Source organism: Centruroides sculpturatus, unplaced genomic scaffold (assembly GCF_000671375.1).
Source record: "Centruroides sculpturatus isolate CEXI.00-Female unplaced genomic scaffold, Cexi_2.0 scaffold21, whole genome shotgun sequence".
In the NCBI taxonomy this organism is placed as follows: Eukaryota; Metazoa; Arthropoda; class Arachnida; order Scorpiones; family Buthidae; genus Centruroides; species Centruroides sculpturatus.
Window position 1 is genome coordinate 1,473,684 of NW_019384490.1, and position 72,089 is coordinate 1,545,772.

The following is a 72,089-nucleotide window of genomic DNA, read 5'->3' on the forward strand; positions in this document are numbered from 1 at the left end:
AGTGGTGAGTTGACAACTCGCGACCAACTACCAATGTTCATTGGTTTTATCCATTCGGCACTCGTAAGTTTTATTCTCTCCCGAAGCTTAAAATAATCTAGCAACGAGTTGCTTAACTTTCCTGGCAATATTTGGTGGCGCCATATATTATGATATTTTATTTCAATTTTCTTTATTTTTTTTAATTATTATAAAATAACAAAAAACTTGATTTTGAAGATAAGGATGGGTTTTATAAAAAAATAACTTGTGAATGCTAATAACGAGTAAAATCGTTATTAAGTCCTATCATTTTCGAGAAATGACACATGAATCCCCTTCTTTGACATTTAACCACAAAAATTTAATAGCATCAATCCCCCTAATACACAATCCTTCCTGCAAAATTTCAGAAATTTTCGGCAAAAAGCACAGGAGTTATTAAGCTTCAAAGAGGATGAACAAAATCGTGCTCCCCATACATATACACACAAACATCTATACACACAGAAAAAATCCTCGAATTTTTTAAAACATTTCTCGACGTTTCAAGGTATCCCGAGAGCAAAAATTAAAAAAATTTTGGGAGTTTATTTTTTAATCGATCGACATACTTTCCCGGCTGTTACTGGAACTGGAAATTCCCGTTTACAGCCAGGAAAGTAATACTCTATATGAATAAAATAAATATAAGCATATTTTAAATTACTTCTCCAAGGAAATTCACATTTATATCACTTTTATATCATTTTTTTTTTACATTAAAAAGTAAATTTTAGGGCTTTCTATGCCCGGGTTTGAGCAAAATGATCTAACTTGCACTCATATATAGTTCTTTCTATATTAGTCTATATTGATTCGAAACAATTTGTATGGTTAATATGAATAATTTTATAATAAATTTAAAAAATATTTTATTTTATAAAAATTGCATTAAAGTTATTTTCTCATTTGCGTTGGATTTTTTTGAAGAGATTAATGACGATATTAGATCACTTTAATTTATTTATAATTCTATTTATTTTGAGTTAAACTTCACTTCATTTAAAATAAATTAAGGGAAAAGAAGGTTCTGTTTTCTAGTCATTTTTATGATTAGATAACAAACATTTTTACAATTTAAGAATTAGTTTAAATGAATATCACAAGAGAGGAAGGATCATCGACGTTAAAGCTGTTTCTTTATTGGGTTGCAATTTTGAAAAATTGTAGACTTGTAAATTCCAACTGTTGTCTGTCTGTCATTTCTTAATCTCGAGAACGGAGTTAGATAGATGAATGACGAGACCAGATATGGAAAGATTAGGGGCAAGAGACCCCGATGAATTGTATACAATCTTCTGGTCTAAATCACAAATCACGTGATTTCAATTCAAAAATGTTCACCAGAAAAGTTACATAGATGATCGACATGACTCTCTTGTTATCAGGAAAAGTGTTGTGTACAGGGCCGAGACACTACTAATTTGAGGTTGAGAGCATATATTTTAAATTAATTAAATTTAAAAAATATGATTAAAAATTGCAGCCCGGTATTGTGATGATATCACAATAAATAATTGCACGTTTGTTTTGGTTAATTATAATTTCCAATTTTCTAATCAAATTATAATTTAATTTAAACAGTAGTATGCTCCAATTAGTTTATTAAAGTTTGCAATATTTTAACGAATATTACTTTACAAATATTTGTTTCGAATAACACGCAGATGTAAGTTACGTTCTCAGAATAACACGTGTGGGTTCTAAAAATGAGTACCATTTTAAATAAATTCAGAAACAATTTATTTTAAAACTAGTAGATATGCTCCAGCGAAAAGTAATAAGACAAAACATTAAAAATGAAAATTATATTAAAAGTTTGGTTATTTTATACCACCGCTATTATGTGTATCACGAAATATCAAAAGGATGAGTAAAATATCCAGGTTTCACAGTATACTTTCCTCAGAATCATAGAGAGTAAGTATAAAAATGTGGTGCGGATCGGTCAAAGAGTTTAGATGTGTGTAGAAAACAGACATACAGACATTCTATTATATATGTATATTGTTTTAAGTAGAATGTCTAAGACAGCCAAAATAACCGAATATTAGCTTCGAATTATTTTCTAAAATAATAATGATTAATACAATTATTACCTAAGAATATTATGTACTGTACAGTTCTCGATACTTATAGAAATTTACATTACTTTATCTTAGGCACAAAATTTACTTTATGTCTCATACAGAAGAGATCCGAATTGAGAAATTCAATTTCTCAATTCAATTTCTCAATTCGAATCTTTATTAATATCTTAAATAATAAATTTTTAAATTTCATGTTTAAAGATAAAGCTATATTTTTAAATAAATTTTTATATTTTGAGTTATTGTTGAATTTAATAAAGAATAATTTTAAATAATTTTAAAATAGTAAACATTCTAATGTAATTAGTTGTGATATAATTTTCTTCCCGCGTACAAGAGATTCGTTTGATACGCTTTTTTAACCTTATCGTTCACGATATTATTCTTATGTGTATAATTACTCCATAGCAGTGGAATAATTACACATTACTGCATTACATCTTGCTAATTATACAGTGAAGTAATTATACAATGCATACAATTATTGGTGGAGTTAAAAAATCTATACGTCGGTTGAATATTACTCTTCCACAACAGAAGATTAGAAGAAGAAAGGATACACCTGAATCCATCATGGCCGTAAACAGAATATTCTGTTAAGGAAAGATTCAGATTTAATACAATCCGAGTAATTAAAATTTTTCATAGTTTTCATAGGGATTTTGTTCCCGTCACTCATTAATGCTGGCAGATAGAATTTCGAAGTTGTACAACAGTTTCTTATATAAATTTAAATATAAACATTTAAAGTGATAAGTTATATTAAAATAAAAATATATTTCTTTCCAACCTAATGTAAATGGTGGCCGAGTAGTCAAAGTATCAACTTACCGCTTTGGGGACAAGGATGGGTCGAAAAACACCAGGAAATTCTGGAGTTGGACCGTCCCGAATATGTCGGACACCTCACCACCCGGCCACCCCGTTGTGGAAACTCACGATATTGTCCACAAAGCGAAAAGAATTAAAAGAAAAAAAAAAAAAAAAACGTAAATAGATAAATATGATATCGAATTATCATTTTAAAATATGACCGCTCTAGAATTCAGTACAATTGACTCAGAATTAACAATCTCTATTAACTGGAACTGGAAATTCCCTAATTCCGAATTCTTCGTATAACGAACTTCTCTCTATATCGCACAATTGGCAATACCAGGCAAATGTAGTTTATTACGCCATACAACGAACTAATTTCAAAATCTTCTGGTAAAATTCCGTTTATTTTGAATTCCAGCCGTTTATGTTGAGGCAGGCTATATCGAAAATATCCCCTTGAAAAGAGATCGAGGACACTAGCTCCAACTACGAGCATTATCACCCCACAATTTATGGATGGTTTCAAATAAACACAGAACAAGNTGACTGATCCGGATGGATTCTTCTCAATTTCATTTTGAGAATTTCGTTTACCTACGAAATTTTTCATTTTTTGTAACATTGACGCATCCATTGTCTTTTTAAATTGTGTTTCTTCCACTTGTGTAAATCCATTAATTTTCTGAGTGACATCATGATGATTACATAAAGACACACCTTTCGATGACATAGGAACCGAAGCTTGGTCATTTGTGGATACTGATTTCTCTGTATTTGCTATCATAAGCTGATGCATGTCAAATGGTTGAAAATTTTCACAAGAATATTCATTCATATCTTGCAATTCTTTGTATTCAAACACTTTGTAAGTTTCCTTAAAATATGTCTCGTCGACGAAGAAATAAGGATCACATGAATCATAGTTATCGAAGGCGTTAGAAGATGGAGAAAACTTCGGAGAAACTTTGTTAGAATGTGAATTATCAGAAGCATTTGAAATAAATTCATATTGAACTGCGGAAGAATATGAATTTATTACGACTATATAAAATGTTGAATTTAAATATCATATATCTTGTTGGTTATTTTTATGTAATATTATATAATTTACACTTTCTTTCAGTTTATCTCAAAGGCTTTCTTAGGGCCCACAAGATCCTAAGAGAGCCTTTTTAATTAAATTAATTGTGAATTCGGCCAGACTTGCAATGAGAATAACCGGGTGGTGAGAGACGGGACCTGACACACAAAACGGGTGTCGAGTCCCGTCATGATCACCCATGAACAGTGCCGACGAGACGGGGTAGTTAGGAATTTTCCCTGGTCCGGAGAAAACTTATGAGCTTGTGTGGTTCCTACTCTTATAGATTAGTATTATTATTATTATTAACAAAAGTTAAAATATTTAAGACTGCCTTTTATTAATAAAGAAACACATAAGTTCTCTACGCTCCTGCCCATGAAAAGTTTTTGGGATTCAATCCAGGATCTGCTAAGAAAGTAGATAGACACCTGCTATCCACCGTCAATTCAAAGTTTATTTCTAAGAATACAATCTTAATTTAGGTCATTGAACATATAGGAAATTACAGTTTGTTTTACGAGTGCTTCTAGGATTTAATTATATCGTGAAACCGAAGTCTACTGTAATTTTTATAACTATTATTAATGAGTTTTCTTATAAAGATTTCACATTTTTATTATGTCTATAACAAAGACTTCTTGAAAACTAAAAATTAAAAGATAAAATTTTTCTATAATTATTGCCAATTATATTTTATTTTATATTTTCACGCAATTTTATCTGAGGATTCGAGGTTTTAGTAGATATACGAGTTTACATGCCGTGTAGATCTGCTAAAAGTCTGTAGACAGATCATTTCAAAATCTGCTTTATGATAAATATGCAATATTTCCTGCCTCTCACTGAATAAAATAAAACATATGAATTTTTTAATATTATATTGACGAAGAAATTTTTAGATTAGATTGAGCCTAGCCACGGAGCTATAAGGACTTCTCATTAAGGAATGCCTCACTGTAGGAAATCCATAAGGATCTTTTATATAGCCACAACAAATAATTATGTTTCTATACATGATATTAATGATTATCTTACCATATAACGACTCCAGATAAAATTTTGTCCGGCCTAATTCCGGACGTATGGCAAGTCTACAATTACGTAACATAACACTGCCATATATTCAAAAATACTTTTCTTCCCGCGTACAAGAGATTCGTTTGATACGCTTTTTTAACCTTATCGTTCACGATATTATTCTTATGTGTATAATTACTCCATAGCAGTGGAATAATTACACATTACTGCATTACATCTTGCTAATTATACAGTGAAGTAATTATACAATGCATACAATTATTGGTGGAGTTAAAAAATCTATACGTCGGTTGAATATTACTCTTCCACAACAGAAGATTAGAAGAAGAAAGGATACACCTGAATCCATCATGGCCGTAAACAGAATATTCTGTTAAGGAAAGATTCAGATTTAATACAATCCGAGTAATTAAAATTTTTCATAGTTTTCATAGGGATTTTGTTCCCGTCACTCATTAATGCTNAATGCGGTCAGTAAGAGGCAATGAATTTATTTATTCCTTTTAAAGGAAAATAATTTATTACATTGAGTTAATTTGTTAGGATGAGGCAAGAAACTGCCATCGATAATATTTATAAAATATTTTAATATAAATAAAATTTTTTCTTCCAAAATTAAAAATAAAAGTTTACTTTACTGTTTAGAATTGGTCTTTTAGGGATGTTGCTCTTATTGGAGGTTTGACTGTATTACATAAATACTTAAGTAATTATTAAGTATTCGTGTAAATTATGTACAGTTATAGTTATATAAATATATAGGAGATAGGAGCCATCCTAATTTATCCCCAAAATTTAGGTTCTTATGTAAAAAATATGATACGAAAGTGAATATAGTTTAAACCTTGTTTTGATAAACAATGAAAAATTTGGTTTTTATTGGTGGTTTTAACGATTTTATTTATACATTTTTAGAGCTTTGGGAGATAGAGCCTTAAGAGTGATCTTAGAGAAATAAAATGGGATCAGACTGCACCGGATCTCATAAAGTGAGAATTTGCAGTAGAGTTTAACAGGCTGCATCCATACTGCTGCGTGTGATTGGTGGAAAGTTTGGAGCAGCCTGTTGAACTCTTCGACAACATCACTTTGACTGTATTCATACCATCAAAATAACATGAATTTGTTCGTCTTTACTCAGCATTCTACTTCACGTCTTTACAGCACTTTAGTCAGTGCTTTACTTGTAAAAGAATAAACAAAGGTCAATATAATTCCCATGGTTCCAGACTTATGGAACACCGTGTATAAAAGTTTGAATAGTTATTTAGTAAATAATGTTCAATGTTTGATACAATGCAAAATTATTACTTCATTGTATAATATTTAATTTTATTGTATTATTTTGATCGCGATCAGTCGCATTTCATGAATGAACTTTATTATTATCTTATGGATATTTTACATTAAATTTTTATGTTGAATGTGTTAAAAGTTTATTTTAAAAGATGCATTAATATATATTCTAGTGGATTATAAGATACAATTAAATTAAATTCCATATAATAAAATTGATAAACTTTATATAACAATTTTATAATTTATGTGTATGTGCGTATACTAGTTTGTGTAAAAAAATAACAAGTATTTAATGACCATTCACAGAGCAAATACACTTTTTATTCTATATTTCTTTTGTTTGAATATATCCGTCTATGGTCTTATTTAATGATAGATGTTTTACAAAAGTTTTTTAAAATATTACGTATCTTAAATTATTTGAATTAATTAGCTTTATCGAAAAGAAGCTAAACGAAGCCGAGAAATCTCTTCAAGGCTGAAAGAGTTTGTAACTTTAAAGAATTTATTTGAAAAAATGCTAATAGTGATGAAGAGTTGATAAAATTCGTACAAAAAATCAGTTATGAGTGTCATTAATATTAATGAAACAGCAAAAATGTCACTAAATTTCTTTAATAATTCTTTACTTAAAATCACGATAGAAATAGGTTTTTAACAATTATTATAAATTTTAATCAGCGATTAATGATATATCGTTAATATACAATTTCATTTATTACTTTCGAAAGAGTTTTACGAAAAATTTGCTTTAATTTTGTAGTTTCTATAGAGATTCCATTTTCCTATTTACTTTGCTTGACGCAATGAGGAATTGAATGTAGACTCTTGCATTTTTCTTGCTGTTTTTACAGCTGTAATTTAGGTTCCTGTATTTCATTGGTAATATAATGAACTAATTATTCTACACCCTTTTCTTATTATCCAAATATAATAAAAAAAATAACAGAAAATAAATCACAGCATAACAACAAACACACGTGCATTTGTTTACAAAATGCACGTGTACAACTTGATATTGCTCTTGATCGATGTAGAGACCGATCAATATATTCATATTCTCATAAAAAAAGTCATATAAAATGAGGTTATATTTATCAATATAGTTTTATTTTCGTTTAGTGAATTTATTAATATATAATCTAAAATATAAATTCAGAACCATAAAAATAAGATCTAATTATAGCACACAGTAAGCAATATTTGGTGCTAACTTAGTTTACGAAAATAAATTACATGAATTATTTTTCTGAATTAATTTTATAGGTTTTGAATCTGCTTGATCCAGCCTGTAAACTTAAATCCTATGAAATAATAAGGGAAAAATCCGATATATTTTATAAAATATCAGAGAATAGTTAAAGCCCTATTTTGCATATTTTGAAACAATTCTTTATAAAAACATTTTATATCTTAAAAATATAAAAAAATTTTTTGTATTTCATTTTCTTATTATATTCTTTCTTCTTAATGTATTGTTTTATAATAACATATTTTCTTTTATTCTTAATTTTTCTTATTTTCTTTTCTTCCTCAATATAAAAATGCTTCTTTTATAGACTTCATTTAATAAAGTGTGAAGCAGGAAAATTCTAAAGATGCAAGAAATCTTAACTGCTGATTTATTCAGCATTCAAAACTAATACTTAACGGTTTTAATGATATCTACTGTTATACTTCTGTATCATTGTAATTGTGAGTATAGCAACAGTAAGAAATGCTTCGTTTATATATAATTTAACTGAATACTATATATAATATATTTAATTGTAAATCATAATATAATGCTCTATAAGATTGCTTTCCATCTATGACTTTTGTATTTTTATGACTGGAAATTTTAAACAGATAACAATAGTATATACTTGTTAATTTGTTTACAAATATACGTAACTAGCAGATGAACCCGGCGTTGCTCGGGCAAAATATAACAACAAACATTAAGATTATTAGATTCTTTCATACTTCTAACCTTTCTATTATACTATATTATAGTATTTTATTTATATAACTACGAATGTTATTTTACGTAAGGGTTTAAGTGCCTAATGTCACGCATTTTAAGAATTATACAGTAGATCCCCCTATAAAACCGTTTCCTATAGTTATGATTCCTATAAAAATTGTGGCATTATCCGTAAACAACGGTAAAAATAACTCCTATAATACGTAAAACGTCATCGGGCAGCCGAACTACTTACCCGCTGTCCGTAGCGCCACGCTACGGAGAGATTTCTATCGTCTGGACAGTATTATATAAATTATATATAAATTAGGTACTGTACATATAATTATATATTAATTATATATAAATTAGGTACTGTATATATAATTATATATTAACTTAATTTATTGTAACTTTATTATAATTAAATATATATTTTTCGCCGTCTAGCGTCACGCTACGGCGAGTTAGGCGACCTATCGTCTGTCCAGTACTGTAATTTTATACATTTCTTGTGAAAGAAACATTTCTTATTTAACGGCCATAAAAATTATTTATATTAATGATGTCTCCAAAGGTCAACGAAGTTTTCGCAGAAAAATAATATCAGAAATCGCGGCCGCAATTTGATGCGCTGTTCCGCGACGAAACCAAGCTTTAGCAACGAGCGTAGTCAAAGGGTACACACTCGGTAAGTAATCCTACAATTTTTTGTTTATAACGTAGTTTATACGGATTATTTTAAAAAAAATATACGTATTTTGGAAATGTTGAGTCGAATTAGTCTAGAATCGATTAATTTTATGAAAGAAAACCTTTCAAACAGCCGTAGTCCGTAAACTATGATTCCTACAAAATTGATTCATAAAGAACGGAACGTATCTACCGTCTTATAGGGGGATCTACTGTATTTAGTTTACTATTTTGTTAAATTTTTTGCCAATAGATGACGCTACATGTAAATGATCAAATCTAATGTAGAAAGAAAGTAATTGATTTACAAAACTTCAATAGATATTTTTTGGGTGGGATTACGGCATTGTCTAAGTGAGGCTTATATAAACATAAGTGCCGAGTTTCGTAGCAATTCGTCAAACGTTGTAGATGTGTGTAGGGAACAAACAGACAAACATTCTTATATATATATAAGAATGTTTGTATATATATATATATATAATAGGGAACAAACAGACTTATATATGTATATATATAGATGACTCTTGTAAAAATCCAGCAACTAGTTCTTTAACTTTTCCGGCAACATTTAAAACTGAGTATGCGGCCCATCTGTTAGGATATTTTATTATTTAAAATTTTTCACATTTTTAATTGTTATAAAACGGCAAAAATTTAATTTGAGGTAAGGATGGGTTTTATAAAAAATTGTGAATGCTATTAACGAGTAAAATCGCAATTAAGTCCGATCTTACCCGAGATACGACCCCTTATCTCCCCCACTTCGTTGACCTTTAAACACCAACATTTAATTGTATCAATCCTTCTAATACAAACCTCCTCGCAAACTTTCAGAAAGTTTCGACAAAAAGTATAGGAGTTATTAAGCTTCAAAGAGGGTGAACAAAATCGTGCACTCCAAACACACACAAACTAAAATCCATCCAAACAGAAAAAACCCCCAAAATGTTTTTGCGTTTTTCGATATTTCAATTTTGGGGAGGGTCATTTTTTGACCTATCGCCATACTTTCTGTTATATATAACGGCCGGAAAAGTAAAAATGATATTGATGTATAAAGTAAACTGCGTTTAAGAATTTTTTTCTAATTATATTGCTTTTTACTAATCAATATTGAGTAGAATTATAACAATTTGCTAAACTTGCATTTGAAAATAATGTTAGCAATTACTTTTATTATAACTATGTTATTATACTTTTTAATTTATTTATTATACTTTCTGTTATTCTAAATATTCTGTCTAATAATTCAAGGTTTGTATAAGTTTATGCACTGCGAGCAGTCTTTACTTTTAATATATGAAGAAAACGATCCTTGACCTTAATATAGGGGAAAATTGCTATGGGGAGAGGAAATCTCTTGTGGAATTACCCAAGAGAAAACGAAGCAGATTCTTTGAATGTAGGTCTTACTCGGCTCTTTCTTGCTATGCACCAAGTAAAGTATTGAACACATAAGACAACGCGAATTAAATTAATTTTATAAATTATAAAATAGATTTTAGTAATTTGAATATTTAGATTCTAACAATTATTTTAAAAATTGCAATGATTTTTTTAAATTTGAATTTAAAAAATTAAACAAGCCCACAAAATAGTAATTAAATAATAATGATAAACTGTAGAATTTTTTAAATAATTATTTTATTTTGTATCTGTAACTTATTATTAACTATTTAAATAAAATATTTTAATAATTTGTTTTAATTTGATTCCTAATTTTCGTTTTTATTCAAATAACTTAGATCCATTTCTTTTCCTCGATTTATATTTTAATATGATTTCTCTTAAACAATATGGACAAAGTATGACTGATCCGGATGGATTCTTCTCAATTTCATTTTGAGAATTTCGTTTACCTACGAAATTTTTCATTTTTTGTAACATTGACGCATCCATTGTCTTTTTAAATTGTGTTTCTTCCACTTGTGTAAATCCATTAATTTTCTGAGTGACATCATGATGATTACATAAAGACACACCTTTCGATGACATAGGAACCGAAGCTTGGTCATTTGTGGATACTGATTTCTCTGTATTTGCTATCATAAGCTGATGCATGTCAAATGGTTGAAAATTTTCACAAGAATATTCATTCATATCTTGCAATTCTTTGTATTCAAACACTTTGTAAGTTTCCTTAAAATATGTCTCGTCGACGAAGAAATAAGGATCACATGAATCATAGTTATCGAAGGCGTTAGAAGATGGAGAAAACTTCGGAGAAACTTTGTTAGAATGTGAATTATCAGAAGCATTTGAAATAAATTCATATTGAACTGCGGAAGAATATGAATTAGATGAATCCTGTTGTTTTTTATTACGTTTTTGTATATTTTTCTTAGACTTCAGAGCATTTTTATTGTAAATTTTTTTAAATGCGCTCTGTAAACCACGAGAATCTTTTAAAGCGTGTTTGGTCCAATTATTATTCGAAAAATCTTCATCTAACTTATTGATAGGCACACCTCCAATTGATCTATCATCATACGTGATTGAATTATCAGTTTTTAATATTTTTGAATCGCCTCTAGTGGGAAGACACGTTGAGGAATCTACTTTTGGTTTAATACTTTTGTCAAAAGTGGTATCGGCTTTACTTTTAGTCTTATTTTCTTTCTGGATTTCTTCGGAGATGTCGATATGAAGATGTATATCAAAACCGATAGGAACTGATATATTTTTATTCTCCAATATTTCTGATTTTGGTACTATTGTATTTGTTATTGCTGGAACATGATAATGTTTAAGAAAAACACTGTGATATTTTTGCTTATGTCTTAAATACGCTTCTTGTAGTTCGGAATCCCATACAGTGTTCCACTTTGTTGTATACCACTTACTTTTTTCAATTTCTGGAATATAAATTCTCGTATTGAAAGGTTTCAATATATCTTCTATCAAGGCTTTGCAACCATTTGATATCTTTGATTTGGAGGGAAATTTGACTTTTTTCTCAACTTGTTTTTGTAATTTTATGAAATTTTCATCATCGAATGGAAGCTGTCCATAAACCATTACATAAAGAACAACTCCCATGCTCCAAATGTCTGATAGACGTGGGTCGTATGGCGTACCATTTAAAATTTCCGGCGAAGCATAAGCATAACTACCACAGAAAGAATGGCACAGTAATGGTGTTATGTCTTTCATATTATTCTTGTCTTCTTCATTAAGTATTGGCATATAGCTTCTTGAAAATCCAAAATCTGATATTTTCAAGATATCAAATCCATCGATTAGCAAATTTTCTGTTTTCAAATCTCTATGAACTATTCCCTTTAGTATTAAAAAATAAATTAATTAATTAAGGAATTGCCAGCCTATTGTTATACACTTAATATCAACATAATAATAATAATGTAGAACACCTTGTTATGAAGATATTTAACTCCATGAACTAAATGATGGAACCAGCGATTAGCTTTTGCTTCGTCTAAGGATTTTTCTTCAGTAATGATATCTAGTAAACTACCTTTACTGGCCATTTCCATCAACACGCAAAAACTATTTAAAAACATTAAAAATGACAAGTTAAATAATAAAATTTAAAAAACTACTTCAAACTTTTTAATTATTCAAGTTAGAATACAGTGGTACCTAGGTATACGTCTGCTTTAGAATACGTCCAATTCAGAATACGTCCTGTTTGGACGAAACAAATTTTGCTCGGTATACGACTTTTGTTCGGTATACGACTTAATTCAATTATACGCGTCATCTATGAACAAGTAGCACTATCGATATACTAGACCAGACTAGTCGTTCGCGGTGCAACGGTTTATAACTTTGTTAAATTTCTTCTGATTTTAATTTGTAAGTAAAATTTTATTATTTTAATTAATCATGAATTGCAGGAAGGCAAATGAAAAGCAACAGAAAACTAAAAAAATGACTAGAATCACAATGAAACTGATAAAAGAGATTGTTGAGAAATATGAAGATGGCACGCGTGTTCGAGATTTTAACTGTTGCATACCGTATTCCGAGAACGACAATATCGACAATCGTGAAAAATAAAGACATTATTAAATCTGCTAACGCTAACGTTGCGAAAAGAGTTAAATCAATTTCTAAAGAGAGATCGAAGACATTTAGATCATGTTGAGAAATTGCTTTTGCTTTGGATAACTGAAAAACAATGTGCTGGAGACAGCGTATCGGAAGCAATTATTTACGAGAAAGCTAAAAAGATACACGCTGATCTCATGAAAAGTCAAGCAGGAACTAGCCAGGAAAGCGAGGTGTTTAAAGCCAGCCATTTTTTTTTACATGAGAACGGATTAATCAGTTTTACATTACTTCTTATGGGAAAGGTTGGTTTGGTATACGTCCAATTCGGTATAAGTCCGAACATCAGGATTAACGTCGTATACCGAGGTTCCACTGTAATTGAAATTCTTGTCAGTATTTTATTAATGAATTTATTTGAAAGTGAAAAATGATCCAAATAAAGAATTATCATCAATGTTTAGTAAGTTAAGTATAGAGACTACTTCCGTTTCGATGTATTGTTTTAGATGTTGCAAGTGAATATTGATTAAAAGCTATTCCATGTACTTCATAATTTTATCCATGCTTCGTGACTTTCTTCGAATTATCAATATCACTCATAATTTTTTAATAATTATATTTAAGAATATATCCAAATTTTCTGTTCAATTCAATACGTGAAGAGCTAGAAAATTACTCTTATAAATTGAACTTTATTTTGTTTTCGGGTGCTTAATTTTAATTAAATTTATGCTGTAAAGGTCCGAAAATTTCATGTCAATATTTCTCACAATTCGAAAACGATTGATATTGAATTACAATGATTTCTCGTTTTACAGGTCAATAAAGGGTGGGAATTCACATTTAATTCAATATTCTTTACCTGTGGAATTATATTTAAAACTATAAAACGCATCAACACAAACCTGAAGCTTTTATTGTTGATAGAAACAACGTTTGCACTATATATAATAAAAATGCAATTTGTTGTCATAAGTTGCATTAGACTAATTTCTTGGTAAAATAATAATTAGAAATATGGTATGTGAATAATTCAGAAAATTAAAATATATAAAGTATAGGTTTGCTCAGAAGTAATAGACAATGTGAAAAACCTCAAAATAAAGGTCGACCCTGCATAGTCCTTTTCAAATTAATTTATCCAATCCCGAGCCATAAAAGGGAACGAATTGTGATGACACTTTTACTCTAATTTAGTATTTTTTCTTCATTCGTAAATTTTTGATTATTGTCGTCTTTATATTTTACTTAATTAATTTAAAAATTTTAAGCAGGAAATAATTTTTAGCAGAATATAAGTATAGTATAGGCTATATGCAGAACATAATATATACATAAAACGAAACAAATTGTTCATCCATTTGCATCTATACTTTTAAAATTATCTTCTTTTCGTAGAGTTTTTACAATTCTTTAGTTTTAATCTTTCGTTATTTATTAATAACATGAACGAAAACTCAACGAACAATCCTTAACAATAAATTTGTTATTTTGGTCACTCGATATTGTTCAAATTATTATCTGTTGCTTCGTTCGGTTGATATAAACTTGCTTGATATAAACTACTTTGATGTTAAATATTCTTGTATATATCATCAATTTATTTTATTAAATTACTTTACAATATTTTTAAAACGTTCTTTACGAAAATGAATCGAAATTTATATATATAGGGGAGATCGGGGCAACTTCGGCAGGCGGGGCAAGTTTGTCAAGCGCTTTTTTTAAAAAACAAAATAAAAGGAGACTTTGGTTATAGGTTAGGCAGTTGAGTTTTATTGGTGGCTTGTTGAGTGTAGTGTTTTTATTGTTCTCCAACAAGCGTAGTTGAATTATCAAGCAAATTTTCATTTTCGTTCAATTCCATATAATATTTTTTTTCCATTTATATTGAATTGGCAGGTTTTGTTATAATTCCATGATAACGAAAGTTACTTTTCCTGTTAGAAGGATGTAACTTCAACTTATTCACGTGGCCAGATCGTGGCTTGGCATTCTGTTCTCAGGGTTGTACTTAATGTTTCGAAATCATGACTAGCGGGGTAAGATCGGCAACATAAAGCCACATTAGAAGCAAAGGATAAAAATCAAACAGATGATAAATGAAAACATGTTTGCATTTGTTATTCATGTATATATGTCTTTGAACTTGCATTTCGTTGTAATAATATTAAATGGGTGTTGGATTTGTATTTCTTTGTTTTAATAGTGAATTCCAACTTATACATTGTTAATAACATAATTTTATATACGTGCCTATCTTGCCCCATTACTGTTGCCCCTATACCAGGGGCAACTTTAATAAAAATAATTAAAATAATTACAACTTTACAAAAAGAGAGAAGTTGCCGATCTTGCCCCTATACCCGGGGCAACTTCGTCAATTTCTCTCTTCTTGTAAAGTTGTAATTATTTTAATTATTTTTATTTCCAAACTGATTTTAACCAGTTCTATAGTAAGGTAACATTCCAATAGACAATATGCAAAGCTTTTTTTTCAGTTTAGTGCAGTATTTATTACACAAAATTTAAGTAAAGCTTAACATGCCGATCTTGCCCCGATCTCCCCTATATATAATGTCTCAGACTGGACGATTTTTCAAAGTTTTCTTTAATATTCCAATAAATTCTTATTTTGCCCATTAATTATCATAATATTCAATACAATAGGATTAAAAAAACAAAGAAATTAAATATTTTACGTAAAATTATGAAAAACTGAACACTAAGAAAAACAAGCTGGCAAGAGACTCTTCCCAGCATTCGAACAGGAATTTAAAGGACCAGAAAGAAAGTCTAATAATTATACTACGATATAAAATTTAAATAATGACAAAAGCTTAAGAGAAGTGATTTGTTGAATTATGAGAAATTTCTCTGTTAAAAAAGTATTTAAGTTTAAAAATAAAACAATAAGACACGTTAGCACAAAGTTAAAATTGTGTATGGTGCTATCTATTATGAAATTTTATTTTTAAAATATATTCATATTATTAATTATTATAAAAAGACATATAAAAGACTTAATTTTGAGGGTAGAGATGAGTTTTTACAAATATTGTAAATGACAATAACAAGTAAAATCTTCATTAAGTCTAGCCTCATTCCAGTTATGATACCCGACTACCTTCTATCTTCCCATCCCTTGACTTTTTAACCTCCAAAATTTAAAGACATCAATGCCCATATAAAGAAATAATCCTGCTCAACTTTTAAAATTTTTATATATAAAATTCCGGTATAGACAGAAAGTCATGTGATTTCAATTTTCTCGAGAACGGATTTAGTTAGATGAATGGCATGACTCGATTGTATCAGGGAAAGTATGGTGTACAGGGGCAAGATACCGCTATAATCAAAATATGAAAAGTTTATGGGTCGAATACTCTGATTACCTATATACGAACTTCCAGTCTGGACCGGAAATCACGCAAGTTTTTAAAATTAAAAGATAATTAAATATTACAGCCCAGCATTGTGATGATATCACGATAAATAATTACTCGTTCTACAGTAAAATCAATAAATTTTTCACTAATGAATTTTAATTTATTTATGCAGTATGACTAGAATTGGTTCTGCTGTTTTAATTGTTCAGTGTTTTACTTTTCCGGCTGTTACAGCATATAACATAGGAAAAGTATGATGCGCGATCAAATTTTGACGTTTTTTTTTCATTTCTTGACATTTGGACTCTCAAGAAGCCCAAAAAATATAAAACAAAGATACACATAAAATTCCGCATGCGTCGGCGTCTATTTTGCATTATACAAGTATTTCAGGACTGGATTATCAAGAATTTTGGAATTTAGCAGAATTATTTCTACATATGGACATTGATACTATTAAATTTTGATGGTTAAGAGTCAAGGTGGTTGAGAAGATAGAGAAGAGTCATGTGACATATCTCGAATGGGATCAGATTTAGTGAAAATTTTACTTGTTATTGGACTTTGTAATGTTTTTAAAAACTCATCTCTACCCTGAAAAATTAAGCCTTTTGCCTTTATATAATAATTAATATAAAATTTCATAACATTCCCAATACACAATTTTAACTTTGTGTTAATGTATCTTAGTGTTTTTTTTTTTTAACTTAAATATTACTTTGAATAGAAAAATTTCTCATAAGTCAATACAAAATTGTTCTTCTTAAGCTTTTGTTATTATTTAAATTTTATATCGTAGCGTAATTGAAAATGATCAGATTTTCTGGACCCCTCAACCGAGTTCGAGTGCTGGAAAAGTTAAGCAAGAGCCTTTTCCATCTTTTCTTTTTAAAGAACTGCAACCATAATTTTAATTCTGGAAGATCAAATACATTCATTTATTTATATTTTTAAAAAAAATTAATATTTCAGTTTTTTAAAAACTAACATTGAAAAAATTCTTTTAAAAGAATTTGAATTTTGTATTAAGAAATAAATTTTAAAAATTATCGTTTCGATATTCTTTTCATGAAAAGTTTATGAAGCACAACCCTAACGATTTTATAATATTTAAAAAGTTTAGAAACCTTCAATGCAGTAGTTGCAATACGCAACTGTGGATCTTGATCTCTGAAGAATCGCGCGAGTATAAACATCAAATAAATATATTATTCCAGATATTTTGTGAAAAACTAATGTTTTTATCCCAAAAAGTGTGAATACATAAGTGTAAATAATTCGTTAGTTTTGTCAGGCTCTATGTTAATAGCTTATCTGTAGCGGTACTTGCAGGAATGAAATACTTAGTTTTGTACTCAATTTGATAAAATCCAAATATCCAAACTACATAAAATATTTTTAAAATAAGAGCTGCAATTCCTAAATTTTGTGCACCACTGCTATAATATACTGTATAGGTTACGTAAGATTAACGAGCTACTGATTTTGCATCAATATATTAAAAATGTTATATCGTTGTAGTAACTATTTAAGTGGCTACTACTCTACTTCAGTAGTTAAAATACTGTAATGGTGGCAGCCACATGGAACTTGCAAGATCCAAAGAGTATTTCATCTAAACTAGAATCTCTTTTCTCTAATTTGTTCCTTTCACAGTAGAAGAAGGATGGAACGAACAATATCTCTATAGTTTTTTTGCCCAATTACTTAACAAGGTATGTTTTCTATTAGTATATAAATGACAGAATATATTATTATTTACATGTCTGATTAAGTCAAAGTTTAATTCTCTATAGTCTAATTAACTTTTAATAATATAAAACTACAAAATTTATTTTATATACACATATATTTAAAAGAATTTTGGGTGAAGAAGTATGGTTATATAACCATGATAATTACTATTCGTTCAGTGCATTATTGTGCATTTTTGATTAAAATATTATTTAATTATGAGTAATTTTAACTAAAAAATTATAGTTTCTATTTATTTTTAACATTTACATAACTTTTCATTCTTTCAGGTGTCGATTATATTTCTTTTGTTAAATTATTTAAATAAAATGTTTATCGCTAAGTCTATTTATACACACTTCATCAAAATTAAAATAGAATTAAATCTTAATTGTACATTTTATAATTTTTTTCATGTGAAATGCTTTGAAATAACCTTAATCGCTAAATTCATTTATCACAATTGCACTCATTCCCTTAATTACGATATTACTATTGACTTATAACTGAAAGATATGTCAATAATATAGTCTCATTTGGTCCAGGCCTCAAAGACATTTAAAAATTAATTATTTCATTGCATATTTTGTGTATTTCGAAATTTGTATCAGTGATCTATCAGTTGTACAAGTGAAATTTAAACATTTTCTAGAAATGACTAAAACAAAATATTCTAGAACGTTCGTTATAAGTATAAGTAGAGCAACCAGAAGGCATTTCATCATATATTTCATTGGAATCAACAATCAGCAATGTCTGGCTACATGAAAGAGCCCATTCGCGTGCTATTGCTCCATCACTTCAAAAGTGGCCACAAACGAAGGCTCACGATTTCGTCTGCAAAGCGTTTGTTAAATCGTTCACGGGTGAACAAGGTCAACCGGCTGTTGCAAATGTCAAAGGATCACTAGTGCAGAAGGAAATGATCTTCATTTGTTTGGCGTCATAACGACTGAGCTACTTCCAGCCAACATAACTGCCACGAAAGAACTCTACTGTGAACAACTGGATCGTTTGAGCACTAAGATCAAAGAACTTCGTCCAAAAATTGACGAAGTACAATATCGCCACGCATAGAGCAAAAGTAACTTTAGGGAAACTGGTCAGTCTAGAGGTTCTATCTCATCCATTTTACAGCTCATACTTGGCGCCAGAACTGATTAGAATTCATTTTGCATGTTGCTGAACCATATTGCCAATATACAGTTCAATGCCAATACCCAACGCTCGCGACTTTTTCAAAGGAAAGCCTCAGTCGTTCTATGCTCGTGGAATTGAAAGTTTGCAACAAAGATGCGAGATGAGATTGTTTTTTGGTGGTGATTTTCTACAAGGCTGAACTAATCGTTGTCGAGTTAATTGTCAATAAAGCTTTCTTCAAAATGTCTAAATTTTATCTTTACAACCTGATTTATCCTAAAGGTTGTCTTCATATCTATTTTTTTATTTATTAAATATAAATTACATTTTAAATAAATTCTGTTTAAATAATAAATACTTAAAATTATATAAATATTCGTATGGTCCCGAAAGAATAAAGTTACCTTGATTTAGTTTCTATGGTTTGCAGGAATTTGATGATGTTGTGATGATTAACTTGTTCCATCGAACGAACTTCTCTCCGAATGAATTTATCCACATATTCTTCAGTTATCGCGTGTTTACGAAATACTTTTATAACAAAATCACATTGAGTATTACAAGACAATGCCGCCCAAATATCAGTAAAATCACCACTTTTTAATTTTTTCATTTCATATTTTTCAAATGGAAGAACTCGAAGAGGAATATCATCTAAAAGATTAGATTCAAAATTCATCGATCCAAAATTTCTTTAAAATATTCCCCTTGATTTTCTTTTATTATTAAATTAAAACTTTATTTAATGTTTAAAAATATTCATTTGTTTCTATCGGATTTTATAGCAGTTTTAATGATTGTTACACTTATTATTTCATAATACAGTTTTTTTTATTTATTATTATAAAATAAAAATAAAGTAATATCTTATTATATTTATTAGACTTTCTATATGCAAACTGAATAATAATATTGTTAAGTTTTTATAATTTGATAAAATATTCGTTAGCTTTTATAATTGCAATTTATAAAATTATATGACATTTTTATCATCTTCGTAGATTTGATGGATGTTGAATTGACAAAGCAATCAATTTTAAACTTTTATTATATTTTTTTATCGAAAGAAACTGAAGAATCTTTCTGTTTTCTGTTCCCCTTTTTAGCTTTTGTCATATTTTTGAATAAATATATTTAAAAATAAAATATTCAAAATAGTTGACTTTTAATGTCTATTTAACCTTTTCACTTTGAACGATTTATAAAAATATTTTTACTATATTTTTATATATATTTTACATGCACAGGTTTGTTAATGTAAAAGATTTAAAGAAATAAAAACGTGTAAATGCTATTTATCTTTATGGTACAATAAATAATTGTTTTTATTAAAAATGTTTTAAATAGTTTGTTATTTGAAAAACTTAAATGAAATTATAAATTAATGTACAGTACATATTAATTAAAACTGCTTATGTATATTAATTAATTAATTAATATATATTAATACGAAATTAATAATGAATAAATGCATGTTTAATATGAACTCGTGTGATTTTAATCAATAGACATTTAAATTTGCTTATATATTTACAATAATTTGAAAGATTTTTATTTAAAAAAAAACAGAAAGAAAAATTAAAGTTAAGTCCGTAATCGGGATTTATTCTTTTATTATCAGATCATTACAAAAAAGAACAATAAACAGAAATAGCAGAACGCACAGACAATATCACAATGTATCATTGTCAAGACTTTATTTACATCTTCACATGTGCACAGTTTTCATTTGCATTTGTATAACGATCAACGGAAATTTTATTATTGTTTAAATTCATTTCTAGATAGAAATTTAATAGAGCAATTCTCACTTACGAGAACCTATTTTATTTTTATCTTTTATAATCGTTTAAAAAGATATTAGGAGAAATGAAAAAAGAAGAAGATGAAGAGGAAGAAGAAAATATTTATATTGTGAAGATTCAACGTATAAATTTTTAAAGGTTGAGTTTTTCAGACACACTACCAGACATCACACGTCAGTAAAACTCTAGTAAAAGATACGCCCAGGTGTTGTTTTGGCAAGAGTTACAGCATTTCTCATCAATAAGTCCAGAGGACCTCTTTCTTGCCTCATAAAACACGGACAGTTCATCTTTATTTCGTTGCGTCGAGAAAGAGTTTTACACAGGACTGGTATAGTTAACTGACCGCCTACTATTCGCTTTGAACCTTCAAATTACTTTGGATTCGCCTCGACTTTACTGCTTTCTTTCGGAAATAAAAGTAAAAGGGGGGAGGTATAAACTATATCTTTGTTTTACGTGTGCAGAATTCTGTTGAAATATTGCTCGTGTCCACAACTTTGGCAAGTTAAGTGATGTAATAATTAGGTCACAGAAGAAATAAGTCTTTGATGTAGAGATGATGTTATAAACAGATGCGTGTAGAAGATACCTGCCATTACATTAATCAACTCTTTGATTTATATGATTTTATATATATTTGACAAATTTTATCTTTCTTGTAATGAAAGAAGCTACCGATTTTTATAGATGAATAGGATCTTCCCATTTTGAAAATGTATCGGCTTATTTTAAACGTATCGATTATCAATTTTTCTAGATTTATAATTAAGTAGTAATAAAATTAAATTACACGTTTGAAATTTAAATTAATTATTTTTATTAATCTTTTCAATGTTTCGTTGCTTGTGAAATAATAAATTTATTCATAAAGCGTATTATAATCATTTTGAATTAAAAAAAGAGAAAAATATCGAAAATTTTCTGCATATTTTAAACGAAAAATTCACGATCCTTTAAATAGAAGCGAGTAGAAAAATTCTCCGATTCACTTTAAATGGAATTGATTATAATGCTACATTAAATGCATTATATATCGAAAGAGGCACGATTTGAATATTTTGATTGAAAACAGTTTTGTTATAAATAAAAAAAAAAAATGCATATATTATTCTATATTATATAACAAATTGTAAAAACATGAACACATCGGTTTAAGTAAAATCCCTTTGAAATTTATCAAATTAAACAGATTGAACATGATATAAACACGGAAGAATTTTTCTTCTCCGGGAGTAAAATAAATTTAAAATTATTTTATAATTAAATTTTATTAATAAACGTGTAAATTCGACACACGAAAACACAATTTTTAGCATAAATTTCCATTGAATAAAAGAAAAGTAATGCATTTTTATATTCAAATCCCATTTTTTTTATTGAAATTGGTTATAAAGGAAATGAAAAAAAAGGAGAAAGAATAACACGAAATTTATAAATTTCTTTATTTCTAATTTCTTCGAACAATTTAAGTATGTTGTTATCGATCCTAACCTTATGATGAAAGAACCGATATCAGCGGTCGATAAGTAGTCAAGTTCAATTTTTTTTCTTAAATATTTGACACCACCTACTTAAAAAGTTTTTCTTTATTCATTTAATGATATTGAATTGTAAAATATTCATTAATTTCAATTTTAATGCAAAGATTCCAACTTAAGACGTTAGAATTATTGTTTATAAAGTAAAAAATTTCGCAGATTTACATAGAAAAAAAAAACATTAAAAATATTTAGTAGCAGGCTTCTTTTATTTGAAATAATAATAATTGAATTTAATTAATTAAACAATATTTCCATTTAAAAATAATTTCGTACGTGAATAAGAGAAAAGTGTAGATGCATCTTGGATTGAAAAATAAATTGTTATTAGGCAGATCAAAACGAAAAGAGAAGGGATTAGGAAAGAGTCAAAGCAGTTCATTTTCAAAGTATCGATCCTATTCAACAATACTTAATGGGTTCTTCCTATAATATCAGCCAAATTAAATGGTTCAGATGAAGGGCCTTATGTGGTTAGTATATCAGATCTGGTGGTTTCTGCCATCGTGTTGTGTCAGGCTAATATCGATTGGACATAAAATTTCAAGAAGCTTAATTTTTCAAGAAAAATGTTCGAGTAAAAGTTGGAAACGCTTAATAAATGACTTTAAGTTTGCGATGAATATTTAATTGCGATCTGGATGAACAATCTTCTTGAAATGGCTTTCCGTGATAACTGGATTTTTTTCCCCTTTCAAAAAAGAAATTATCACTAGAGAATAGAATTAACCGTTATTAAATGATTTAAAAAATTATTTTCTTAAATAATAATTACCGAAATTTACAATATTTAAATAATAATTTCGTGTATTATTAAAACGTGTGCGAGTATAAAATTCACGAAACGTCGTCATGCAATAAATGTAGATTTTAATTAAAAATTCTCAGTCTGCTCTAATTGCTGTATAAATATAAATAAACTGGTCGTTGAAATATGTATTTTTGGTCTCGTTCTATGTTATACATCGACAATAGTAAGGTAACAACAACGAATAGAATAATAGACTTTACATTCATCTAATTTAATTCCAGTTAAATGTATAAATTATATGTACATCAACATGTCTATTTCGTTCTGCTATTTCGAATATCCGTAATTAGCACAACATTTGGAAAAAGTGACTCTACGAACAATTAAGATGTATATAGTCGAACAAGTGATGAAGTTTTGCAAAGCTAAGTGAATTACAGCATATAACTATTGTTCTATTAAGTGTGTGCTTGATATCTACAGTATCACCTCGTTCCATTTCCAAATAAAGCAATAATAAAGGATAAAAGATAGATACAGAGAGAGCAAATGATCAAACTCCGATGAATTCTTTTGTAATTTATTTACTTTTTTTTTAATTTTGAAAGAATTATTTCGATAACTTCTCCTGATATTTTTTCCTCGAAAGAATATAAACTAACGATTATCTTATTTAAATGGATAACTAACACACTAGAGGCGTTTAGCATTTAGTCCTTATACAATTATCCATTGTTAATTTTCATCTATATTTTGAAATTGGTGAAATATATATAGAAAACGGGCATGCTTAATAAAAACTGACTCTATTTTCATACGATGGCTTGAGTTTAGGCATATTTTGATACATGATTTTGTGTCCGCTGTTTTGTCTTTCTCTATATGTTCTTGTGGTACTGTTTTCAGTATCCAAATCCCTCCCAGGTCCCCAATTATCTTGTGTTCCATTCCACTAGATTCGAAGGCTTAATGCCTCAGGAAATTTAGAGCAGCGGTCACAAGAGTAGTTACTACGACAACCACCGCAGATTTTATCATCGTACCCTCATTACAGCCGTCTTCTCGACAACAAAAGGATTCAGACTGGGCTTCCACTGAAATAAAAGTAATAAAACCATCAAATTGCTGTTAACCTTTTACAAGTATCTGATAAAACTCTAGAAGAAAAACAAAATATACATGCAATTTATTTTTTACTTAAAATAAGCAATAACATTAAACTATTTTTATATATTTTAATGTACATATATATATTATCATTATTTGTATGTAATGTATGTACGTCCACGAATATCATTAATTTTTAGAAGTGGATTATTCTATAGGTTATTATTATACTCTATATAAACTCGCATTTGACTTACAAGTTATGTTATCATCATCTGTTTAATAGAGGCACGAAGACTTATAGACCTATTTTGGTTTACTACATAATAAAAAGAAATTTACTACTTGAAAAAGTAATATCTTACATATATATTATCAAGATGTAATGATCTTACATTAAGTAAAAATTTTTTCTTCTCAAAATATTCATGAATACTGAATTTTAAAAAAATATTACAAGAAAATTAACCATTTTATTCCAACACATTGAGTAAGACGGTTAATTTAAGCGGCAACTGTGAATTTTCTCATAGAAAGTATCTTATATATAAGTTAATAACTAAACTTCAAAGTTATTTTTTGACTCAGTTTAATCACATTTGCTATTTAAATTAGTTTAATATAATTTATTGAAATACTTTGAAACTACTTAGTTTTTCTCAACATCGTCTATAGATTCACTCTTATCACGCATTTCTCTTCTACAGCTTCACATTATTTACTGTATATCTCTATTACTACTTTATTCCCATCTCTAATACCTTTTAATTATTAAAAATTCTAAAATAAATCTTATCTTAAAAGGCATTTTTTTCTAAGATATATGTGTTTTTAATTAAATATTAAATATAATTACCGTATAAAAAGTTAATTTATTAAATTTCACATCAACGAATTAATTTAGAGTTTAAACAAATTAGTAAGTTATATAAAAAATGTATAAGTTTAATTAATTTTAATAAAATAAGTTAAAATATAACTAAATTATATTATTATTAAATATTATAATAAGATAAGGAGAAATCATAATATAAAATGTTGAAAAAAAGGGAGGGGAGGAAAAAATAATAATAAAAATAGGAAAAGATCGGAGTGATGCGGGCTCCTTTCGGAAGAAATGATGTTAGAGACTAATGTAAACGCTCGAAATCGACCTGACAGACCAAATTAGGAAAAAGCGATCGAGTCAGACTATAGTACATCGAGTATCGAATCAAGTCTATTTTAGAATGACTTCTTGTGTTAGATTGGACTTTCAAAAATCTTTTTTAGTCGTATCCGTTCGATAAAACTCTTGAAACTTGTCCCATTTAGTTATGCATTAATAAGCTTTTAGATTCGATTCTCTTTTTCTGCGTTACCTTAAATAAATTCTTAAAAATAGAAACTATATTATTTTTTTATATAGAAGAAAGCACTTTACTACAACGATTTAATTATTAAGTAAGATTTTTTTTTTATATGTATATAAGTCTATATAACGGGTAAAAAGTATGTTAATGTTCGATTTGACTCGTTCCTGACTTACATAAAGGTATTTAAAACTAATGAGTTTATAGTCTCATAAATATTTAATACTTATTAATCTTTAATCGGCTCTAGTATTTTACTTTTATGTCGAAAAACTCCTCAAATTACTATTAAAAATATTATTTTGTGAGCGTGACGAGATTCATTCGCTATTGGAAAAAGCTTAAAATCTTTTCATCGAAAGAACAATAAAATATTGAAAATCATTATAAAATATTAAATTACAATTATTTAAGAAAGTGGAAATAGAAGTTTAAAGCGTTATAAAAATAATTACTAATTTATTATATTAATAAAAATAAAAATTTCGAATTTAAGGTACTTCCAGAGTATAAAACTACTGTATACTTTGAAAAAATATGATGGTAATTAGAAGTAAATCTAGTTTAAAAGAATTTATTAAAAATTAAAAACGTTAATAATGTATTTAAAATAAAAGACAACAAACAGAAAATACTATACACTATTCATTACACGACGACTTTAGAAGAATGATCCGAATCTAGGAAGTACAGTAAATCGAATTTAATTATGCATTCTGACTTTTAAAATCAGATTTTTAGGAAAAAAAATTGATGTAAAAATAATTTAAAACAGTTTATTAAAGTAAAGACGATAATAAAGTATTTAAATAATGTGAAATATTTATTACGTATAAATTTTTGAACAGTGACAATGAATATCCTAACAAAAAGTTCGAAAACATGTCTTAAATTCAAAGTAATTCCATTTTACGTTATCACATTACTCAGTTATAAAATTTATGAAATTCTATTAATTATAACAAGGTTTTTTTTATTTTCGTCTTGTATACATTCAGAGAGCCTTTTATCAAGCCTCTAGTGAGTTCAGACAAGTCCCGAAAAAAGAATGGTGAGGGATGAGTTCGATATATCCCCGAAAAATTCCAGAAAATACAAATTAAAAATAAACATGTATTAAATCATATAAAAATAATACAAATTATTAACATCTAAATATTTATTAAATATTTTACTAACTTATTTCGGCGTATATTTTGTAAGTAGTAGTTACATCTCAAATAGTAGTCCTTCAAACATTTTTATAATTACGTGATATAGTTCTTTATTTTGACAAGATTCGTCTTTAGGTCTGTATGTTTTAAACACGAATTTTTAAATATTCGAATTAAGTAGGCGTTAAAATTCCTTTAAATAAATAAGATTAATTAAGAAAAAGAATAAAAATTAATTTAAATGAATCTAGGCTACTAGCTTTTGCATGAAATTTAAAGATCATTTGCATTTCATTTTGATTTCTATGATTAAAAGTTTTTGTTAAAATGTTATTAACTAAAGGAAAAGAAAAGTTTGATTGAGCGATAATTTTAAATTGCCTTATTATCTTAAATATTTGAAGTTGTCTCTATGGGACGTAACATATTAAAGTTATCTCGGAATCAACCGAATCAATTGGGAAAAATTTTAGTCAAATGATAATATCTGTAATTCTATATCAAAGGCATTATTCGACAAACTTAATCTTTGACTTACGAGATGTTAACATGAAAATACATGTTAATGCTATCAGATGCACTCAACACATGGCCTATATTACTTATAAGGGTATTCTTTAATTCACAACACTTCAATTTGCTAGATAAATATTATACGAAATTCTGAAAAGTAGGCTATACTCTTGATATAGATCCATATTTACAAATTTTTAATACCCAGTGAACATCTAGACCCTTATATAAATACTTTTATTACTAAATCAAGATTCTTTTTGTCTATCTTATATAATTGTTATAACTATAGAATATTAAAAAACATATTTTAAAAATTATTTTTACTGATTCAATAAGTGTTTCTTTCAAGTAGATTTGTTCTCTACTAAAGATCGATATGCCAATATTAAAATTGATTTATTAAATTAATGGAATTAACAAAATCTTTTTCAGGAAAAATGATAAGTTATAAAATTAAAATATTTATATATTGATTTAATTCAAATATAATAAAAATCAATTTAACTAATTCATTTAAAACCATTCTTTCCAAATGACAACGTACAAAGCTTAGAGATTTAATTAATTTAAAGTTTTCATTGTATTATCTTCTTTAATATTATTATTAAATCCTATTATATTCTTGATACAGTATTATATTATGTAACTGTTATGTGTACTTTTATATAACTCATTGACAAAAAAAGTTACGCATGAGGAAGGTGGTGAAATCGAATAAAACTTTATTAGTGCAACTGTAATAACTAATAATTACAAAATCATAGCAAAGGGACAACGATCTAGAATCCAGATCCTGCAGCAGTTTCCCACAGATATTACAACTGCCTTTCCATATACAGTATCTCTCATTAATAGATGGCCGAAGCTTCAGTCTCATCTTATCCCACAAATGCTCGATGGGCGACAAATCTGAATATCGGGCAGGTCAAACAAGTGTGGCAAGGTAAGGGAGACATTCGTAGAAAACCCTAACTGTGTACCGCCGAGCGTTATCTTGCTGGAAAATGGCAACCTTGCCGTAGAAGCAACATATAAGGATATAGGATTTTTTGAGTGTACCGCTGCGCTATGAATGTTCCTCGTATCACTTCTAGAGGTGATCGAATGTCACAAGAGATGGCTCTCCAGACCACGTCAGCAGTAGAACAATGTGTCATTCAACAGTAAAGACAGGATCGAAGCTCTCATCAGTGAACCTCTACACTTTTACACTGTGGTCAGCTGTTTCCAAACAAAACTGGGATTCGTCGTAAAGGAAAGTGCTTTTAGTCTGTACAGTCCATACTTCTCTGTCACGGCACTACTGCAAACGAAGCCAACAATATACGGGTGCTAACGGCAGGATGCGTAACAGTTGCCGTGAATGCAAATTTGCCACTGTTAGTCGCCTGCCAATAGTACGGGAAGAGATAGGATTCTATAGTGAGCCATCTATCTCTAGAAGATGAATAAAGACCCCGATGCAACTGTTCGTGCTTATCTCGCGATATTCGATGGTGGCTGAGGTGTCCAAAGCCTGGCAGCCGAGTATCTGTGCCCTAATATCCATTGCACTATACACAACCTCATAGTCAGAATAGAATGGCCCAGATGGCGAGCAATTCGGCGAAGCGATCATCGTGTCCTTTCTGAAATTTTATCAGGTACGCATGATATTTTTGACTGCATCATATACGCATCCCTGGCATTCGAAAACCTCCAAATAATAGGCACACAGAAAATTGTAAACAGCGAGACTCTTCCAGCCTTTTAATAGGTTAGCGATTTCAAGGCACTCTGATAGTATTACTTGGTATTCAATCAGGCCACAACTGTAATCAATGACATACCTATTTGAGACATAGTGGAATCTCGAGTTTTGTACTAATCAAACAATTCCAGCCGGGTGCGTAATTTTTATTTCAATAATGTATTTACTATTTAAAAAATATATTTAGTTATATTTTGGAGCTCTTTTTTAAAATAAGAAATTTCTAATTTAGATGCTAATTTATTGATAATTACATATTGAAAATGTTTTAATACAAAGTAATTTAAAATTTGTTTTAATATTCATTTAGGAACAAGCATTGGGAATTTTATATTTATGTTGATTTTCGTTTATTGTTGTTAATGTTTTCTATTAACAGAAATAATGATAATGTAATGATATCTTCATTATTATTCAATATTTTTAATTTATTATTAAAGAAAGAAAAGCACGAAAAAGAAAAAAAAAATCTTAAATTACTGTTTATAAAAAATATCAGATACAAGAAAAACATCATCGCTGTTTTGTTAAAGTTTCAATAGAAAAAATTGTTTTCGAGATAGAAATTTGATTAATATGATATCAGTTCAAAGCAAAAGATATAAATAAATATTAAATAATTTAAAATTAATAAAAGTTTGCATTCATTTTTATGCACACATAAAACGTAATATATTTTAAACACAACATATGTTACATAAGTCACATAGACCATGACGCAAATTAATGGATAAATACAGTATTGAAAATTATATTTAATAGTTTTGTATCGATACTGGTAATATACTGTTTTTAATTGTATAAAATAATATACTTTTAACCACAGTTACTATTGAATCCTAATATTATTAAGGTCATCGAATATGAGATATAATAGTATCTAACGTTCGATGACCCATTCTTAGGTAGCCTACTGTTCTGTGGACCCAGAAAAACCCCAAAATTTTTTATGGTGGTTCGTCTGGGAATGATTAACCAATTCTTCACGAATTGGCAATCCCCGTTGTTGGCCTGGCCAAACTCACAATGGATATAAGAAAAAGGCACTCGTAATGGCACGAGGCAGAAAGAATAAAGTAAAAATGATCTCATGTTTTAATGAAAAGTGGAGTAAAATTCGATATCTCGTAATGAAATATTATTGTACGTAAAAATTTCACATGCTTTATAATATAGGTAATTCATACATTTGAGTGTTCTTACAAATTGCATAGTGATTGTTTGTATACGCTGTGCGTATAATTAATATCGATTCATGATCACTTCTTTCCTGATAGTGTGGTTCAATAATAAGAAAAGAAAGCTTTATATTATTTGAGAAGATGTTGTTATAATGGCTTATATCGTAATTATCTCGCAAGTGATAAATAAAAGTAGATAAAAAGTTAATCTAGTAAGTTTGTTAAATCTCTAAGGATTACTTTTAAAAGTAATTCATAATTATAAAAGGAAAGGATTTCGATTGATGGCATAAAGCAATGCAACACTTGGGCGATCTGCCAAGAGGGGTATTCCAGGAAGGTTTTCTGTAGCCGTTATTTAGGTGTTAGACCCGTGAAGGAAACACGGAAAACTCCACGTGACCAATCCTTTGGTAGACCATGTATTGTACCAGTGTTTAGTGGTTTTATTTACTTACGATTGTAAAAGTAAATATATTTAATATTACATTTCAAATAGAATTTACAAGTTTATAGCTTCCATTAAAATGATTATAATTATCAGTATATTAGAATTATAGACACATCTACTTTAAAATTAGAAATACATATAACATAGTATATTTGACTTCAAAAATGGTTTCCTATAATTGGATTTGCACATAATATAGTATTGTACAAAAAATTCTGTACTCGTTGCAATACTTAACTTGTCCATCCCTTTTTTTTTAAGATATAGAAACTAATGGTCATCACATTCTTTTTTGTTCTATGCATCCAAGTAACGTTTTTAATAACTCAACAAATTTCAAAAAATATTTTTATATATGATTTGTACAGCTAAATACCCTTAATAGTTTGGTAAGAATTAAAATTAATTTATTAAAATCTTTTTATTAACAAAATATAAAATTCCTCGAATATATAAAATTTATTTTCTATTTTGCATTTTATTAATAGAATTATTCACTATGTACTCTGATTTATTTGTGAAATTATCGTTGAATTTATGAATGGTCATATATTACTTCGCAAAGAGCGTACTACTTTTAACAATTTTTATTCTAATAATGAAATAATGAAAAGAATAAAATAAATAGATTTTAAATTATCGTCCATATCGTCTAATAGAATAAGTTATCTTATTTCAAAATTGTGAAAATTTCATTTTTATTCTAATTTCAAGTGACAATTTCAAAATTGCTTTGCACTTTCTGATCTCGAAAAACTAATTCTTGCTACTTACTATCCGTGATATCCATCTGTAATACATTCTCACACATTCTTTATCTACATTTAATTAAAAGTTTTCAAGTATTCTTATTTCCCTTTCATTATTAACTAATGATTCGATGGCTAAAAATTATTTCTCTTATCCCTCAATTATCTGAAAACTTTGTTATAGAAAACATCTATAGATGTGTAGGCTATTTGTGAAAATTTCATACGTTTCCAGAAAATTTTTAACTAATTGCTCGTCTTTTTTCAACTATACAAACTTTTCCGGTGTTTTATCTTTATTTTTTTCTTTCCATGAACTAATCTACTCCTGTCTTTTTCATTTTTTTCCAAGAAATAATTTAAATTCAATTTTTCAATTAACTAAGTTTATTGTTTTGAGAGTGTGCAGTCCTTTTGTCTTAGTATAGTTTTTTAAAACTATTTCTGCCCTACGGGCACAAAAAGAGCTTTTTCCAATCAATCATGGAATCAGCCATGCCCATAGGGGTTGGCTGAGTAGTGAGAAATGGGTCACGAGATAAGCGGGAAGACCATCCAAGAAAAATTCTTGGGGAGTTGCTCGCCATAAAGCCCACCATTGGCCGTGTGTGTATAAAAATCACTGAACACTAGTCGCGGGTTCTCGTCAGATCGACGAACTGGTCACGTGAGTTTGACGGATTTTCTTTACGTATCTGACACCTAAATAAGAACCATTTTCCTATGGAAAGTCCTCCCGTGAGGAGGCGATCTGTCAAGGGAGAAAGTCTCTTTTGCAGATCGGCCATGTGTTGCATTGCCTTATTCCATCTATCTAATCCATTTTGTTCTGATCCATTCGGACATAGAGGGCAAGCAAATTTAGTTTTTATATTAAAAAACATAATTTAAAATAATATAAATTAACATTTCCTTTCATAAGTAGTGAACAATTTATGATTATTTTTACATAAGTTATTTTTTATATCTTTTGAAGAATTATGGCTGCTCACATTTTTTGATTGCCTCGTCATTTCATACCTGATGATAAATCATCACAATTTTCTAGATATTTTACTCTCGATCGTTTAATTTCATACGTAATTTCAATAAAAACTGTTAAATATTAAAATAAAAATACGCATCCAAACAGTGATTGATCTTAGAAAACCTCAATATTAATATGTTAGTTTTATTTCTTTTTATAATTATAAATTTGATATAACTCTAATTCTATTAATCCTACATTAAACATCTACTGAAATGAAAAAAGTGCCAAAAATAATCCAACAATTAAAGAACTAAGGAAAAACCCAGAAAATATACAATCTTTTCTACCAATGGTCTAGTGGATAAAAAAACAAAAATCTTATTTCGATAAAATAAATTATTTATTTTAAATCAAAATTTTTAAGAAAATCTCTAAAACTTCAAAATTTCTATAGTATTTAATTACATTAAATATTAATATAACGATTTTTAAATTTGTAGTTGGAAAATTACATATTCATAATAAAATATATTATTAATACGTTATGAAAATTATATTTTTATTATATATTAATATTGTTGTATTTATAATACTGCAGAAGGAGAATTAATTATTTTATAAACACTAAAAGTAATGATAAAGGAATGTTGATAAAAAAATACAACGTTAGCAACAGACTCACGTTCACGTCGTGTGTACAAATATACATTTTTTTTGACACTTTTGCATTTATTAATTCGTGTTCTCAATACAATTATTTAAAATATTTATCACTCTATGTCTCAGAATGTGAACTTACTAGCTAATTTACATTAAATCTGAATTAAATATAATGTATCTTCTGTTAAATAAATACTGCATTAGCTTGCAAAATACAAAAATTTTATACTTCACCACAATGATATTGTAATTCATTATTTAAGTACAATACGTGGAATGAAAATAACATCAAATTTCTTTTGCATTTTAAAAAAATTTTCTATTTTTAATATTTTAAACATGTAAAGAAACTTGTAGAATTTAAAATAATTATTTCTTGAAGATACTGTTTGGTGAACCGAGTTACGGATATGTTTTATATTTCAAAAATTGATTGTAAACATACTCTAGAAATTGGACTTAAGAAATAGCAGTATGATATAAATAAACAACTTTTCTACAGCTTGCAATACATCAAGACGTAAAAGAATTATGGAATGAAGCTAGAAACATTAAAAGTAAGGGATTTACATCCGTTTAATCATATAAAAATCAGCAATTTTTGAATAAGAACAGAGAAACGGGTGTCTAAACACGAGATGCACGTTCCTATCAAATACCTGGAAGATCTTCGATACAAATTGATTGTTTATCTTACAAGATTTATCAACCTGCTCGTATAAATACAATGTGTATTGTTATATTTTTCATTGTTTTGTACATAATTTATTATTAAAATATGTTATAATAAAAATATTAAGTTCGCCTGTTCGCAACGGGCGAACTTAATTTGTTATAAGTTATAAGGTTTAATTTAATTTAACTTAAAATATTTAAGGGTTATTAATTTGTTATAAGGTTTTGTTTAAATTCAGATTAATTGAATTAAGAATTTGTAATCTGATGACGCAACCTAAACCTAACCTAATCTCATTATCAGATTACAAATTGTCGAAGATGATCTTGAGTTACTTAACTGTTAGTGGATAAAACCACTGAACACTAGTCGATATGTCGCGCCTCACCAACGAATTGATCACGTCGAATTTTCGAGTTTTCTTCATGTGTCAAACACAATGGCGCGTTATAGCTTCATGGGGCTTGTGCGAATTTAGGGGCCCCATTTCTTCAGACATTTTTTTCGGGGGAATATTTTATAAAAATTGGCTCGGTGGGGGCTCCTATTGGTGGCAATTGTTCTTCTTGCCCATAGGATAGCACGCCACACTAGTCTAATAACTAAATAGGGACTTGTTTCCCCCATAGAAACCCTTAGAAACCCTTGTGTTACATTCCCTTATTCCATCTTGTTAATTTAATAAACAAATTTGAATTTATTTAAATTGAGAAAATAAATAAATATGAAAGTATTAAAAATACGAGTAGTAAATTCAGCAATAATATTTTAATGATTGGATGTAAGCAACGTAATACTCATGAACTAAAATACGATTGAAATTACCCGAGTGAAATTTGCGTTTGTGAAAAATGAATTGTTCTCGTATTAAATAAGGATTAGTTTCGAAACTACTTAAAACAGATTTAAGAAAGGATAGTAAAGTAATCCGAGATCTTAAATATAAGATAAACGAGTACAGTAATGTAATGGATGATCAATCTAAGATAGACAATCAGTCTAAAAATAGAAGCGAAAATTGACAACCGATCTAGAAAGATGGAAAAGAAAATGGCGGAAATTCAAGTTAATTTCGAAAGAGACATAACACAGTGTTTAAATTGAGTTGAACTTTGAAAGACTCAATTAATCTGTCTTTTACCACCAGTTTTAATGGCGGCTGCTTCGACACTTCTGTTGGTTCTAACAGATTTATCTACTAAATAGAATAAATCTTCCGTCAGTAAAGTTGCTTCTTGTTTCTGCTTCAAAGCCAAAGAGATTTATGTTAGATGTTAAATTTATAAAACTTTTATTCACTAAATTTATTAAAATAAATTTTTATCGACTAAATTATACGAGGTAATTTGGTTCTAGAGTTAACAATTTCAATGATAATTGAAATGGTCTTATGAATTAGGATTTATTTTATTTTTGCAATTTAATTAAAAAGTTTTTATGCCAAATGATTGAAGAATATAACATGTTTTTAACTTTATCTTTCATATTCACAAACTATTAATGACTGGAATGATATTTTTTATGAAATATAACTGAAAGAATATTATAACTTGATTTAAATCAAGTTCACTTTTTGTGAATCAAACACAGCGAAACCTCTAAACAAAGGATACTGACGAGTACATAAAAGTGGCCGTTATCGAAGGTTTGACTAGGCTATATTTTATCATATTGACAAATTTTAACAATTTCTTAATAAATTCAAAATTTTAATATTTTTCCTGAAAACTTTTTTGTCATAAAGCCTTGAATAAAAATTCAATTATTATATTGAAACTAATTGTCAATTATATTGATTAATTTGACAATTAATCATGCATTTGTTACTTTTGTTTGTAATATTCATTTTTATTAATTAAATACAATTATTTACTAATTGGGTTGTTGAAATTATTAATATATAAGAATCCAAAGGACAACCTACCACAAGCTCAGCCAAAAAAAGAATCCAATAACTAGAAAGGAATTCATTCTGATCTCCAGTAAGGTACCAATCTAGGTATCCATCAAAAAACACGCTAAATGTTTTAGTCATTTAAGAGAATTTGACATGTTACTGAGAACTGAAGGATAAATATATTCAAAAATATTAAATTAAAATTAAAATTCCATTTAATAAAGCATCACTTTTAAATTATTAAAAATTAGCAATCAACATTCTAACTTAAAACACAAAGCATCTACTTTAAAAAATCTCTTAATGAATACGCATCAAGAAAGAACAATTCCTCATTCTTTAACGTAAAATGTAGACATTTTTTACCAATAAAACAACGATTAAACATTAAAAAATTTATTAACGTAACTAAATAGAAAATGTAAAAATTCATTAAAAAGGTCTCCCCACATTAGATGAAGCATAAACTATAAAAAACTTTACTTAATTTTGTTATATATAAATTAAAATTTCAATAATTTATGCTAGGTTAAGCAAAGCTGGTTTAATTATATTTATTTGCTTAATATTAACGTCTTGTGAATATTTTTCAAGAATTTAGAAAAATTATGTAATTAGCATCGACTTAATCTTATGTAATTAGAATCTCTTAAAGTTAAATTAGCATTAAAGAATTTTGAATAAAATTTTATGTAAAACTTATATTACTGTCAAACCTCCGAAAAACCGTCGCTGACGAGAACATAAAAAAATGGCCGTTATTGAAGGTTTGACTGTATTAGTCTATTTTCTGTAAGAAATGAAGATCTGAAGAAATATTACAAATTGAATGAAAAATTTAAGTGTTTTAATCAAGTAAGGGAATAAAACTTTTAAAAAATTTTCAATTTATTAACATTAAATGGGTTATGTGTAACACACTTAAAGAATGGGGTGACCAGTAACTGAGTGGATTCGTTGAAAATTGAACACGTGGGTCGCTAACCATTAGTCCTATTTCTAGAGTGGGTCTGTGCTTAGGATTTTTGTCAAATTTTGTTTGAAATGTTATCGACGTGTTGTATTCCTTGTTATATATCAAATTACGCAGATCATGAGAAAGTATTCTAATTTCCGAAAGAACCGTCCCAAGAAACCAAATGGTTACGATTAATTCCTAGGAACAATTTTAAGCCTACTAAGTCGTCTAGAGTAAGTACTTATTTCATATTTATATTTATTGGTATATAATTGTTTCATTTTAATCAAATTTATAAAAAAAATAATAATAAGGCCACACAGGATAAAATAGATAACGAGCCGGATTTCAGAACTTTTAGGTATTTTGAATGAATGCTATTACTCAAAACCAATCCTTTCAACGAATTATAGGTAAATTCTGAATATGAGCCATAAGCTTTAACTTACAATTAGTTTTAAAGAATTTACTATTGAAAATTCTATAATACAGTCGACCCTCCCTATAACATTGTTGATAATTTTGTTTTATATGAATTCCATGTTGTACGAGTCACTTAGATTTTACAAATACGTGTGCCGGGCTGTGAACGGCTCAGGTATTTGTAAAATCTAAGTGACTCATACAACATGGAATTCATATAAAACAGAAAAATCAACAGTGTTATGGGGGGTGGTCGACTGTACCATGCTAAGAGTTCTGTAAGATAAAATAATTAATGTTAGGTTTGATATAATTGTTTAATAAAATTGATCAAGACTTATGTGTAACTAAAATTTAACTATGTTATACTTTGAACACACAAATATAATTATTTTAACTGTTATTTTAAATCTGATACAGTTTTAACTACTAAAACTTCATGTATTAAAGAATTATTAACAGGCAGTGTTACTTAATTCCTGTTAATAATTACACATATGAAAAATCTTTGAAGTATTTCACAAAAATAAAATTTGATAAAGTTTAATTTTTTAAATAAATGTCAGATAAATGTTTAAAAATGAGTAACAAAACATTTCCCACAATTACTGGAAGTTAATTAAGTTTTACTACTAGATTTTCATAATAGAGGAAATGATTTTTCCTTTATTCTAGTAGTAAAATGTAAATAATAGAGATTTATATGGTGAAGGAAATTTGAACATCCTTACTATACTTTTTCAATAATTTTTGTAATTAAATTTATTTTTATGATTACATAATCTATCGATTATATCTACCATAATTCCAAAATAAAATTCAAATTTTTTTATTTAAAAAAATAAATTGCAAAATTGGAATAAAAATGGTGTAATAAATTATACTATAAATGAATGTTTTTAAATATAATTATTTTCTCATTACTTATAAATGTTATTATTGTGATGAGTATTTGTTTTTAAACATGTTCTTACTCATTCTATTTTTTAATGGCTTACAGGTTTGTGAACTTCACTTTTCACCGTCAGATGTACTCTACTTAGATTTTCTGATGATAAAACAGAAAAATAATAAGAGAATCATTGAAGTAGCAAAGTTAAGCTAAAGATGCTATTTTTCCCAATTGCCTATCATATTTATCGTCTGCGTCTAATAAAATAGAATCTCCAGGAATAAGTTTTAAAATGTTTGTACAAAAGCAGTCCATCTTCTATTGGTGACGTCACAAGTCAGCGAAATGGTCTTGTTATTTCGGTTGTGGTGGTGGTCTGACACCTAAATAGTGGCCAGTTTTCCCATAGAATTCATCCCGGATGAAACTCCTACTTTAGTAAATCTCCATGTGCTGCGTTACCTTCTCACATTAATCTATTTATTTAAAGAATGGCAAATACGTAAAAATATAATATATAAAAAATAAAGGAAGATAAGTAATGAAATATATTTCAGACCTTGTCCTGCTGATCACGTGCATTTTATATATTAGAACGAAGCAAACTATTTATGTAAAATGCCAGCATTTATACCTTTAAGACACGTAAATTATCTCAAAAACAAAACTTTCTTTAAAGTTTCGATAAAAGTTAAAATAAACAAAGCAAAATATCTTTGAACAAGCGAGTTTAAGATGTATCTACTCCAAGGTACGAGTAATCACTTTATTTTAGAATATTGACATTTCTTTTGAAAAATTTAGCATCAGGTGCAGCTCTTTGAGAAGTTTTAGATAGTAATAAACCAATTATTCTTTTTATCTTTAAATATTTTCTGTAAGAAACAAACAATAAACTGTGCCAGAAAAATTTCTTTTACCATATGCAGCAATCTAAGATGAAAATTCAAGTCTTATCCCATTTAAACAATGGCAAATTGCCAGAAGATTATTGAGTTTCAAAATCTTAAAAGTCAAAGAAAGCTAACTGTGGAATGATTTTAAAATATTGGATCTGCACGAAGAATATTCCACGAACTTTGTCTTCTATCACGCTATGTATTTTTGATGAAGAGAATCAAAAACAATTTCCCTATTGCATAAAAGTTATACAACACAAATATTGCCGAATTCAATTTAAATCCTGGAATTTTTCTAGTTTTAACACAAAAAAAAACAATAAATGGAAATTTTACTAAGCATTTTCATATTTACTAAACAGTTTTAAAGTTTAATTTGTATTATTTAAGCATTAAACTTTAAATTCTAGTAAAAAATAAAATAAAAAGATATTTTCTTAAAATAATTGAATGAATACAGAATTTCATGCTTTAGTTTTAAAGGAAAATGTTTAAAAAACAATTAATTTTACATTTGAGGAACTACTGAAATATCATTTAGAGGATGCAAATTAGAATTATTTATCTAATTTATAATTTTCAAAAGACGTATATTTAAATATGTAACATTTGCTAACCACTTACAGAATGTGATCGACTGTATTTTGGCATAAAAATATCTTAAAATAATTCTATTCTAGTTTTAAATTTTGTATTCTTTAACCAATAAATTTTTAAAGAACGATATGGGATGAGTCTAGGTGACAGCTAAGTAAGCAAGCCAAGTATTGGCTTGCTTACTTAGCTGTCACCTAGACGTACCCATGGATTCAGAAGTACTTTAAAAATACAAAAACTCTCCGAATAAATGTTCGGAATTCTGGAAGTAAAGAATATTTTTATTTGATAACATCATCTCATTACTAATTTATTAAATATAACGTATAGAACTGCTTATATACACAGTATATGTATTTCAAATTACTGTATTAGTTTAAACTTGCTAGTAAATAATTAAAATCGTTAAAAATTGTAATCCTTCTATCCCTAAAAACAAGTGATATAATTCCCTAGATTTATGAAGTACTTAAGTTTTCTATTTTTATTTTAGAAAATTTAATACAGGATTTATGCTTTTTATTTCAATTGGTGAAGAATGATTGAACAGAAAAAAGTTGTCTAAAATCAAGAATATTTAAGTAACTTTTTTATTTAATTTAAATAGTATTTAACTTTAAAGATGCCACCCAGTAAAATGATAAATACAGTTTTGTTTTTAAATTTCTGTATTATCGTTTAAAAATTTAACCAAATGTAACTTGAAACCTTTGATTAAAACATTTGCCTTATGACATTTAATTATGCAAATTGCTTAAATTTTACATTACTGTCATTTTGAAGTAAGTTGTAATGTAAATTTTCAATTTTGTGTAATTATTACAAGTGCCTGAAATTTCTCAATTTGGACTTAAATTCTAATTTATAAAATAATAATGATATATAGGTCTAATAAACTAATATTAAATATTTTTTAATGAAATATTTATTTAGGACAATTTTTAAGATGCATTCGTTTTGTCGGAATAGTGTAAACTTTTACGCAAAAGTGTACACTATCCTGACAATACCCCTAGAAAATCTAAATCATTGTTTGTTTCTACCAGTGTTTCCCAACGTAGGGCCCACGCCCCACAGGGGAGGCAATTAGATTGTAAAGGGGGCAATTAGAAAATGGACTCGTTCAGAGTTTAAGTTAACTGTATAGCCGTTGTATATGTTAGGGGGAGGGGCATAAGAATTTTAGAAAGGCTTAGGTGGGGCATAGCACAAAAAAGGTTGGGAAACACTGGTCTATACTATTTATCATTTTGTTAATAATTATTAAATTAAGCTTAATTAATTTAAAATTTATAGAAAGAGACGGTCATTTTTTAAAATAGGAACACTTGAAGCATTTTTTACGCTTATGGGCATTTAAGAACAGCCTACAAGTAAAACACAAAGCTTTTTAAAATTTGTTTCAAGCATTCGTGTTTGTTCTCTGCGCTTAAACCTGTTGTGTAAAGCTTCCTATACTCTTATCATTAACGAAACTTGCCATTTAGATAAAGAATTGTTCATCCAGGTGATGGTTTCTATTATATAAAAAGTGTTGAACTGAATTAAGTTTTTCTATGCTGTATTTTCATTTCTTCATGAAATCTCAATGGGTGGTCTGACTCGCATGAGTGGATGAATGACGGCGGCTAAAATTATTCTGATAAATTATTATTTGTATTCTTGCATACGGAGCCAATTCGAAGCTGAATCTGTATGATTTCATAAGGATTTATTATCGTGCAATTATCTAGAAACTTTAGAAGAGGGAAGGAGTTTGAGTTTTTTTTATAGTCGACCGCTGCAGATAATTTCCTAGGATTTAGTGGATGAAGATAGTTGTAACTAAATAATCAACTTATATATATATATATATGTTACAGTCAAAACCCGTTTTTAGTTAGAACGCGTTTTAACTAGTTGAAACTAGTTTATACTGAATGTCTTTGTTAAAACCCGTTTTGTCTAGTTGAAACTAGTTTATACTGAATGTCTTTGTTAAAACCCGTTTTGTCTAGTTGAAACTAGTTTATACTGAATGTCTTTGTTAAAACCCGTTTTGTCTAGTTGAAACTAGTTTATACTGAATGTCTTTGTTAAAACCCGTTTTGTCTAGTTGAAACTAGTTTATACTGAATGTCTTTGTTAAAACCCGTTTTGTCTAGTTGAAACTAGTTTATACTGAATGTCTTTGTTAAAACCCGTTTTGTCTAGTTGAAACTAGTTTATACTGAATGTCTTTGTTAAAACCCGTTTTGTCTAGTTGAAACTAGTTTATACTGAATGTCTTTGTTAAAACCCGTTTTGTCTAGTTGAAACTAGTTTATACTGAATGTCTTTGTTAAAACCCGTTTTGTCTAGTTGAAACTAGTTTATACTGAATGTCTTTGTTAAAACCCGTTTTGTCTAGTTGAAACTAGTTTATACTGAATGTCTTTGTTAAAACCCGTTTTGTCTAGTTGAAACTAGTTTATACTGAATGTCTTTGTTAAAACCCGTTTTGTCTAGTTGAAACTAGTTTATACTGAATGTCTTTGTTAAAACCCGTTTTGTCTAGTTGAAACTAGTTTATACTGAATGTCTTTGTTAAAACCCGTTTTGTCNTTAGTTTTAACTAATGTTAAAAGTTAAAACTAGTTTTATCTAAAGTCAAAACATGTACAGCAGTAAATTAACTAGACAAAACCGGTTTTGTCTAGTTAAAACTAGAATTTACTGTAGTCAAAAATGAATTTGAGTTAAAACTAGTTTTAACTAGACAAAACGGGTTTTAACAAAGACATTCAGTATAAACTAGTTTTAACTAGTTAAAACGCGTTCTAACTAAAAACGGGTTTTGACTGTAACATATATATTTATTAACTGTTTTTTGATGAATATTTATAATTTAAATCTTTATTTCTTCAACCGTTTAATATTTAATCTTTGAAAATTGAGTTTCGTTTCTGTCACTTTCTAACCAGAATTACATTGATAATTTCATTATAAATCCTTATAAATTCAATTAAATTAAGCATCATTTAATTATAAACATATGAAAATAGATAATTCTGAAATTGTATTACATAAAATTCACAAAATTTTAAGAAATAGAGCAAAATTCTTACTAAAAATCAGTTCACTTCAAAAAAATAGAGGCTGCAAGAATATATTTTGAATAGGCTAGGATTGTTATCAACTATTTAATTTTTAATTTCTAGTGTTTACTTAATTCTAATTTAATTGTAATTATTAATAGTTAAACAAATTTTAATTAAATTAAATAACGTATGAATTTAAAACTAGTTAATTAAAACATAGAATGGAATTTTCTGAATATATTAGATTGTTAAAATATAAAAATCGAAGTTGTCTGAGCTTATTACAAACGATCCTATAAATAAATAGCAGTAAATAAAATAGTATAGTTGCAATCAAGATCTAAAAACTCTGATTTTACAGTTCTGAAAATCGGATTTAATTTATCTATAAGAATGGAAGTTTAAATAAAAGAAATATAAATAATTTAATAACATTATTAAGGTTTGCAAATTAAATTGATTTTACATATATTTCATACACACGTTTAAATATGTTGTATAAATGCAACTGTAATGCTTTGTTTTCGCAACACCAGAAACCAAACAAAATCATCGAAAATAATCTGTTTATGTTCTTTCTTATTCTGTTTCTGTTCTATATCCACAACAACAGAAATTGAGCACAGAATTTCTCTCTGCCAATAAGAAATAATAATTTAAAATTTGTCGATTATCAAAGTCGGAAACGAATTCTTTTATCCTCCCCTTCAGCCATTTAGTTTGAAAACTTTAAGCTATCGTACAGTGTTTCCAGAAACTAGAAAAATGACGTCGCCAAAATATCGCTCTATAATTGGTTTAGTATATAAACGGGATGTATAACGAAACCAAAAAGTATAAATATTTTCAGCTGTCTTTTCCGTCCGGAATCCATTTAATCCGAAATTTCTAGACAGAAAGTGACGTTTCTTTTTCTGGTTTCTGAAATATTTTCTGGAAATTTGAAAGTCATTATTAACATTAACTTTATTCATTTGAAGTTCTATTCTAATTTATTTAAATGATATGTTTACATTACATATTACATAAGTTTATAAAAATTATTCATTAACTTTCTACATAAATTTTCTCTAAATTTACAAAGGAAATAAGTAAAAGTAATAGAAATGTTTATAATTTAGAATTTCTGTTTTCTATTGATGTCTATATTATTATAAAGTTATTATATTTCTTTACGCTATTTACTAGTCTATATTTGGTGTTCTCTTTCAAACATAATACTAAAATATTGTCAAGAGATATATTATAAATTATTTCGCTATAGTTAAGTATTGGTGTACGATACTAAAATAGAATTCACAAATTTCATACGATCTACACAAAATATCGTAAAGATAATAATAGGTCGATATAAATAATGTTCGTTATCTGTTTCTTCACGTTGAATAATCAATTGTATTAATTAAGTAGTATTAAATAATAAACTGCAGAAATTTCTTTCTAAATGAGGATGGTCCAGTAATCAAAACTCTTCATCCCAAGTAAAATATAGTTTAAACATTAACAGAAAAGTATAATTTAAAAACAATTATCCTGATGAATTTTCAAGACCAGCGCATTTTCCTGCCACTAGATTTTATTTAGATGATAACTGCAAATAATTTACTGCTAACAATTATGTAACTTCATTTTAAAACGATATTCTTTAATAAATTTCAAATGATTTCCTTATTATAAGTTTTAAAATCAATTTTGAATATTTTAATATAGTTTCAAATGTCAGTATAATTAATATTGCAAAGAAAAAAACATGCAATTTAGATTTAAAAATCTTCTATGATTTATAATTGTCTCTCACAATCTATAAAATTTACAAAATATTTTAAAATTACAATTAGTTTTAAGATGTGACTGGATTTCAATATATTGAATGATTTCTTACGAGAGGGTGACCGAATAAATCTTCATTTCGACACTTATTTAATCCGTTTTTTTTTTCTGCTTGAACAACAATCAATACACAAATTTTAAATTTATATCAGAGAAACCGGATTTTTACAGTCCTCATCGATTTATCCGTATATAAAATAAATTTATCTATTGTAGTTTACAGTTCTCATTACAGTTAGTAAATAATAGGACACGCATTTTAATTATAGTATAAATCAATTCGTGTGGTATTTATTGATTATAGAAGAATTTAAAATATTTGATATTTATATTTTTAAATTAAAAAACAAAATATCCAGAAAGTGACAGTTCATCTTAGGAAACAATATTAAAATGATAATATTTTTATTAATTTATCAATCTATGTTTCCATGTCTGCTCCTTATATTACTACATTAATAAAAATCCTTAATTTAATTAGACAATTAAATATAAATTGTCACTAATTTAAATTCAATTTTGCTTGTAAAACTTGAAATAAACAAAATAATTAACGATATTTTTATTTAGTTCATTGAATTCTGTCTCTCTGTCTCACTCACTCATTGATGGTTCTCTGTCTCTCTCTGTTGTTAGATCGTCAACAATTATTCATTAAATATCTTTATAATTTATATATATTTTAATGAATAAATACAAATTATAAAACGTTTCCTTATAGTAAGAATATAACAATCAATAATTAGAAAATATAATGATAATGAGAAAAAAAAATTATCAAGGTTTGGTTTTGAAAACGATATATCATTTATCATTAGCCACTTAATTTATGGAATATTTTAAGAAATACAAATATTTTATAACTTAAATAAAAATAATTAGAATAGATAACTAAACAAATTCAAAAGAATTTGCTATAGAAAATAATCGGCCCATACATTGGGTTCATTAGGGCCGATTATTTTCCTTTTCCCTTTGGGTGCCCTTTTCCTAATCACCAAAGGAATCCCAAATCCATTATTAACAAACAACAGAAAATTCATGACTTCTAGCCTATTCTGAAAATATTAAAGAAACTAATGAACGATATTTGTCAATTGTCCCATGCAACTTCGTCGTATATTGACCAAAACTTGGATTGAAAACAAGGAACATTCAATGTTTTCAAGGCCAAGTTAGCCGCAATCAGTTGCAACCAGTGCTACTGTGTGGGAACGCAGATTCCACATTAAACCATAGTTTGAAGATTGCAAAATGCACGATGCCCCCCTTTTATGGCTTGTATTCTCTTTTTCTATAGGCTACGGGCATCTCTGTCAACAATGGAAACAAATTTACTTAAAATTAAACTAATAAAGTTAGTCTCGCAATTTATTTCCAAAACAATATAAAATATAAATTATAAAACTTCTCTTATGAATTGTCCTAACTCTGTACACATATCAAATAGACTATAAAATATTTGGTTGTGTGGATGGCTGAAGAGGTAAAGACCGGTGCCATTGAGAGCTTATACGAGGCCCGGAGTATAGCGAGTCTTTTTTGCAAATGTTTTTTTGAACAAATGAAATACAGTACTTAAGATGTTTATTTATTAATAAAAATCAGTCTTAAAGATGCTATTTTTTGTTAATAAAAATAATTTACAAGATCAGAACCGCTACGATCTCTCTCGATGGCCTCGGTTAAGGTGTCGGTCTACCCCTCCGAAACACTCGAAATTCCAGAATTTTTGGAGATGCCTTCCCAAATATGTCGGGCCCCATCCTTCACCACCCTGCCGCTTCAATTGTGGGCCTGGCCAAGCCCACAGTGGGTATGAGAAAAAGACCTTCTTAACGCCCATAGCGCGGAAAGTATAGGAATTAGGAATAAAATAATCTATATAAGATTAAATAGAATTGAATGTTATTAACAATACTGTACTATAATTACAATCTCGAAATTTATTATTTCTTTTATAAAGATTTTTAATTCTATACAAATCAGTTTATGAATAAAATCATATTCGATAAATAATTAGTTGAAATATTTTTATTAATTTGTAATACTAATTGACAGGAGAAGAATGGAAACATACCTTCAGATTTACAATTATAAAGGCATTGTCTAACGACTATTCCTTTGTTGACGTATTTCTATAGAAAATATAAGAAATATATATGATTTTAATAAGAAAGAAATTATAAATAGAAAGAAACTCACCAAACAAACTTCATCTGGGCTATCACATTCTTTTAAATTGGACTCATTATAATGGTTGCACGGAATTAATGAACCTGTTTGGCTGCGAGTGTAGGTTCCGCACCGATAGCATTTGAGGCACCATGTTCTTGTGACTGGAAAAAGTTGTAAATTGTGATCAATATCCTGCTTAATGAAAATCTCCTAGTATTACTTCCGCTCAATATTTTCATTATAAAACGAATATCGATATACCAGTACGAAAAATTGCGTTGGACTCTCTTCTTAGCTCCAGTAAAATACAAATTATTAATTTTTTTTTTTTGCAAAACTTTCTGACTAAAATATTATAATTAAAATTAGATACGGGTTCTACAATAAATAATTAGTATAGAATTAATAATAAATTTTATAATTAGTCATTTAATGATTAAATAGAGCTAATTGTTGCTTATGAAGAGTTTTCAACATAAAATGTTTAAAAGTAATTAATAGTAATGTTATAATTATTTTAATATTAAAATGATGATATGTATTCTCAATTAAACTGTTTTATTTTAGGCTTAGATATATATATATATATCTAAGCCTAATTATTGATATAATATATATATATATATATATATATATATTATATCAATAATTAGGCTTAGATATATATATATATATCTAAGCCTAAAATAAAACAGTTTAATTGAGAATACATATCATCATTTTAATATTAAAATAATTATAACATTACTATTAATTACTTTTAAACATTTTATGTTGAAAACTCTTCATAAGCAACAATTAGCTCTATTTAATCATTAAATGACTAATTATAAAATTTATTATTAATTCTATACTAATTATTTATTGTAGAACCCGTATCTAATTTTAATTATAATATTTTAGTCAGAAAGTTTTGCAAAAAAAAAAAATTAATAATTTGTATTTTACTGGAGCTAAGAAGAGAGTCCAACGCAATTTTTCGTACTGGTATATCGATATTCGTTTTATAATGAAAATATTGAGCGGAAGTAATACTAGGAGATTTTCATTAAGCAGGATATTGATCACAATTTACAACTTTTTCCAGTCACAAGAACATGGTGCCTCAAATGCTATCGGTGCGGAACCTACACTCGCAGCCAAACAGGTTCATTAATTCCGTGCAACCATTATAATGAGTCCAATTTAAAAGAATGTGATAGCCCAGATGAAGTTTGTTTGGTGAGTTTCTTTCTATTTATAATTTCTTTCTTATTAAAATCATATATATTTCTTATATTTTCTATAGAAATACGTCAACAANAATCTAAATTAAATATAGCTGCTGATTTTAACGTCATTTAATATGCTTTAAATTAAGATTTAATTGAAAAATTTGGTGCGTGCTTCCACTATGAAAAGAAGCAATTCATCAAAATTATTTAACGAGTGCTTAACATTAAATTGAAATTATTCTAATTAACGCCTCAAGAACAGTGATATCTGCAGAAACTTTGTATTTTTGTAACTAAAAGTGGATATCCAGCTATTGATAATCGATAAACTAATATAAGATTATTGGAAACTATTCACATCTATTTTATTTTGCCTTTAATCTGATGCAGTTAATTGATGTATTAAGTTAGCTTATGCATTGTAATTCTCACTTAATGGTTACAGATTTGGTCTATATATACTTATTAAACATGTATTGTTAATTGGAAACATTAAGTAATGGAATTTTGATAATATTGGATTGAACTAGCCTATCTGTAATGTCTTTCGAGTGTTCAAATATTGAGTCTAACTTATTCTTTAGAGAGAGCCGGAGTAAAGTTAGAAATGGCAATGTTAAAGACCCCCCAAAAATCGTATTCTATTAAAAATATTTCAAACTATTTTAGAGTTGTATTCGTGTGAATAAGTTCAGCTGTTTCGCAGAAGTTGCGTGAAGTTATCATAACACACAAAATGCAAGATGCTCGAGCATCAAAGGTCACAGTACAAACAAAACAGCTCATTTATATTTAGATAACATCTGCTTCGAAGAAGTAGAAGTCAGCTATAACAAAACAATATCAATTATTACTTACTGAAATTTAATTGAATATAAGTTACCTCTAATTTAGTATTTTCTACTTTAATTAATTGAAATTAGTTTCGCAAACTTTCAATTTTGTTGAAAGCTTTCTATTATGAATTAGATACATTATAAATGGCAATTTGTAAAGACTAAACGGCTTCTAAGATCACTTCAACGATTTCGTTTAATGAAATGATTTATAAATGAAAATAAAAGTAAATTATACGATTTTATAACTTTAAAAGAATTTAAAATGTTTCATTATTTCTTAAAGAATATTTCAAAGACAATGCAGAATTTATCTTTAACATTGCATTGATTAGTCTTTACAGACATACAGACTTACAGATTCAAAATTGAATCTTTGAAATCCACGTTAAATTTAATCTTTTATTATTATAGAAAGTAGCAATTTTAGGTTCCCAAAAGCCTTAAAAATGTCCTTTAAAACAAAATATATACAGAATTATTTTCAGTAAGAATTTAATACAGAAAATTTATAGGAAACATAATTTAAATCGAAAAAATTTATTTTAAAATGCTATATTTTATAGTTGAAATTATATATTATTTTATAAATTATTAAGACATTTTTATGACATGTAAAACATAAAATATATTGAGAATAATGCATATAATATATATACGGTATACTAATATAAAATGTATTATATATATTATAAACAATAGTTTTTAAATTAAATAAATTATTTTTTCTTGTTTAAAATACAAACTTTTTATATTGTTTCTACTAAACAATTAATTTATTTTCTTTGTATCCAATAGCATTTTTTTCTCATTCATGTTTTCTAAAATTGAAAAATTCTTTATCGTTGAAGTTCACGACATTCCACGTTAGAAGACTTACTTTTTACAATTTCGTATCAAAAAATGTTTTATATATATATAATATATAGGCCTATATATATATACACAAGAAAGTAAAGTCTCGAAGGATAGCAATGGGATAGCATTCCCATTTATCTAGACCAATTGCTTTACTCCAGAGATTCTAGTCAAACTTAAGATAACCATTTTTTAATATTATAATATGAAGTTATCAAAAAGAAAAAAATAATCAGAAATTCGAATTAAATTTAAACTATTTTATATAGATTATTTACATTAATTTATTTTATTTTAATTCGTATATAGGAAGTACAAGTTTGAGAGAGTCTAGATAATCTCCATTACAATAAAATGCTACATTTAAATAAAATTAATAAATAGAAAATAAATCGAAATTTGTTTCATTAATTTTTTTTTAATTTACAGGTAAATAATTGATGATTATTATTATATTTTTTTTTACGAAAAAATAATCAAAAATAATTATTTAACTGCAGCATTAAAAATATACTTTGCACTAAGCATGTCAAAATGTAAATAGGTCTAATTCTTCTTAACGAGGGGATAAAAGAATAAAGAAATGAAATGTATTTTACTTGTCACTATCAAAAACTTAAAGATAATTCTAAACTTTTCAAATTCCATCAAACTAATGCGATAATGATTTTATTCAAAACAAAAATATGTTACATAAAAAAAGCATAGATACGTCGCTAGAATTTTTCAAAAAATAAAAATTCAAACTTTAAAATAAAAACTTGTTTAATTTTTATACATTAATATTAAATTATTAATATCAGTTTAGAAAAATAAAATACAAATTCTTTTAACCTCACTAATTAGTTGAAGAAATTTCAAATTAGACGGTTATACTTTTATTAACAAGATAGATATTTTCGTGATATTAATAACAAGCATCTGCAGGGCTCTTAATTTTTTTTTTGTTTTTTATAATTGCAGCTTTTTAAATTGAGAATCCCAAAGGACAAATTATAGAAGATTGGAACATTCTTTAAGTTCATAATTGACTTCAAAGAAGAAAATTACTTTAAAAACATCACTCTAAAGTTGACCGTTTAACCTTGTTACATTTTAAGAATAAATTATAAAGAAATTATGTTCGTCGTTTGAACGAAGCAAAGATTTATTTTTAATATTATTATAGAGATTTAACATTCTAATAAATTTTTTATTACGTGAAATTTATAAAAAAATATCTTTGTGATGAATAAACTTTAAGTAAATAAACAAGATATTTAAGTAAGCATTATAAAAAAATATAAAATATACAGCTTAGTATTAAAGACGTCCTAGTGTGACTGGTGTAGAATTTGTTTTAATTTAAACTGAAATTCTAATGGGAATAGTCAGATTGGAAGAAGATTTATCGATTTACATATTCAAAGATCTATTTCAAAACCCATTAAAAAATGAATAATAAAATTAAATTAACAAAAGCAAAAACTTTTATTTTATAACCTGGGAGAAAAAAATAATAAATTTTTACTATTAAATTCGTAATTATTTTATTAGTTATTTATTTTTTTATTTTTTAATTTAATATTAAATAAGATAGCAAATAGGCCTGAGTAATAAAGATAAACATTAAAATAAAAGGTTGGTTACTTTAAAATATAGTTATTAGCTTATCCTTGTTGTGTTTATCACGAAGTGTCAAGAGAAGTTTGACGTCGAGATTTTAAGGTAGTTTATAGTTTCCGCGGGATCCTAGAGCTAAAATTTGGTGAAGAAATGGTTTAAAAGTGTATAAAGAACATACAGAAGAACAGACAGACGTTCTATTTTATGTATGTAGATTAGAAAATTTAGCCTAGATTTCTTCTCAAATTATTTGAAACGGTTTTTCAAGTGTTATTGTTATCTTCTCTAACATAGACAGTCATTTTTTGTCGTGCAGAGTAATGTTAAAAAGGGATAAAACATCACAGAAAGACATTTAAAACAAGCCAACACTGCCATTCATCACTTTCTCGCTTAATCACCTTTTTACAAAGGAAGATGTCTTCCTAATTTCCACCAACAGGCGTCGAAGAGAGCTTGTCTCATTTACATACCGATCTACGAAAACTTTTAATTACAATGGAGTATCGATCCACTAGTCGATCTACCTGACTATAAACTATAATATAGAACATTTTTGCTGAAAATGTAACAATTTGTAAAAATTGACTTACTAAAACATCAAAACACATTAAATATTTTGATCTTGGGTTAAAAAATTGCCGAAAATTGCTTTAAATTGTACTTTTATTTATATAAGTAACTAAAGATGAAGCAACATTTTATATTCTTTAAAAATATTACGTATTACTTTCACGAATTTATACGTGAAGTATTAAATATTAGACAAACATTGTAGCAAAAATGGCAATAAATTAATTAAGAAAGCTATTTATAATAATTTTTAGGGCGTTTAAGCTGCATAAAACGATAGAAGTATTAAGTCGGTGTCACGGAAATCTTTGATATTCAGTAGCGCAGCAAGCGAGCATGAATGAGTCATTCGTTATATTTTAGCTTAATATAGGAAACATTGAGAGCTCCACCCTTACTAGTTCCTCTCTCTTTAAAATTTCTAACTTATCGATAACAATATCATTAATTATAACTCGATCTATATATATTTATGTATATTATATGAAAGTTTCATTTTGATACTTAAAATTTGAAAGGAATTTAAATTGCGAGGTTAAATTCGTGTTTTAAAAACTAAATAAAGTTAATTGCTAATAATGATCAAGTCGTGTAATTTATTCCTGGACTTCAGCCAGCTCTTTAGTGTTTAGATACAGTATGACGATCAAACCAAGCGCGACAGATATTCTAAGATTCTTATAACTGGAAGCGATGCATTCTTAATGATGAATTGAAGTTCAGAATTTCTACTTTGCTATGAAAATTTAAATAAGAGGCAGAAGGCTACATTAATCATTCTTCTGTAATAATATACTTCTTATACTCATCTTAAGTCTTCTAGAATTCAAATAAATCTTTTGTATAATGTACGACTTATATACTTAATTTAATTAATTAATATTAATATTATAATATTTATACTTGATTATAATAAAGCTAATTTTTTATTTATTATATAAGGTTTGTATAAAATAAATTAATTTAACTTTGTTTAAAAAGCTTAAATATTATAAGATTGTATTGTTTATATAAGGGGGTTTAATCTAAAATTATTTTGCTTAATTAACGAAATAGAGAAATTAATTTAGATTAAAAAGAAATAATTTTATTTATACTTTACATAATATTCCCATTAAGAAATTTTAATTAATTTTGTTAATATTTAAAAATATTTTATTTAATTTTATATATATTTAATCTTCGAACAAGTCAGATTCATACAAGGTTAATTTGCAATTTTAATCAAGATAATTTCTGCTTTTATTGCGATTTTACTTGTGCCTAAAATGCGATTTTGTAAGGAAAGTATTCTGATTTTGAATGATTTGACGTATATTTGGTCGGCAAATATTCTACAGCCTAACTCTTCTATATTTGATGCCACAGATGTGGATTACAAGGAAACGTCAGCTGCAACTGTCGGATTTCTTTAGTTTTCTATTAAACTCTTTCTTATTTTGTCTCGGAAGATGTGAAAATAAATTTAGAGTGATATACATGGATGCAAAATAATATCGAAATCATAACTTATTGAAGTACTACACGGCAGATGCGATATTTACTTATTGTCATCACCATATACACGCATCTTTGTCACGTTTTTTGCATTTTTTATGGGGGGGATGGCGTATTAGAAAGGCGCAAACAATTCTTACATATCTTGTTTCATATCCGAAAGTATCGATTTTCGCAACAATAATGATTTTTTTTTCTTAAGGCTCAACTCGAATGCTATGGTTCTACAAATATCTATTTTTTTGTTCTCTGTAATTTTATTTCGTCCACAACAATAAAACTAACTGATGGCACACAGCTGTGAATGTTTGAAACTAGGCAGAGATATTGGAAAGCGAGTGCCTCATGGGCGTGGTCCAATGGTGTTTACTGAATTTTCTAGCTGAACAGTTATTTTTCAAAGCTATATTCACCATAACCTGCAGCTACGAGAAAAGTTTTTCGAGTTAAACGCTTAAATCCGACACCAGAAGTTGTTATTTAAAAGAAAAATCCTACTACAGCTGTACACTTTTATTACTTCCTTCTAAACCAGTTTTATTAATTATTTAAAGTTATGATAAATTAATTTTACGCACGCAGCATAAAAGTGTATTTACGTATTTTTTCTCCTCTTCCTGTTTCTGTTGCTGCTATGACTTATATAAATCTTTTATCTTATTATAAATAGAAAATATTTTAAAATATTTTATTTTTACTATAAATCAATAAAATTATAAATAAACTAGAAAGCAAGTATAATAAAACATATTTCTTTTCCGAGGGGGGGGAAATCGAATTGGAAAGTGTTTGGCTCACGCAAAAGTTATCTAACTTCTGTGAAATTATAGCATTTTTATTTCTAAAGAATTTTCCGGAAGAAACTGTACTTTACTTCTCAATGAAAAAAAAATTGTCGTTATTTAATTTTATTGGATAAAATACACCGGTGGAGAAAATTCGGTTTGTGTCTTCTCATCGATTGAGCACTTAAGACGTCTGTTTCAACAGATTAATGTAATTCCTATACTTAATATTAGTTTTCTTGTAAGAGGAATAAAATACGATCGAGAAAATTTCTTTTAAACCAGTTTTGGTATTAAAAAATGATGAACATTTCTCATAATTTTCTAACTGAAAGGTTCTTCTTACTAACTCATCCTGGATTATGATGCTAAATTACAGTTTGTATAAAAAGGTTTTAATTTATTATCATTTAAAATATTATTCAAATTTATTTTAAATTATCTTAATTACGTCATTGTTCAACGAATTATTATTTGTTTTTAAAGAAAATGCAAGTTATTAAATAACTGTAATGAAAATTGTACACATACTATGAATAAAGTAAATTACGGATTAATTTTTTTTATAAGCAATAAAAAATATATATATACTGTTAAATAAAATTAGAGAAATGTCTAATTAACACTAAATTTATTTTTAAAATTCTGCATTTTTTTTTTGAAGTAAGCAATTTAAGCTCAACACGAAGTGGCTCAAAAGTCAGTTAACCATTATAAAAATTAAGTTTCTATCATATTGAAATGAAAATTATTAAGTATCACGCTTTCATTCATTTTATAAAGTTTCTGGAATGCACAAAAAGCGTGGTTAACTAATTTTTGAGCTTCCTTGTATGTAAATTTTTATATAAGTCAACGAAAAATAAAATTCTTTATAAAAACATATTTGAAGTTATTGTTAAACTATTAGCCAATCGTCGACTTATTTGTTGATGAACCCAATTTTCGACTTTCTTTATAAATCAACATTTAAACGAAGACAATTTAAAACCGAATGTTTGCTTTGTTTTTCAGAACTCAACACGTGGAAGTAATTACCTAAGCAGATTTTTAAAACTGTAAAGATGAAAATTAAAAAAAATAAAATAAAAAATAAAGACCAACGTAAGAGGAACTTCATTTTAATTGAATCAGTATTAAAATTTGTTCTTTCTTGAATAATAATCGTGTATTTATTTATTCTTTCGGAAACTGGGAAGCGTTTTTCAGAGAATTAGCGAGGAATTTAGCAATTTATGGCTTCCGGAAGTTTGCCATATAATCAAGTTTCTATCTAATAACAATTTTTAGAAGCCGCAATCATTACTTGCCAGCTTTAAAAATGTTCGTCTAGATCCACTTTTGGCAGAAAACGTCCGATAAAAATCAATTGTAGATGAGCCGAAGACGTTACTTCTTCAATCAATGACACTTATCGATAATTGTTTGCCTAGATGGATTCGAAGGAAACAAGAGATACGAAAAGAATCTAAGGAAAAAAAAAAGAAATTATGTGGAATTGGAGGTCACTAATTGCTGATAGCTGCAGACGAAAAACAGAAATTTAATCCGCCAGCATCCTTTAGTTAATTGAATCTGTTCGTCTATTTAATTTCTCGGTTTCTATTTGAAGATATTGATGAAAGTAGAAAGTTTTATAGCGATTGGACGCTTAACAGAATAATGATAATGCAAATGAAATCCAAGTAAGTAAAAATAAAAACAATGTAATCGATTGTTCAGACAATAGAGATGAATCGCCAAGTTCTACAGCTTATATAATTGAAGAAAAGACAACTTTAACCATAAAAGCTATACACAGTTGAACCGAATTGTGTATCATTTTATTGACAGAAAGTATAATTAAATCAGTTAATTTCTTTCTTTATAAATCTATTTTTAACAAATAAATTCGAATAATTAAATCTTTATACTGTCCTATATAATTAACTCTACAAATACAGTGTAATTTTCTAAGAATAAATCTTCTGTAATGGTTTTTTTTAACCATACATTGCAAGGTAAATATAGGCAACATTCAACTCTTAAAGATAAAATAAATGCATTAATAAAATACCAAAGGTTAAAATTAAAGCATTTTATTGAATTATATCACATATTAAGTTCTGTTTATGAAAAGAAATAAACATTTATATTATATAAATGTCATTATACTGTCAATAGAATAGTTTATTGTGGTAACAAGAATTAATTTTTAATCTGAGACTTATTAGGAAAATTAGAAAAGGATTTTACTTGCCGTTTATAAATAGTTTCCGATATTTAAGCATGTTTCTAATTTTGATTTAATTAATATTTGTATATTAACTTAATAAAAATAATTCAAATTTAATTCTAATTAGTCTTTTAGACGTTAGTACCGAATCGATTTTTCGTCACATTTATTTTAACGGTTGTTTATGAATTTAAAAGTAGATTTGCACGTAAAAATTCAGAAAAAAATATATTTAATTACATCTTATAAATGTATTTTTTAATTCAATAATTTATTTATACATTGAACTAAATACTGGTAATATTATTTTTAAATATTAAGTGGTCGTAATTAATTGAAAACTCGCTTGATACATATGTAAATACAATATAACATTGCAAATTAATTAAAATTTGAACAAAATTCTATTAAAAAAGTAAGAAATTACTTGGTGGAAACGGTAAAATTATTCGCTTCCCATAAAAATCAACTGACTTCAGAATCCTACTTTTTACTAGACTAAAGTTATACGATGTTGAAAGCTGGCCAAGATTGTGAAGGTTTTTTTAAGGTTTACTTTAAGGAAAAAATATTCTACAAGAAAATAGAAAAATATAACTAAACATTTGAAAATTCTGTATAAAGTTATTATATATTAATTTAATATAAATTAGTTTACACACTTTTTTAATATTGATTTTAATACATTTAATATATAAAACAATTTTTATATTGCAAGAGGTAGAGGATACCGCTTACAGTTTGTTAAATTGTCTTGTGTAAAATTTAATAAAATAATAAATAAACTAATTCTATAAATATAATTTCAATTTAAGGCTGTATATATTTTCTTATCATTTTAATTAAAATGAAATTCTAATACAATTCCTTGCTATTCTTTATGCATACCGTACAGTATTTCTTGTATGTTGTATACAGTTATACAGGTATCTTGATTTAGTGTATGATCCGGTGAGTCCTTCCAGAGTTTACTGTATCGTTAGTTCCTTGTAAATATACAGCGGGTTCTCGATATAGTGTACTTTTAAATAGCGTCAGTGAATACTTGTGAACTGTTCTTTCCCATAAATATTAAATAGAGTACTGTTCATTATCGGTAAATTAGTAAATTCTCTATTTTTTATTGTAAGCTTTATTGTATTTCACACTTTCAAACTCATTACTTCGTGTAATTGTTACTTTTAGGGATGCTTTTGTTTAACACAACACTCGATTTAATGCCAATTTTAGAGGCAAACAAATGGTGCTAAATTGAAGTTCACTTCTATATAATTTAACATTAAAAATTATTGATTTATATATTATTTTAAAATAAAAATGTATAAAGAATTTTATGAAAAAGTTTTTCTAAAGTTTTGTTGATTATGTCAAAAATTGCTATAATAATATTGCTGTAAAACCGTTTTCCATGTATTATATTTAGTGGGTGGGTTCTAAATTGAATATGTAGATTAATTTAAGAAGATAAAGTAGAATGTAACAAAAATTGAATAGTGTGCGGTTTCTTGTTCAGGATTTAAGAGATCAACTTGTTTTTCTTGTCGTTCAGTATAAGGTTATGAAAAGAAAACATCTCAAAGTTTGTCTCCGTTGGTTATTATTACCTCACTAGGCAAACTCTGAATAATAATAATACATAAAAGTATTTATTTATTCTTTCGGAAACTGGGAAGCGTTTTTCAGAGAATTAGCGAGGAATTTAGCAATTTATGGCTTCCGGAAGTTTGCCATATAATCAAGTTTCTATCTAATAACAATTTTTAGAAGCCGCAATCATTACTTGCCAGCTTTAAAAATGTTCGTCTAGATCCACTTTTGGCAGAAAACGTCCGATAAAAATCAATTGTAGATGAGCCGAAGACGTTACTTCTTCAATCAATGACACTTATCGATAATTGTTTGCCTAGATGGATTCGAAGGAAACAAGAGATACGAAAAGAATCTAAGGAAAAAAAAAAGAAATTATGTGGAATTGGAGGTCACTAATTGCTGATAGCTGCAGACGAAAAACAGAAATTTAATCCGCCAGCATCCTTTAGTTAATTGAATCTGTTCGTCTATTTAATTTCTCGGTTTCTATTTGAAGATATTGATGAAAGTAGAAAGTTTTATAGCGATTGGACGCTTAACAGAATAATGATAATGCAAATGAAATCCAAGTAAGTAAAAATAAAAACAATGTAATCGATTGTTCAGACAATAGAGATGAATCGCCAAGTTCTACAGCTTATATAATTGAAGAAAAGACAACTTTAACCATAAAAGCTATACACAGTTGAACCGAATTGTGTATCATTTTATTGACAGAAAGTATAATTAAATCAGTTAATTTCTTTCTTTATAAATCTATTTTTAACAAATAAATTCGAATAATTAAATCTTTATACTGTCCTATATAATTAACTCTACAAATACAGTGTAATTTTCTAAGAATAAATCTTCTGTAATGGTTTTTTTTAACCATACATTGCAAGGTAAATATAGGCAACATTCAACTCTTAAAGATAAAATAAATGCATTAATAAAATACCAAAGGTTAAAATTAAAGCATTTTATTGAATTATATCACATATTAAGTTCTGTTTATGAAAAGAAATAAACATTTATATTATATAAATGTCATTATACTGTCAATAGAATAGTTTATTGTGGTAACAAGAATTAATTTTTAATCTGAGACTTATTAGGAAAATTAGAAAAGGATTTTACTTGCCGTTTATAAATAGTTTCCGATATTTAAGCATGTTTCTAATTTTGATTTAATTAATATTTGTATATTAACTTAATAAAAATAATTCAAATTTAATTCTAATTAGTCTTTTAGACGTTAGTACCGAATCGATTTTTCGTCNAAAAATCATGATAATTAGAAATAAGTTTAATACATATTGAAAACAAAGTTTACTTAAGTAAAAAAATATAATAAAACAAGGATATTTTACCAAACTTACAGCGAGAAAAAGAAGAAACATTCTAATTTTAATTCAGAAATATAATGTGTAAAAGGGTGTTAAATCCGAATTAATGCAGTAGAAAATGCAATAATAAAATATATCTTTACGTTTTATTGTGTTCAATATCTCAGAAAAGTCCTGATATCAAAGTGGAACGACACGAAGCGAAACACGTCGTGATGACTTGTCACAATCTTTTCTTCAAACGAAACTAAGTTTCTTTATTAGTGAATGTCACTACCGATTCAAAATTTATAAGAAAAAAAAGAGGAAAAATACAATTTTTTAAGATGGAGTTTTGCATAAAAGTAGCATAAAAATTGTACTGTAAATTAATTAATGTTAAGCTGCATCGCTGTTTAGTCTAGATGCAGAAATAAGCTTATAGAAGAGTACCATTATGAAAGTAAAAGGATCAATATGAAAAAAGGTGAAACTAAAAAGAAATTAACCACTAATGGACACTAATGTTTTACTTTATCATTTTTATCATTACTTTTTTTTTTAATCTGAAGTGCTATAGTACGAAGTTTGAATGAGTCTTTGAATATGGTTAGTTTCCTTATTGCTACTGTTAAATGATATTTTTTGAACTAATCCTTTTTATGTAAAATTTCAACATGTGAGAGTATTTAATGATTCAGTTGGAAACTGCAGATATATTGCTTTTTCTATTACGTTTCGTTGATTATAAATTTTATAACTATCATAAAAGACACCATAATCATTTATATAAATTATAATCACAGTAACATAACCGTAAATCATATAATTCATTCATATATATATATATAAACTTAATGAAATTTTACATTTATATCTGAGCTAAATATAATCATAACTTAATGAAGTTATATTATTACAGTTTTATTTTTTTTAATTAATTATACGATTTAAACAATAGAATGAATTTCATTTCACTATTTTCTTGACAGAGATGAGATTCCTCGAATTTAGTTTCTAAGTAAAAAGCATAATATAAAAGTGATATAATTGAAAAAAAAATATATTTTTGTATGCTTTATTAATTTTATTCATATAATTTTATAGTTTTTAGAAAGAGGTGAAATCTATTTAACCAGGATTTTTTACTCTTGGAAGTAAAAGGACTTTTAATCATATTCAGAGTGGATTCGGCCAGGTTCACAATGCGGTAATCACAATCAGACATTCATATAGAATGTTTTTAGACAACAATTAACCTAAAAATATGCTATATCTTATTATAATAATTTATAACTAAACTATTTTACATATTTGGCTATTTAGTTTTTTCTTAATATCAATCATTTGTCGGCTTCATAGCCAAGACGATAATCGCCGTTCTGGAGGATTCTGGTTCGGCTGTCCCCAACATGTGAATCCTTGTACTTCCCATTATGAATCCACATAACAAATGAAGACAAATTTATACAAATTTTAAAATTGCAGTTTTATCGCTTCTAGCAATAATTCCGAAGCAAAGTATAATTTGAAACCGATGCGTACAAAACTATTTAAAAATCTTATTAATGGCCAGAACTCTTAAGAAAATATTCTATAGAAAATTATTAATAGAGCCACTAAAGTTTTAACGATAGATTAGTTTTAGTAGATTATAAAAGACGGAAAAATATTTGCTTAGAACTTCAGCAAATTCATCAAAGGTTTAATGGTTATATATAAAGAAACTACAATAATTCTCTTTGGTTAACCGATACTTATTATCACAAATAACCTAAAGGAATTCGCCACAAAAATTGTATAGTGTTCCTGAAACAGATAGATGACATTCGTTATTCATGTACGACATGAAAGAATAGCGATATTCACTCTTCAATGCAAGTAAATTAATACTTTTCAAAGTATTCGAAGGCGATTTACGGATTGATTCGGTTGAATGATTTACTATAGTAAGTAGAAAATATGATAAATATTTTGGGAAAGAATTGATAAAATTTTTAAACAATTTTGTCAGATTTAAATAGAATAGCATTTTGATTACTTAAAAGATTATTCCTACAAAAATAATTTTTCAAACAAATTCAAGATATTTCACACAATATTTATTGTTTACTTATTGCTAAAGTTGAAATTTCAAAAATTTTTGAGATAGTAAAATAAGAAAAGAAGAATTTTTTTTTTTTANCTCCTTCCTTATCCTCATAATTGAAGCGTGCAATACCATAATGTTGTAAATGCCATTTTTTTCTCTAAATACATTTTATTGAAGAATTGAATTCTAAACGCAAACGCAAAAATATTACGGAGGTATTGGCACTGTAAGTGGATGTATTTTGAATTTATGTAAAGCTATAACGTTTAAAGCGTCAGAGTGCAAGGCATTTGACTTTTAATGTTTAAAATGTTACAGCTTATATTTACATCACTTTGATATACAGTATAAGAGAATTTGTAACCTAGTGAGTTTTTACCATTTTATTGTAAAATTGAAATTATCCGTTTTATTTATTGAAAATGGATAATGTCAATAAAATCTTTAAATCCTTATTGAATTTCTACGACATGACACTATAGGGTCATCATATTTTTCATGGTGCTATCAAAGTATAAAAAACAGGTGTCTGTATGTTAATACTAAGGAGAAATACAGGAAGTAGAATGATGTTATGGGATAAGGCATCGCGAGACATAAACGATCTGACAACGGGGGTGTCTCTCGGAGGAAATTGATCCTCATTTAGTTGCTATATACGAGGAGAAAATCCGGAAACCTCGCAGGATGGTGAAGGCGAGAACCCTCGACCACCTACCAATATTTACCGATTTAATCCATTCGGCCACTGGTGATAATTTAGTGTTAATATTTATAGGTTGTTCTTGTTTTTTATGGAAACCAAATGATAATACACCGTAACACGATAACCAATTTGTTTACAGTTTCAGAGAGTCAAATATTAAGATTATTTGTGTATAATGTACTGTACAGTACGGAAATGTGTTTGAAGCAACCTATATAAATACAGGATACTTCAAAAACTAGCATTTCAAGGAACTATCATTTTTAATAGAAACAGAATTGATAATTATTGTAAGATAACCTAACAAATGTTTATTTACAGTTTCAGAATTAAATTTTTAACACTGTTTTTTACATAATTTCAAAACTTTTTGACGTAGCTAGTATAATATTCCAGTTAATGAAAGTAATTACTACAATTTCTATACTTTTAGTAAATTTTTTAACCTTATTTATTTAATAAAATTGTTATAAATTATTGATCCGTTCTTATAAATATGTAAAAAGCAAGAAGAAATGCAAGTAATTTTATTATAAGAGTCAATTTATTAATAATAAGTCTATTAATATACAGTATAATACTTGTTAGTTGCAGATTCAATGCAGCTAAATTTATATTTACATTTATAATTTATATATACAATATACAGTATTAATATTTATATATAATGTAAATAGTTGCTATTGTGTGTTTAAATTACAGAATATAAACTTATTGCACGTAATCAAACTCTATAAATTTTATTTATACTGTCTGATTACATGAAGTGAAATGATGCCAATTTTTTAAATTCTCAATTTTGAAGAAAAATACACTAAAGACTGATTAGATTCGAAAGATATGAAGACAAATAATGTGATGTACAGTACAGTAAAATGTATTTAGATCTCGCTAATTTATTAAAGGCGTAACCGAAAAATGAACTGCAATTATTAGATCTTTAATCAAGAAAACATTGAGTTAAATGTATATTTAAAATTTTTGTTTCTAATTTTTGATTGAAAGGAGATAAAGATGGCCGATTTTCGTATACTGTATATCAAATGTATGTTCATTAGGATCGAAAAGCAATAAATTGAGATTTAATACGCAGTTAAACCTGTGAACAACGGCCATTGATAGAAACATAAAAATAGTGTTGTTTGGAAGTTATTTTGCATGCATTTTTTAAAGAAAAATGGCTGGAAAAAAATCACTTTGTTTGGAGGTGCTGTTCGACTTTTTACGGGTAATGCTGTATAAGCGATAGAAAATTATTTTATCGTGTAAACAGCCTCACAGTAAAAGATTCTGTATTCCAAGATGACAATTCGATCGTAGCAAAGTCTTCGTGGCATTAGGGGCAATTCGTTTCTCATTCTTCATTCGCTAAAGAACCGATTCTATGTCCAGTCAATAAAGGATTGACCAATTTAAAGTTAAAATTAGATAAATATCTGATCTCAGTTTTACACTGATGCTTATTAAATACTGTTACACACGAAATAAATCCATTTTAATCAAATTAGCTCTTACCTTGTATATAATGTAAATTCTGATTTGCAATAACCTTAATGTTAATATATAGTATAAACGAAATTATTTCGAATAAAATAGATGGCTACTAATATGAATTTTATGTAACATACTGCTATAAATTCACCATGTTAATAAATATAAGACTATGTGAAAAAGTAATTTTTTATAGTTATACTTATTCAGAATTTAATTGAATTTTCCAGAAACTGAAAAGGGATTGGATGGAATAAGACAACATAAACTTGAGCGATCTTCTAAGAGGATGCCTCCTAGGAGGACTTTATAACGGAAACCTATAAGGGAAATCGACCCCTATTTAAGTGTTGGACAGGTGAAGAAAATTGGAAGTTGTGATGAGGAGGGAACCAGTAACCAACTACCGGTACTCATTGGTTTAATCCACTCGGTTACTGGAAACTTAAAATGATATCTGATCTGCTCCTGCTCCTTCCTTATCCTCATAATTGAAGCGTGCAATACCATAATGTTGTAAATGCCATTTTTTTCTCTAAATACATTTTATTGAAGAATTGAATTCTAAACGCAAACGCAAAAATATTACGGAGGTATTGGCACTGTAAGTGGATGTATTTTGAATTTATGTAAAGCTATAACGTTTAAAGCGTCAGAGTGCAAGGCATTTGACTTTTAATGTTTAAAATGTTACAGCTTATATTTACATCACTTTGATATACAGTATAAGAGAATTTGTAACCTAGTGAGTTTTTACCATTTTATTGTAAAATTGAAATGAATTCATTCACTAGAAAAAGTGTTTTTTGCCTCTCTTGAAAAGTGTTTTTTTGGCATTTACAACATTATGACATTGTATACTTCATATATCAATCTGTGAGCATCTGATACAACCCACTTATCTTTCTCAGCAATTTCATATTTCATCTACTGTTTTCTTCTATAGCCTATCATAATATTTATAACACCGTAGGAAATCTATGCTAAATTATATATCTATGTATTCAGGAATCACACCAATCAATTTTTCGATTCTAGAATGTAAGATAATATAAGATTAACGGAATAAAGCAACGCTACTCCATAATAATAAAGTAATTTATACCCTACAAACAACTATTGTAGCTTATGTTTATATAGGCATATGAATAATGAAAATAAAATTAAAAAAATAAAGTGTTTTTAATTACAATGCATTAAGGAATCAAACTTTTAAACGATAGAGAAGTTGAAAAGGTATATCTAAAACATTGAACTTTCTTTTAGATTTCTTGTAAAACATTTTGTATCATTTGATTCTATTTTTAATATTCTCGGATATTTAAAACCTAGATAAATAATTTGAATCACTGCATATTTTTTAAAATAAATGTTAGAAATTACTGAGGATAGAGATGTCTAGAAGGTCAAGAGAAGGCTTCGTTCAGCATGTAGGCTGATGGTGATAATTAGAAATTACATGCCACGAAGTATATTTAATATTAGAATAACATATCCCATTTGTAAAAAAAGGAAAATTGCATATGATTAAATAAATAAGCGAAGAAAGTATTTAGTTTACCAATAGAAAGTCTGAAATTTGGACTGAATTTTCAAATGTTTCTAAATCATTTAAAATTCCCCAGTAGAAATTTAGTCCATTAACATATTACATTGTATTTCTTAATTGCAAGGCTTGATGTTATATTAATTTCTTTTATATTGAAAAATTTCCCTATGATGTTAATAAAAATAATAAAAAAACAAGCCATATATTTCCTTTTTCATAATTCTTCTTAACATATTTGTGAACTTTTCAAGATTAGATGCGATTGATTGTAGATAAGTTCTCAATTTATTTTCTTTTTTAGAAATTTTGATTTTATTTAGTATTGAAATTATCTGTCATTATCTGTATTTTTAACAAGAGAGATTGAACTTTTATTGTTCTAGATCTAAGACTGTCTTATTTGCATCATTACCACAATCTTCCTTAACATAAAATTGAGCCATAATTGAAAGAACGGGTGCAAGAACTATATAAATTCAAATTTTCAGATTTATGGAAGAAACAAAATATGAATGGATTTGGATGGTTTTATTCGTATATGGCAACACGGCATATCTCTGGATAAGAAAGGATGCCTCCCGGGCGGTCTTTTATGGAAAACTGCTCCCTAATTAGGTGTTATTCACGTGAAGAAAACCCAGAAAACTCCTTTTGACCAGCCCGTTGACAGGCGCAAACTCACGACCAATTACCAGTGTGCAGTGTTTTTATCCACGCGACTGTTGGGCCCAAAATATGAATAGAACATTCTGGCATCGTTATTAATTACAATTACAAACATTACTGAAAATAATTTAAACTTAACTAATACCTGTGTTTCAGGGATTTAAAAAATGGTTATGTTTATTTTAAGCTCTTGAAGGCCATAAAAGTGAAATGGATTTAACTAGTTATTGCAGCAAATTTAATGCAATCACTATGAAGAAAAACAAATTAGCTGTAATGAAACATGGTTTTTAATCAGAATTAATTTCAGATTAAACATATTACCTTACGTCACTTTTTCTACTTATAATTAGAAATAATGAAAAAAAAGAACATGTTATAAATCCTAACGGCAGTAACTTCACTCATTATCAGTTTCAGATGTATTATTCTTGGTCTACCACATCTGGTCCTAACTGGTTGTAAAACCACGTTACAAGGAGGGACATAGAATGAGGCAAGGTTTATCCTATATCCCTCCTTGTTCATCTTTATGCTTTTCTCTTGATTTTTAAAGATGTGTCTTACAAATGTTTCGTTGGCATCTTTACAGCCAGTTTTATAGAGCAAAAAGATAAAAGTCCACAACAACCGCTCGAAAAAAGAATGGCCATAACTGTATTTAAGAAATCGATCTTTTGAAATCATGAATTTATTCCTTCTGAAGGTTACATTGTTATTCTAAAATCTTCAAAAGTCTTATGTTTCACATTGTACAGTGCTGCTATATTTTTCACGTGGTAGAGAACGGAACTATTGCGATGATAGAAATGAGTGTCATGACTAACACGGTTCTTGCACCGTACGCATGATACAACTGCTTACATACTGTACCCCATTCCATACTGCGTCAACGGCGTAACATCATTGTCGCATCGAATTAAAGCCGATTGTTTTTCTCTTGTAAACTTAAAAATCACTGAATATGGATTTACATTTTTCTTGCAACCTTCCCTTCAATTTAATCGATTATATAACAACTTTATATTTTCTCATTTTTGTGTTTCTTAATGAAACTTTCTATTTTATCAAATATTTTATTAGATACACATTTTTAGTTTATTAAACACAGAAAATGTGTCTAGTGGACAAAGAATTTAGTTTAAGATTTTCATGAGTAGATGACAAACAAAGAATTTAATTCTTCAATGAGAATGTGTCTAGGGTTTTTTTTGGAGAAGGTTCTTTGTACAATCTTTGTTTTTTCACTGTTGATAAAGCTGTTGAGATAAGAAACATGGCTTAGGTTAACCCATTCTGAAAATGTTTTCTATCAAATAGCCGTTTGTCCGATAAGAAATCATTGTCAATAAAGAAAATCCTGTTACCTTTGTAAATATTTATTTCTTTAATAAATCATTAAATAACACAAACTAGCTTATTCATTTTTTAAAAATTATAAATTCATTAATAACTTTTTTCTTAATTGCAACCTTATAGAATAACGAGAAGGCTACATACAGTTAGTTCGTAAGATGTTTTTAATTTAATTTAAAGCCATTATAAAGCTGAAAAGTTTTTATTTATTAACAAGAACATATGAAAATATAGATTAAATCGGATTGATAGAAATAAAGCAAAATTTGAGCGATCTGCCAGGAGGAGTTACTGCCGATAAGACGGCAGCAACTCCTATGGTCCCTATTTAGGTGTTAGGATGGGTGCTGTTTTCGGACCCTATTTAAGTGCTAAACTGACACCTATTTAGTTGTTAGATAGATGAAGAAAATCCCGAAAACTCCGGCTAGCTTGTTGGTGAGGAGGGAATCCGTGATCAGTGTTTAGTGATTTTATCCATTCGGCCATTGGTGGGCCTATTGAAATATTAACCGAACTATGTATTATTATATTTTTAATTTTGGAACTATTGGATAGAAATTCATTGATTAGATTATAGAATTAATTATTAAATGATCAAATTTATAATAAATACAAATACTGCGTATTACACACGGCAAAATATGGTAAATATGAGTGACGATAGAGGGACGAAGATAAATGGAAAAGAGGAGTAAAGCATTGTATCAATAGATAATTAATGCTACAATCGGTTTAAAGTCATTTTTTATACCCAAACGATTTATTTAATAAATAATTCGAATTGGAATTAAATAAATTGAAATAATAATACTGGAATGTTGCACTGTAGTAAATACAGGAAATGAAGATCTATGTTTACCCGATTCGCATTTATTAGGATACGCTATTTTGGGAAAGGCAGGAAAATTAATAACATTAACTTTGATTTTAAATTATATCGGAAATTATAGCAGTAAGCATTAATAAGTAGATTATTATTAATTAAACGAAGGTAGTCTCATAGTTTATCAAAAGTTTGACTTGTTTTGAATCGCGATTTCGATCCCGCTTCGGGCAAGGATATTTGTCTTTATTTAAGATTGATGTTCTTTCTCAAGGCAAGAGAATATTATGGATATACGTCCGGTTTTAATTTTTTTTATTACGGGCAGGCTTGACATATAACGAGTTGATTCTAGCATGGATGAGAGATAGGAAACGATTAACGTTTTCTTTTTATTTTTACTTTTTTATAAGGTTTTTTTTTCTTTAGAGAGCGCATTGAGGAGAGTAACATAACTTATTTATTATCAATTAATTACGAATGAACTAGTTTGTCGCATTTTCTTATAATCAACAATCCTAATTATTCTTTTTAATTCGAAGTTTGATGTAGTTCTTGTCTTTGAAGTTTGAAAATTGCTTAATTTTATTAAAAAACATGAATTTTTATGTTAAAATTGTTCTAGTCTGATAAAAGTTTTTTAGTTAATATTAAATAATAACAATTGCAATAGAAATTTTTATAATTAACATTAAAAATCCATTAAAATATAGCAAAATCAAAATATTTGTGTTAATATTTTTGCAAAAATGATACTTTCCACACGCATTTCGCAATTCTCAAGCATAAGCTAAAGAAAAATGATTGAGGAAGAGATATTACATAAGTCTGGAATAACATTTTTCTCCGTTCTATTCTGATTCTTAGGAGAACTCTCGTCGTTATCTCTGGAAAAGTTGATTGACAGTTCGAAAGCCTACAACAGATAAATGGATGCTAGGACATGTTTTACACATAAAAAATGTGTATAAAAAGAATAAATATCACTGAACAGACAAACCTTTAAGAATATATCGAAGGATATTAGATACTTGATTAGAAATACAATAATACCGTACGATTTAGAACCTATATAACGGTATGAAAGATAAAATAATTGGAAAAATTTGAAAGAAAATACGCTCTTTAAAATATATAAGTAACATGAAATATGTAACCATTAAAAATTTAGAAAATTATGTTTATGAACGTTATTAAATATCGCATAACATAATAATAAATATGATATAATTATATAAATTGTGTAATATAATAACTATTAAAAGTTTAAAAAAATGTGAATTACAGTATATTCGAATATCTAATACTGAATTCCCTAATAATAATAATAATAATATAGTAATAATTATTTAATGATAAATGCTGTGATAAAATTTAATTATCTTTTACACATTAAAATAAAATTAAATACAGTTAATTTGTGATAAATAATCTCAAATTCCATACAATTTCGACGAGTTTCCCATTTGAAACGTTGTATGATCGGAATGCTGTAGTGATCTATCCAAATATGCAAATCTTTTTGTATTATGCCAGTTATCTTCTTCTCGAGAAACAATATCTAGTATAAATATTAGCAAAGGTTGCAAGAGAACAAGTATATTCTTTTCTGCTAGCAGTAACAAAATTTCCTTTCTGTTATTAATTTAATAAGAATAAATACGTGTTATAAATTTCTGTATAAGCCACGTAGACTTCAAAATCTATAAAATTTATGAAGAATAACACTCCAATACTTCATCAGCTACGTTGTAAATAGTTGTATTTAATCTCTAAAAATATATACATGATTTAATTAATCATTTTCGACTAACAACTTATATATACATATATTCTTTACATAAATATTTAATTAGAGAATTCCTAAAATAAAAACTCAAACAGTTTAAAAGATAAAAATAAAATAAATTCCTGCAAATAAGTTTTACTGTTAATTAATGTATCTTTGAATTGAAAAATGACAACTGCTGATTTGAGTTTGTTTAACAGAAATGACAGATAAAACAATGAATGCCTACAAATCACAGCTGTTATAAACGTGTATTGAAAAAAGCATACACTGGAAATATATAATCAACACTTAAATAATTAAAATAAACGTACAACATTAAAAAATAAACAGGTGAAATTGATAAAGAAGTACTGTACAGCAGGACGTCTGTAAATTGAAAAAAGCTACCTCTCTAATAACTCGAGGGAGTAAATAATTAAACTTCAAAAATTGGCTATTTTTTAGTAAATTAATTGAAGAATATGTATAAGCTATATTACATTTATAAATATCTTGTCCCCTGTACGGTTAGTGATGAGTAGGGTGATCATTTTGATATTAATTATGCAGTTTGCTCGTCTTTCACAATACATAAATAAAGTTCGATTCAATTGAGAGAGAAAACATCATTTGGATTTTGTTATAACTTATAACGTTATTCACACTTTTTTGAATCAAAACACATCAACAATAATTTCAATTAATAAAAGATAAGTGTCGATATTTATCGAGTTACTCTCATGGTATCGAATTCGACTTTTATAATATCGCTCTGTTGCAGTTTCTGCATGACAACGACATCTACCTCGTTAGATAGGATAACAATTGCTATAATAGGATATTTAAGAGTAGTAAGAATTGATTCAATCAGTGACCAATTTTCTACCTCAAACTTTCCTCTAACTTACACAAAGATGTTTATTGGGAACCAAAAATACATTTTACTCGTTTGTTTGATGTTTTGAACATAGCTTTACAGAAACTTTTTACAATAATCAATCATTTCCCTACTATCTTGTAAAAGTTTAGGAAACTTCAGATTTTCTATTACAAATGAGTTTTTATAACTGACGTATGTCAATACACAAATAAAACGATAGTATCCTGAATATGTCATATGGACTTTAAATCTGTATATAGTCATGCTAGAGAACTGAAACTACACAACCAATATACATGGGATGCTTAATAAATCTTTATCATTCGTGTGACAATCTTATTGAATCATATTTTTTATCGATTCGTTTATCTGATATTTGGACTATGATCTGTCTTCTTGAAAATGTATTACTGTTTGAAAGTACACAGAAGACATCTACAGGTTTTGAATAGTCACTAGATATACACTTATGTCCAAAAAATAAGTAAAATACACAGAGGAAAATTTGTAAACGTTTCCTGACAATAAACATTTCCATGTTGTAGTCCAATGTTTCATTAAAAGACACAAATTTATTCAAAATATGAAGGCCCATAAGTATAGCAGTAGCATAATATTATTTTCGTTGCGGTTTTACAGTCGAGGACAGTTTGTTAATGTTTCACTGTATGATACTGACAATGATAATGTCACAAAGATGTCACATACACGATTTTATGAAACAATAAAAGAAAGAATAAAAAAATTTTTGGATGGCTAGAAGGAGGCCAATCTCAGGCAGATTTTTACAAGACTCCGAATGGACCGATGAGCGCCCTATTAAGGCTTTGGTCCAGATTTCAAAGAACAGGAGATGTTGGACGTCAATCAGCAAGCGAATGTCCAAAAGTTTTATCTTTTAAAAGACCGCTATTTGATGTTAACAGTGCGTTGTAATAAAAGAATGTCTTGTATTTATCGGCTTCAGACAAATAGTTTTTATGCCAGACTCTGCATGTTGTGTTCTATTGATCCTTGTGCACAGAAGACTCAGTTTAAGATGGTGTCAAGAACATCGATATAGGACTTCGAATGAATGGGGTAATGATCTGTTCACTGACGAGTCCAGGTACAGTACAATCTACAGAATGATTCTCCTCGTATTAGAATTTGGAGAGAGAAAGAAACCGTTATAGTCCCATGAACATCATCAAAAAAAAAATCAGTTTGACATTATGCTTAATGATCACACTAAGCTCTACTTTTATGCAAAGGGTACCATTACTGCCATTACTGCAAGAAGATGCAATGACGAGGTTTGAACCATTTAAGAGTTTTCCGAGGTGATGTGGGTGCATATTTCATTTTCATTCATGGTAATGACCACGGATTACACTCGTCAATGACTTTCTTAACAAGAAAGATATTCGTTTCATGGAATGTTAGCAAGATCTCCGTACCTAATCTCACAGAACACGTTTGGATTGATCTAGGGAGATCAGTTTCATCCATTCAGCTTCTACCAATAATATGCAAGAACGATGCTTTTGTTTAAGAATGGTCTTTGCTCCGACAGAGCGGATAAACGTTATAACCATCTTAAGCAGTCGCTGTGTGGCGCTTTGCAA

At 27.6% G+C, this 72,089-nt stretch overlaps 2 protein-coding genes across 2 annotated transcripts; both read right to left on the reverse strand.

Moving 5' to 3' along the window:
- Window positions 1–10,653: 10,653 nt before the first annotated feature.
- On the reverse strand, window positions 10,654–20,079 carry LOC111621727 (CBL-interacting serine/threonine-protein kinase 20-like). Its single transcript, XM_023363956.1, has 3 exons — window positions 19,674–20,079; window positions 12,364–12,499; window positions 10,654–12,271 (listed from the first exon to the last, which is right to left on the reverse strand). The coding sequence occupies exons 1-3, from the start codon at window positions 19,946–19,948 to the stop codon at window positions 10,721–10,723; spliced, it is 1,962 nt and encodes a 653-aa protein (XP_023219724.1). The 5' UTR covers window positions 19,949–20,079; the 3' UTR covers window positions 10,654–10,720.
- Window positions 20,080–22,712: 2,633 nt separating this feature from the next.
- Window positions 22,713–51,732, reverse strand: LOC111621742. The gene is made up of 4 exons (XM_023363969.1): window positions 51,652–51,732; window positions 46,693–46,857; window positions 46,568–46,625; window positions 22,713–24,460 (listed from the first exon to the last, which is right to left on the reverse strand). Exons 1-4 carry the CDS (start codon window positions 51,730–51,732, stop codon window positions 24,333–24,335), a joined length of 432 nt encoding a protein of 143 aa, XP_023219737.1. The 3' UTR covers window positions 22,713–24,332.
- Window positions 51,733–72,089: the final 20,357 nt, after the last annotated feature.

Excerpts from the sequence above, each read along its gene's own strand:
- LOC111621727 (XM_023363956.1), bottom strand. The coding sequence starts at position 19,948 with ATGAATTTTGAATCTAATCTTTTAGATGATATTCCTCTTCGAGTTCTT. Across the intron at positions 12,500-19,673 it reads ACCATAGAAACTAAATCAAG|TTTTTGCGTGTTGATGGAAA; the intron begins GTAACTTTATTC and ends GTTTTTAAATAG. Across the intron at positions 12,272-12,363 it reads TTAAATATCTTCATAACAAG|GGAATAGTTCATAGAGATTT; the intron begins GTGTTCTACATT and ends TTAATACTAAAG.
- LOC111621742 (XM_023363969.1), bottom strand. The coding sequence starts at position 51,732 with ATGTTCTATATTATAGTTTATAGTCAGGTAGATCGACTAGTGGATCGA. Across the intron at positions 46,858-51,651 it reads TTAAAAGTTTTCGTAGATCG|GATATTGATCACAATTTACA; the intron begins GTATGTAAATGA and ends TTCATTAAGCAG. Across the intron at positions 46,626-46,692 it reads GCCCAGATGAAGTTTGTTTG|AAATACGTCAACAAAGGAAT; the intron begins GTGAGTTTCTTT and ends TATTTTCTATAG.